The sequence below is a fragment of the Pelodiscus sinensis genome, chromosome 1, assembly GCF_049634645.1.
Source record: "Pelodiscus sinensis isolate JC-2024 chromosome 1, ASM4963464v1, whole genome shotgun sequence".
NCBI lineage: Eukaryota > Metazoa > Chordata > Testudines > Trionychidae > Pelodiscus > Pelodiscus sinensis.
The window spans coordinates 3573211-3632042 of record NC_134711.1 but is presented as its reverse complement, the minus strand read 5'-3'; the positions used below and the strand labels follow the sequence as shown (position 1 = coordinate 3632042).

General features: G+C 45.9%; 1 protein-coding gene across 4 annotated transcripts; it reads right to left on the bottom strand.

The window, feature by feature from the left end:
• Positions 1 to 12185: 12185 nt before the first annotated feature.
• On the bottom strand, positions 12186 to 39432 carry TSGA13 (testis specific 13). 4 transcript variants are annotated; one of them, XM_075925181.1, is made up of 7 exons: positions 36571 to 36638; positions 32110 to 32215; positions 29018 to 29077; positions 26919 to 27125; positions 22596 to 22711; positions 19670 to 19782; positions 12186 to 13314 (listed from the first exon to the last, which is right to left on the bottom strand). In XM_075925181.1, exons 2-7 carry the CDS (start codon positions 32146 to 32148, stop codon positions 13118 to 13120), a joined length of 732 nt encoding a protein of 243 aa, XP_075781296.1. In that variant the 5' UTR covers positions 32149 to 32215; positions 36571 to 36638; the 3' UTR covers positions 12186 to 13117. The 4 variants fall into 4 exon arrangements, with proteins under 4 accessions (XP_075781296.1, XP_075781312.1, XP_075781308.1 ...); XM_075925197.1 differs by lacking the exons at positions 32110 to 32215; positions 36571 to 36638 and adding an exon at positions 37350 to 39432 and having other exon boundaries at positions 12187 to 13314; XM_075925193.1 differs by lacking the exons at positions 32110 to 32215; positions 36571 to 36638 and adding an exon at positions 34591 to 34745 and having other exon boundaries at positions 12187 to 13314.
• Between the last annotated feature and the right edge of the window lie 19400 nt (positions 39433 to 58832).

Genomic DNA, 58832 nt, shown 5'->3' with positions numbered 1-58832 from the left:
TCATAAATATCTTACAATAAATAATCAAATAATCAAAACAATAAAGAATCTAATTATCTTACCCATTACAAAGGTAGCTTCCCCATTTATCACCTCTAATATCATTAGCTCACAGACATTTACCTGCCCCCGCATTCCCCTTCTGTTCTGAAATTTGATTTGTCCTTTTCATATGTGTTCATTTTTTTTTAATTGTATCCTTTGGTATATATGGTTGTGACAATTTTCTTCCACTATTTGATCTGAGGAAGTGGGTCTGGCCCACGAAAGCTCATCACCTAATAAACCATCTTAATCTTTAAAGTGCTACATGGTCCTGTATTTTGTTTCAGCTACACCAGACTAACACGGCTACATTTCTATCATGATAAGTTTAGGAAACGTCACAATAATTATAAAATAGTGTCCATTGTTTCTAAGATGAATGGCTGCAGAATGAATGCTGAGTCTTGGGGATAATGAATATTCCGTAGTCCTGGGTGGGAGGCGTCGCAAAGGGTAGAGCCTCTGAAACCATCACTTGCTCCTTTGCACACAGCTGTACACGTGCTGGTCACTTGACAGAGATGCCCTCCATGTGGTCTTCCCAGCACCGCCCCCTCCCTATCCCGCCCCTTCACTGGACTGCTCACGTGGGAAAGGGTCAGCACGACTGGTCTGTTCTACTCATAAAACTGTGGTCAATCTAGCTCTGTTGGTCAGAGTTGTGAAAAATGTCACTGCCTTTGCAACATCTTGTAACCACAACCAGGTGGATTTGAACCTGGGCCTCTGGAGTTTAGTAGAGGAGCCTCTACCTTTTGAGCTAAAAATCTAGCTACCTCTCAAGCCATACTGTAGAGCAGTGGTCTCCAACCTTTTTACACCCAAGATCACTTTTTAAATCTCAGAACAGGCGAAGATCTACCGCTCCGCCCCTTCCTTGAAGCCCCTCCCCTTCTTTGAAGCCCCGCCCTCTCTATTCTCCTCCTGTCCATCACTTGCTATCCCCAGCCCTTACTTACACACTCTGATAAACAGTTTATTTTTAAATTATGCGATACATACAATTAAAATCACATACTATTAAAATCACGTGTTTATAGTTTTGAAATAAATGGTCTGTTTTTTATTCATGCTTTTTAAATCTAAAATGAAGCATTTATAATTATACATTTTGTGGGGACGGAGTACTGTGGCTGGGAGCAGGGGAGAGGGAACAGGGTGCTGGGAGGGCAGAGGACAGGATTCTGCAGCAGGGGACAGAGTGCCAGTGGGGACAGAGTTCGGGGAGTGGGGACGGGAGTGGGGACAGAGTTCGGGGAGTGGAGACGCGAATGGGGACAGAATTCGGGGAGTGGAGACGCGAATGGGGACAGAATTCAGGGAGTGGGGACGCGAATGGGGACAGAATTCGGGGAGTGGGGACGCGAATGGGGACAGAATTCGGGGAGTGGAGACGCGAATGGGGACAGAATTCGGGGAGTGGGGACGCGAATGGGGACAGAATTCGGGGAGTGGGGACGCGAATGGGGACAGAATTCAGGGAGTGGGGACAGTTCTGTAGCTGGGGACAGAATTCGGGGAGTGGGGACAGGAATGGGGACAGCATTCTGTAGTTGAGGACAGGGGAGTGGGGACAGGGGAGTGGGATGCCAGTGGAGGCAGAGAGTCTCCTGCATCTCCCTCCTCCCAGCATTCCCCCCCTCCGGAAACCAGCGTGTGCCTGCCCCGGGGCCAACCCCCCCCCCCCCCAGAGAAGCCCTGCGCGTGCACCTGCCCAGGACGCCAATCCCCCCACCCGCGCAAGGAAGCCCCACATGTGCGTGCCTGCCCCAGGGCCAAACCCCCCCCGTGCAGGAAAGCCTCGCGCGCACCTGCCCAGAGGGCCGACCCCCCCACCCGCGCAGGGAAGCCCCGCGTGCGCACGCCTGCCCCGGGGCAAACTCCCCCCTCCACGCAGGGAAGCCCCGCGGGTGCTTGTCCCGGCGCCAACCCCCTCCCCGCGCCGGGAAGCCCCGGGGCCAAACCCCAGCGCTCCAGAAGCCGACACTACCTCCGTCTTCTCTGGAGGTAAGTAGTGGGGCTTCTGGGGGGTGGGAGGGAAATGGGGGCGGGGCTTACAGGACGCCTCGTGAGCGACTGGTTGAGGCCTCGAGATCGACCAGTAGCTCGCGAGAGACCGGTTGGTGACCACGGCTGTAGAGGTCTCTTATGCTTATCTGTTGCTGTGGTCTAGGTGCCACTGCATGAGATGGTGAACCACACTAATGCTTTGTCTTCACTGTGAGTTCTTCCGGCAGAAACTATGTTAATGAGGGTCTGATTAGCATAAGTCATAATCTCATTTGCATATTTTCTGCCAATCCATTTTTGCGCTACGAGCTTTTGCGCAAAAATAAGCAGTGTGGACGTTTTATTTTTGCGCAAAAACCCTTTTTTGCGCAAGTTCCTTATGCCTCAAAAAAGGAGGTATACCGATCTTGTCCCAGCAGATCGGAGCGTCTTCTAAGCAGTATCTAGTCGAGCCGTGCTTGTGCAGCAGGTGTCTCACACGGCCGGCAGTTTGACAGTCGAGCGCTGCCCGACCCTCTCCCCTCAGTTCCTCATCTACCACAGAGAATCATAGAATCATAGAATACTAGGAATGGAAGGGACCTCGAAAGGTCATCGAGTCCAGTCCCCTGCCATCATGGCTGGACCAAATACTGTCTAGACCATCCCTGATAGACATTTATCTAACCTGCTCTCAAATATCTCCAGAGATGGGGATTCCACAACCTCCCTGGGCAATTTATTCCAGTGTTTGACCACCCTGACAGTTAGGAACTTTTTCCTAATGTCCAACCTAAACCTCCCTTGCTGCAGTTTAAGCCCATTGCTTCTTGTCCTATCCTCAGAGGCCAAGATGAACAAGTTTTCTCCCTCCTCCTTATGACACCCTTTTAGATACCTGAAAACGGCTATCATGTCCCCCCTCAATCTTCTCTTTTGTAAACTAAACAAACCCAATTCTTACAGCCTTTCTTCATAGGTCATGTTCTCTAGACCTTTAAATTCTTGTTGCTCTTCTCTGGACCCTCTCCAATTTCTCCACGTCTTTCTTGAAATGCGGTGTCCAGAACTGGACACAATACTCCATCTGAAGCCTAACCAGTGCAGAGTAGAGCAGAAGAATGACTTCTAGTGTCTTCCTCACAACACATCTGTTAATACATCCCAGAACCATGTTTGCTTTTTTTGCAACAGCATCACACTGCTGACTCATATTCAGCTTGTGGTCCACTATAATCCCTAGATCCCTTTCTGCTGTACTGCTTCCTAGACAGTCGCTTCCCATTCTGTATGTGTGAAACTGATTGTTCCTTCCTAAGTGGAGAACTTTACATTTGTCTTTATTAAACTTCATCCTGTTTACCTCAGACCATTTCTCCAATTTGTCCAGGTCATTTTGAATTATGACCCTATCCTCCAGATTAGTTGCAACCCCTCCCAGCTTGGTATCATCTGCAAACTTAATAAGCATACTTTCTATGCCAATATCGAAATCGTTGATGAAGATATTGAACAGAGCCGGTCCCAAAACTTAGCCCTGTGGAACCCCACTTGTTATACCTTTCCAACAGGATTGTGAACCATTAATAACTACTCTCTGAGTACGGTTATCCAGCCAGTTATGCACTCACCTTATAGTAGCCCCATCTAAGTTGTATTTGCCTAAATCATTGATAAAAACATCATGCAAGACCATATCAAACGCCTTACTAAAGTCTAGGTATACCATATCCACCGCTTCTCCCTTATCCACAAGACTCGTTATCCTATCAAAGAAAGCTATCAGATTGGTTTGACATGATTTATTCTTTACAAATCCATGCTGGCTGTTCCCTATCACCTTGCCACCTCCCAAGTGTTTACAGATGATTTCCTTACTTACTTGCTCCATTATCTTCTCTAGCACAGAAGTTAAACTAACTGGTCTGTAGTTTGCTGGGTTGTTCTTATTTCCCTTTTTATAAATGGGCACTATATTTGACCTTTTCCAGTAGTCTGGAATCTCTCCTGTCTCCCATGATTTTCCAAAGATGATAGCTAGAGGCTCAGATACCTCCTCTTTCAGCTCCTTGTGTATTCTAGGATGCATTTCATCAGGCCCTGGTGACTTGCAGGCATTTAACTTTTCTAGGTGATTTTTCACTTGTTCTTTTTTTATTTTATCTTCTAAACCTCCCCCCTTCCCACTAGCATTCACTATGTTGGGCGTTCCTTCAAACTTCTCGGTGAAGACCGAAACAAAGAAGTCATTAAGCATCTCTGCCATTTCCAAATTTCCCGTTACTGCTTCTCCCTCCTCACTGACCAATGGGGCTCCCCTGTCCTTGGTCTTCCTCTTGCTTCTAATGTATTTATAAAAAGTCGTCTTGTTTCCCTTTATTTCCGTAGCTAGTCTGAGCTCATTTTGTGCCTTTGCCTTTCTAATCTTGCCCCTGCATTCCCGTGTTGTTTGCTTATATTCATCCTTTGTAATTTGTCCTACTTTCCATTTTTTATATGACTCCTTTTTTATTTTGAGATCATGCAAGATCTCCTTGTTAAGCCAAGCTGGTCTTTTGCCATATTTTCTATCTTTCTTACACAGCGGAATTGTTTGCTTTTGGGCCCTTAACAACGTCCCTTTGAAAAACTGCCAACTCTCCTCAGTTGTTTTTCCCCTCAGTCTTGATTCTTATGGGACCTTACCTATCAGTTTTCTGAGCTTACCAAAATCCACCTTCCTGAAATCCATTGTCAGAGATGATGTACTCTGAGTAGGGATGAAGAAGGGAGGGTCATGGAGCACCCACAGGGACACACACCTCGAAGAACAGACGTTACTGCACCAGGTGAGTAACTCTCTTTTCTTTTTTGGGTGATGTCCCTGTTGGTGCTCCACGTATGGTGACTACCAAGCAGTGTCCCGTGCGGTTGGTGGGACTCGGAGTTACGGTTTAATGGCCGCAGACAGAACTGCTGTAGCCACGGCTGTATCATTTGCCAGTTGGGACATTACTGAATAATGCTTAGAGAGTGTGTGGTTAGAGGACCACATGGCTGCTCAGTAAATGTCTCATAGAGGTACATTTTTGAAGAATGCCATGGATGCTGTAATAGCCCGAGTAAAATGGGCTCTCAGTAGAGTTGGCAGCAGTTTACCAGAGAGTAAATGGCATTAGAGAATGCAACTCACTATCAATTTTGAAATTCCCTGAAAGGCGAGTCATAGCAACAAAGAGTCGTGGGGTCTTGCGAAAACCTCGGGCTCTGTCACTGTAAAAAGCCAAATCTCTTTGTACATCCCTTGAATACAGCATTGCCTCTCTGAGCAAAGCATGAGGTCTTGGAAGAATGTGGGCAAGACAATGGGTTCATTGATGTGGAAGCTTGGGCTGACTTTTGGAAGGAACTCTGGGTACAGCCTCAAAGTCACTTTGTCCTTACTAAACACTGTATAGGGCTGGCCCTCTATTACTTGTCTCGCGTAAGTAATGGCGATGAGAAGAGAACTCTCATGGTGAGAAGTGAAAGAGTATACGCAGCCATTATCTCAAAGGAGGGCTTCATGAGAGCAATACTTGTTCTGGTACAACCACCGGTTTCTGCAACGAATGACGTGAGGGCACGTAAACCAATGCTAGCCAATGCTGTAAGGCATGGGAACGGAGGCATGCATACTGTATCAAATATGTGGTGGCTGCCATGTACCCCATGAGTTGAAGACAAATACCGACTGTGGTGGATGGATTTGCGATGAGGGCAAGAACTAAACCTCAAAGGGTCTGGAACCCGTGTTGCGGAAGGTACGCCCTGGCTGATATGGCATCTAGTCTTGCTGCTATGAATTCTAAGTCCTGAACTGGATTGAGTGTTGATTTCTGTCAGTTGATTAAGAATTCCAGGACGTTGAACAGTCGCTTGGTCTTTTTTTTTTTATGTCAATCACTTCCCCTTGTGAACAACCTCTCAGTAAGCAGTCATCGAGGTAAGGAGAAATCATTACCCCTTTTGGGTGAGGTATGCAGCCACAAGTGCTAGGACTTTGGGGAATACGCGCAGGGCAGAGACAGGCCGAAGAGGAGGACCTTGTATTGAAAGTGGTCCCCTCCTGCTGTAAAATGAAGGCAACGTCTGTGTGATGGATGTATTGCAATGTGAAAATATGCATCTTGTAGGACGAGGATTGCGAACCAGTCCCCTCTGTCCAGCGCTGGTATGATTGTAGCCAGAGTAACCATTTTGAATCCCTGCTTTCAGAAGAACTTGTTTAGTTTGTGGAGGTCTAGGATAGGTCGCCAGCCTCCTGGTTGAATTCTGGGTCAGGAAATAGGCGGAGTAGAACCCCCTTCCCCGGTATGGTTTGTATACCTCCTCTGTAGCTTCTAGATGAAGCAGGTCAGTTTCTTGTTTGAGAGGTATCTCGTGAGATGGGTCCCTGAGGAGAAATTGAGTAGTGGAAAGGGTATGATGGAAGGAGATGAATGGAATCGAATATCCCATGTGGATAATTTCGATGACCTGCTGGAACCGTGATGGTTCCTTCATCACGGAGGCCCATGATGAAGGAACAAGCATAATCTATGGTTGAATAGATGGTTCTGGTCTTATTGCACTCGATGGCTTGGGAGGTTGGGCATGCCCTCAACCAATGTTTCAAATTTGCTGCTTCAGGGTCTGGCCACCAGAGGGACATGGTTGTGGTTTGTGGTTTCTCTGGGTGCACTCCCTGGTGTGATTATACTCATTTGGTTTGTATTGAGTACGGTTGTAGAATGAGTCCCTGCTTTTATCATAGGGGTGTAGCACCTGCATGTACAGTGGTGTGTTCATTCCTAGAGTACACAAGGTGGTGCGCGTGTTTTTGCTCTTGTGCTGAATCTCATCCGTGTTGCTGGCAAAAAGCTTGTGCACATCGAAGGGGCGATCGTCTATCTTGGACTGCAGTTCTTTTGGCACCCTGATGGCCTGAAGCCATGATGTTCTTCTCATCATCACTGCTGTAGCCATTGTTTTCGCTGCTGTGTCCATCACATCAATGACTGACAGTGGTGCTATATGGGCAATTGTGTGGTCCTCACGTATGGGCTGAAAATGGGCTTCTTGTATCAGGCAGATGCTCTGTCAGGTCTGCTAGTCTGAAGTAGCTGTCAGAATTGTGATTTGCCAGATGCTGAGTAATTGGCTATCCTAAGCTTCAGGGTGGTAGATGGGTAGACCTTCTTTCTGAATTGGTCTAACCTCTTGTGCTCTTTGTTGTCATTATAGGTACGTCTAGACTATAGGATTTTGTCGACGGAAGTTTTGTCGACAGATACTGTCGACAAAACTTCTGTCGACATAGAGAGTCTAGACACATTCAGTTCTGTCGACAAAGCAAGCTGCTTTGTCGACAAAACCCTGTAGTCTAGACGCAACCCTACAGGCAATAACACCTTCTGTCGACAGAACTCTGTCGACAGAAGGTGTTATGCCTCATAAAATGAGGTTTACCAGCGTCGACAAAACTGCTGAGTTCTGTTGACGTTATGTCGACAGAACTCAGCGGTAGTGTAGACGCAGGTATAGTTTTGTCGACAAAAGTCCACTTTTGTTGACAAAACTCAGTAGTCTAGACACACCCTATTTGATCTAAGGTGAAGGGCTGTTGTCTTGCCGCAGTGATAGCCAGTGAGTTTAGCCATAGATGGGAGAAAGGGATATCTAGATCTTTAAGTGGGATGAGATATTTCTTGTCTGCCTTTTTCAGGTCAGTTGAGCCAATGCTAGTGTTTGCCACATGTCTCCAGAGACCTCCATAATTGCTTCCTCTATGGGCAATGCAATTCTGCCCTGTGATGATGGGTGGATATTCTTCAGGAGATCATGCTGTTTCTGCTTAACTCCCTGATGTTTTATTTCATGTCATGTAGCAGTCCTCTTAAAAAGGTCCTGGAATTGTTTCAGGTCCACTATCATGTGATCACCATGCGGGACTATGGCATCCCATGGAGGGGAAGAGGGATTGTCTTGTGACTGTGCCAGCCGAGTGTCATCCTGATCATCAGCTAATTGGCTTTCCTCCTCCTCCTCCTCCTCCTCCTCCTCCTCCTCCTCGTCCTCCTCCTCTGAGTCAGGTATGGCTACCATAGGGTACGTCTAGACTACCGGGTTTTGTCGACAGAAGTTTTGTCGACAGTATCTGTTGACAAAACTTCTGTCGACAAAGAGCGTCCAGACAGATTGAGTTCTGTCGACAAAGCAAGCTGCTTTGTCGACAGAACCCTGCAGTCTAGACGCAACCCTACAGGCAATAACACCTTCTGTCGACAGCACTCTGTCGACAGAAGATGTTATGCCTCGTAAAATGAGGTTTACCAGCGTCGACAAAACTGCTGAGTTCTGTCGACGTTATGTCGACAGAACTCAGCGGTAGTGTAGACGCTGGTATAGTTTTGTCGACAAAAGTCCACTTTTGTCGACAAAACTCAGTAGTCTAGACACACCCATAGTGTGGGATGGCAAAATTGGTGGTTGCCTTTTTCCTGAGGATGGAGCAGTAGGGTGGTATTTGGGTGGTGCCCAGCAATCCAAAAGTGCCTACTGTGGCTGGTAATGTGGCTGTGGGTAATACCAGCTTGGGTGCGACTGTGGGTGAAACAGTCATGGAGTATAGTGATGCCCTTGTAGAGATGAAGTGAGGGATGCCTGCTGGGAGGAGAATGCACTCCTCTCATCATAGATCTCTGTTGAGCACCCCTGTCTCTGCTTTGGTAGTGAGTAGGGTGGGTACCGTTCCGAGGACTGTTCCCATGAAGTACGTGGAGGACGGGGGTTGTCTGTGCTTATTACAGTTCCTCTGAGCCCCGTGCAGTTCATTCAAAGCCCGTCTGCTTAGCCTGCGGGCTGAAGTCCTGCTGTAACGAAGGCAGTGGAGAGGCGGGTGCACTAAGCGGCGGCACCGAGGGTTTGCCTTTCCCCTGTGTAGGCGGTACCGCTTCCCTAGCCAGTGCCGAGCTGAGCGGTGGCACCGAGAGTTTGCAGGACTGCTTTGAAGCCGGCTCCGCTGCTTCATCCGGTGCCGCACGTGCCTGTGCCTGTTCTTCTTCGGTGATGTCCCTGTGGGTGCTCCACTCGAGGGTCGTGGAGCACCCATGGGGACATACACCTCGAAGAAACGTCGTTACTGCACAAGGTGAGTAACTTCTGCTTTCCCTGCCGGAGGCTGCCTGTGAGTTTCTTCCAGTGCGGGGAGAAATCTTGCAGCTTGCCTGTGCCTGGCCGGTGCTGAGGAAGATGACTCTGAGGCTGCCACGTCCCTCCCATTCATTCTGGGGGAGCGTTTGCTTAGGGCTGTAAAGCCCTCTCCATAGAGGACATATGGAGTCTAAGTTCTCTGTCCTCTCTCGTTCTTCAAGGCAGGGTTTTGCAATGGTCGCATTCCTGAGGATGGCGCGCCTCCCCCGAGCACTGGACACAGCAGCTGTGACCCTCTGAGGCTAGGATAGGATTGCTGCAGCCACCACACTTCTTAAAGCCTTGTGAGGCAGGCATAGTCGAGCCGTTGGCGGTTGGACTGGAGGTGGGGGAGGTTAGTGAAGCTGCTGGCTCCCTATTGATCTGAGGGTGTCAGGTCGTGAAGGTATGAGGTGGGTTTTTTTTTGTTTTTTTTTGGTGTGTGTGGGTTTTTTTTTTGTTGTTTTTGCTGCTGCTGAAGCAGCTAGTGGTGCAGGAACAGAATGTCCCCCGGCTTGATTTGCCTGCTTTTGAGTGGTAATAAAATATCAAGGATCCAAGATGAATTGAGGTCAAAAGGTTGAAGGTTTTATCTATGAGGAGAAAAGTGCCTGAAGAGGCAGGACGACTCCGTCTACGGCCAAGGGCGGTAGAAGAACTGAGGGGAAGGGGTCGGCCGTGCTCAACTGTCAAACTGCCAGTGGCACGGGACACCTGCTGCACATGTGTGGTCCGACTAGATAGTGCTTAGAAAAAGCTCCGATCTGCGGTGCCGGGACGAGCCCAACACCATACGTGGAGCACCCATGGGGACATCGCCCGAAGAAGAATCACTAGATGCAGCTAGGTGAGTGGAAGAATTCATAGAATAATAGGACTGGAAGGGACCTCAAGAGGTCATCGAGTCCAGCCCCCCGCCCTCAAGGCAGGATCAAGCTCCGTCTACACCATCCCTGACAGATGTCTATCTAACCTGTTCTTAAATATCTCCAGAGAGGGAGATTCCACCACCTCCCTTGGCAATTTATTCCAATATTTGACCACCCTGACAGTTAGGAATTTTTTCCTAATGTCCAATCTAAACCTCCCCTGCTGCACTTTAAGCCCATTACTCCTTGTCCTGTCCTCAGAAACCAAGAGGAACAAATTTTCGCCTTCCTCCTTGTGACACCCTTTTAGATATTTGAAAACCGCTATCATGTCCCCCCTTAATTCTGACATCAACTTACATAACATACCGCCTCTCAGCGTGGGGGGTGAATTTACTACCATGATGGAAACCTCCCCTCCGTTGCTGTAGTAAGGACCTTTGGCTGTAGCATTTCTAGTGTGGATACGTCTTGCGTGTTTGCAGAACGGGGGCGACCAAGCGAAATCACGGTTCTTGTGCAGAAGGCTAGAGTACGTTTTATGTATCACTGAAGCCAGGTCTGCAGAGAAATTAATTTCATTGACATTCAGGCACAAGTACCACTGCTTAGGTACGGAGATCCTAATCATGCAAATACTCAGATTCCAAGGGCAGAAGAGACCATCTTCTGATCTCCTATATGAACAAGCCATAAAACTTCCAGGCTGTGTCTAGACTGGCAAGTTTTTCCGCAAAATCTTTTGATTTTGCGGAAAAACTTGCCAGCTGTCTACGCTGGCCGCTTGAATTTCCGCAAGAACACTGACGATCTCATGTAAGATCGTCAGTGCTTCTTGCGGAAATACTAGGCTGCTCCCGTTCGGGCAAAAGTCTTTTTCTGAAAGACTTTTGCGCAAAAGGGCCAGTGTAGTCAACACAGTAGTGTTTTCTGCAAAAAGCCCCGATGGCGAAAATGGCGATCGGGGCTTTTTTGCGGAAAACCGCATCTAGATTGGCCATGGACGCTTTTCTGCAAAAAGTGCTTTTGCGGAAAAGCATCCTGCCAATCTAGACGTGCTTTTCCGAAAAATGCTTTTAACGGAAAACTTTTCCGTTAAAAGCATTTTCGGAAAATCATGCCAGTGTAGACATAACCCTCCAGTATAATTCTCAGATCCCATCTTTTAGAAAAATACCGGGAAAAATATCCTGACACAGCTACAACTACACTGCATACATAGGAGGATACGAGATACTAACAGTGTTTACTTATCAACCTTCCCTTTCCTGAGATGGTCCCTTTTTGGCCTCTTATCTGTTTACCCAATGACCCGTCTCACTTTCCTAATGTCATGTTCTTCATATCAGTCATTTAAGACGCTAACAGCTTGTCAGACCTCTCTTCTAGATACTTAAAAAAACAACAAATGGTCTGGTAGCACTTTAAAGACTAACAAAACATGTAGATGGTATCATGAGCTTTCGTGGGTGCAGCCCACTTCTTCAAATGACCAAAGTGTTGGATGTCCAGGACCAAAATAAATGGAGAAGGGGTGTGTGTGTGTGTGTGTGTGTGGAAGCAGGAAAAAATGGAACGGGGAACAAGAAGAGGCAGTGGGTAACAAATATCAAGGGGAAAGGTGAGCTGGACTGCAATGGGAAAAACAAATAGTTTTTAAAGGCTGGATAGTCAAAAAAGGCAGATAAGGACTGTTACTTAGCAAAGAACAAATGGCTCTCGTCTAGAGTAAGTCTTCTGTGTGTTGACTAAAGTTAGCATGAAGACCTCTTTAGCCTTGTATCGCTTTGCAGTTTGCCAGGCGTTCACAATTCTTGAACCAAATAAAGTATTTTCATACTGTGTTTGGGTTTTGGGGGAGGGGCGGAGGACTCCACAACCTCAGGAAGAGGGGGTCGGGAGCAAAGCTTGAGTCCTCCCACCCTGGGGAGAGGGAGCCAAAGCCCGAGCTCTGTTGCTCCAGAAGGAACCAAAGCTCTGCTCTGGGTGGTGGGGCTTCTAACTTGGTGCTGTTAGGCCCTAGATAAATAGGCCTAGGGCAGTTATGCTAAAGCAAATGTAACAAAGGTTTCTGGGTAGTCCCTGGGCAGAACTGGAGATAGCTTGCTCAAGTTGGCAAAATGAGATAAGCAAGAAGCTGCATTTTTGTACCTGCTGTGATGAGGAACAGTTTGTTTTGAGAACTGATAAGGAGACTCCCTGTTTCTGCTCTCCCCGTTTGTTCCAAACTCCCTGTTTATGTTCTCCTTTGGCCATAACAAACTGTCTCCTTGTTGCCCCGGTACCTGTCTTTTGGGCTGATAAGAAATTGCTGATGCATTATGAATTGCTTAAGGCCATGATGTATAGTTGGCCAGGTATGCATGGGTATTGGAGGTTTCTAACTGATAAAGGGGGGTTGGTTGCTTGGGCGAATAGTCTATGACGCGATGGAACTGTCTATATAAGCCTACCTGTAAATGAAATCGGGGCTGGTTCACTTTGGAGACGGGCCGCTCTCTATTGTTGTGTGCACCATTCAATAAAGAGCTTGTGATTGGATCTTGCTGGTGTTGCCTGTCTCTTTGCGGTCAGACAACGAACAGAGGCCGTCCGGGTTCGAGTCCCCGACAGTGCCTATGCCCACCAAGTCTTGGAGGACTAGACCTATTAGGTGAAACTGGAACAGGAAAAGTGCTCTGCGAGTAGATTCTCTTTCTTATAAAAAATGCAAAATGGTACCAGGAGCCCTGCTAGTTCTGGGCGTTCACGTGGCGGAAGAATTCAGTATCATTTGAACAGCTGACTGCTGCTGTTAACACTAACGATGGAGCTGGGAAGGGACTTTTCATAGCCCAATGACTAATACTTTGTCACAACCCTTAACCACTTTTATTGCAGGCTCATTCTCCGTCGTAAACTCCAAACCATGCAAGCTCTGTTAAAAGGTGGCTTTCACCAGCCAGCTGAGCTTTCCGGACGCTAGAGAGTTCTGCTTTCTGATGGCTGCATTCATCCAAGTGGCAGTGACTCAGGGTGAGGCTTTATTTGTAACTGTCTACAAAAGAGCTGCTCACTACCCATTGCGAGACTTTCCCATGCTTGAAGCTGTGTTGCCCTGGCACGTTGACAACGGGCTTTGCTTCAAATAAGGAGGAGAGAGTTAATGGTTCCCATCTGCAGCTTATTTCTCTTGAGGGCTTGCTTCCCTTCCTTGGAAGGGGTTGCCCGGCCTTCGGCTCTGCAACAAAGCACAGCATGTTTCAGAGGGAGACAGAGCACAGGGAAGAAGGTGGTTCCCCACTTCTCCGAATTGGTCAGAGTATATGCCACTCCTCCACCCCTCCAATCAACCTCAGAGGGAATAGATTACATGTGGCGTCAAGAGTGTGTTTGTTGCACACAGCCTAGCGAGAGTTGCTTAAATATACCACCCACCCATCATGCTTTGGTTGGGCACATACATTGCTACTAGCCCCGCAAAATTCTAAACCTCCCCCCTCCCCGCAATTCAAATTCTACTTCCCACGCTCTACTGTGCTGTCTGGGGAAGATGGTGGGAACCAAACGGTTCTTTTCTCTGGGAATATAAACAAATGCAGAGTGGGTGAGCTGAACTTGGCAAGGCAGGGTGAACAGAGAATTAGCACGGAAGCAGCATACTGCTCCTCTTTGGCCGTGTTCCCATGCCACCAATGAGCACCAAAGGGCCTTTTCTACCATTCCACCTTTCTCAGACCCTCATTAAAAGAATGTGACTGTTTCTCACTCTTCAGTGTATTTATCCACATGGCCTAGGGGAGCTGAGGCACAGAGCAACAAAGTTACTTGCCCAGAACCTGAACTCAGGTCTCCCATTTCTCAGGCTAGTACTTTAACCACTAATCATCCTTCCTCTCTCTTTAGGAGCCTGCTAAATAATGCTGCTCTGCCCCCACCTCTCCCTGCCCCTGTTCCACCCTTTCCCCAAGCGATGCAGCTCAAGGGATTCGCAGGGGGTCTGGAGCTAGCAACAGGGGCTAGACCTACCACTACACTCACTAGAGGTGGTCGGAAGCAGAGTAACCTGGCCCCGGCCTGCTCCACTCCACCAGCTCCCCCTCCAGCTGTTAGTGAGTGTGGAGATGGTTCCTTCCCTTCCTGCAAGCCCCCTCTCTCCAGCGCCATAGCTACTAGGGTTGCCAGGTGTCCGGTATTCTACTGGACAGTCCGGTATTTGCGCTCTTTGTTCGGTAAAAAAAATCGGGGAATACCAGACATGTAAAATGAGGGATAAGGGATCTTTCAGAAAAGGCTTTATTTTCCGAAAGATCCGCGTCTAGACTGGCGCCTTTTTCCGGCAAAGCTCCAAGCTGGAAAAACGCGGCAGCCATTTTTATGCTAATGAAGCAGGGGGGATTTAAATCCCCGCTTCATTTGCTATTGCGATATGTCTAATTTGCATCCCTTGTACGGAAAAGGGATGCAGTCTAGACACAGCCTTGGAGTATTGTGTCCAGTTCTGGGCACCACATTTCAAGAAAGATGTGGAGAAATTGGAGAAGGACCAGAAAAGAGCAACAAGAATGATTAAAGATCTAGAGATCAGGACCTATGAAGGAAGACTGAAGGAATTGGGCTTGTTTAGTTTGGAAAAGAGAAGACTGGGAGGGGACATGATAGCAGTTTCCAGGTATCTAAAAGGGTGTCACAAGGAGGAGGGAGAAAAATTGTTCTCCTTAGCCTCTGAGGATAGGACACGAAACAATGGGCTTAAACTGCAGCAAGGGAGGTTTAGGTTGGACATTAGGGAAAAGTTCCTAACTGTCAGAGTGGTTAAACACTGGAATAAGTTGTCTAAAGAGGTTGTGGAATCTCCATCCCTGGAGATATTTAAGAGCAGATTAGATAAATGTCTATCAGGGATGGTCTAGAGGGTGCTGGGTCCTGCCGTGAGGGCGGGGGGCTGGACTCGATGACCTCTCGAGGTCCCTTCCAGTTCTAGTATTCTATGATTCTGGCCCCCTCTTGTAAACTCCACGCCAAGCTGTGAGCCCTCTGGGTTATGTTATCTTGGGATAGAGTCAATACTTAATACCCACACATATGTTTTGCATGGCATTCCAAAACTGTATTGCTCTTGAATAACAAGAGAAACAGAGAGATCTTTACAAAATGATAAACCTGACCCTGCCTCAGTTTCCTCCCACTCCAGAGTATTCTTTGGGGGGGGGGGGAGAGGGGGTTGGGCGGTTGAGGGTTCCAGTGCATGTCTTGGTTCTGGGACACATTTCTTTTCACCATAGCTCACCCCCTTTGACCTTGGTCAGTCCATCCCCTTCCCTATTTGTGCACAAAATGTCCCATGTATGTATCTCTTCAGAAGTCTTCCTACTCCAAGTGTCTTTTTATAAACTGCCCTTCTATCTCCTCTCTTTGGGCACGTCTAGACAGCCTTCAGCTTTTGAAAGAAGATATGCAAATTTGGCATGAATTTGCATATCTTTGGATCTCGTTTTCGGAAGAGTATTTTTTAAAGCAGTCTAGACCCGGTTCTTTTGGAAAAAAAACCCTTTTTTTGAAAGAACCCTTCTTCCTAAAAAAATGAAGTGTACAGGGTTCTTTCAAAAAAAGAGATTTTTTCCCAAAAGAATGGCATCTAGTCTGCTTTTTTTTTCTTTCGAAAAAACTCTTCCGAAAACGGAATCGGAAGAAGATATGCAAATTCATGCCAAATTTGCATACCTTCTTTCGAAAGCCATGGGCAATCTAGATGTGCCCTTTGAGTAACATAGTCCTTTAGTGATTGTCCTCTTCTCAGGCTGGGGAAGAATCCCAAAGAACTTCCGGGTACTCCCTCCTGCTCTGATGGAATAGGACACAAAGTGCTCTAGGGCAGTGTTTCTCAACCTTGCTGACACCAGAGACTGGTTTGCTGTCCCCCTAAACTGTGTCAGAGGGACCTCAGGGACTAGCAAGAGACCAGTCAATGAGAAACACTGCTCTAGTACATGGGACCCTGTTAGTAAGTCTCCTTTCCAAACACTAGCTACTACTCAAGGGAGAGTCCTCCTGGGCCATGGGAGAGGGGAAATCCATTCAGTTGATCATCCCAGAAAACCCACTAGTCAGCAGAGGGATTCCTGATGGAAGCAGTCTTCAAAAGGTGGGTTGTCAGGAGGAGAACCCTGCTGGTGTTTCTCCTAGACAGTATGTCAGTTGGTGGGGAAATTGTGGGCTTTGGGGCCTTTCCTAGCAAGAGTTCTGGTAATTAGGTGCATGAGTTGGGTTTCTGAGGAATTTCCGTTTGGGATCTGAGCTTGGGGGTGCTTTGAGAAAAGGGGTGTGGGATTTGAGGGGAGGAGAATCATAGAATCATAGAATACTAGGACTGGAAGGGACCTTGAGAGGTCATCAAGTCCAGTCCCCTGCCCCCATGGCAGGACTTAATTCTGTCTAGACCATCTCTATTAGAAATTTATCTAACCTGCTCTTAAATATCTCCAGAGATGGAGATTCCACAACCTCCCTGGGCAATTTATTCCAGTGTTTGACCACCCTGACAGTTAGGAACTTTTTCCTAGTGTCCAACCTAAACCTCCCTTGCTGCAGTTTAAGCCCATTGCTTCTTGTTCTATCCTCAGAGGCCAAGATGAGCAAGAAGAATCAGGGGTGGGAAAAAGACAAGAGACATAGTTATTTGCCAACGGAGGCCACAGGGCCAAAACTTCCCAATCAGTTGACTTGGTGTAGGGGAGTCAGGACAGCCCTGCCGTGACGATAAACGGTGATGTTTGCTTTGACCACAATGTGGATCTCTAACAAGCAAAACCCAGGCCTGTCTCAAGTCTGGTGCACATAAACACGCAGGCAAGGCTTGGGAGGCCGGAATGTTTTGCATAACAATGCAGATTAAGCGTGGTACAGCGAGATCACGTCGAGAACACACGACAATCAACCTTGTACTGGTACTTCTATTTCTGCTAAACAAAAATTATAGATGCAACCATAAAACTGTTAACTACGCATGTAGTTTTTGCAACAACCTGAGTAGCAGGATGTACCCCAAATAGGGCATTGGGAATTGTAGGTATCTTACACAACGCTTAATCAATTGGTAAATATTTCTAGAATGACCGAGTCTCGCTTTGCTATAAAGTGGGCTCAGCAAGAAGAATCGATGGGAGGGAGGGAGCAGGATTGACTGAGAGGCCCTCCTTATTGTAACTAGAAGTAAATAGACCCTTCATATGGGCGACCCCATTGCATGGCATCCCGACAGGTGGGGATTAAAGGGACCACGACCTCCTGCCTGGCACTGTAGGTAGCATACGGGTGAAGTGTAAGGGAACTAAGTTTAAAAAACAGTGAATAGGGTCCAGTGTGACTTAGACAAATTGGAGGATTGGGCCACAAGAAATCTGATAAGGTTCAACAAGGACAAGTGCAGAGTCCTGCACTTGGGACGGAAGAATCCCAAGCATTGTTACAGGCTGGGGACCGACAAGCTAAGTAGTAGTTCTGCAGAAAAGGACCTGGGGGTTACAGTGGATGAGAAGCTGGGTATGAGTCAACAGTGTGCCCTTGTAGCCAAGAAGGCTAATGGCATATTAGGTTGCATTAGGAGGAGCATTGCCAACAGATCCAGAGATGTCATTATTCCCCTTTATTCATCTCTGGTGAGGCCACATCTGGAGTATTGTGTCCAGTTCTGGGCCCCCCACTACAAAAAGGATGTGGACGCATTGGAGAGGGTCCAGTGGGGGGGGGGGGCAACCAAAATGATTAGGGGGCTGGAGCTTATGACCTATGAGGAGAGGCTGAGGGAGTTGGGTCTGTTTAGTCTGCAGAAGCGAAGAGTGAGGGGGGATTTGATAGCAGCCTTCAACTTCCTGAAGGGAGGTTCCAAAGAGGATGGAGAGAGGCTGTTCTCAGTAGTGACACATGGCAGAACAAGGAGCAATGGTCTCAGGTTGTGGTGGGAGAGGTCCAGGCTGGATATTAGGAAAAACTATTTCCCTAGGAGGGTGGTGAAGCACTGGAATGGGTTCCCTAGGGAAGTAGTGGAGTCTCCATCCCTAGAGGTGTTTAAGTCTCGGCTTGACAAAGCCCTGGCCGGGTTGATTTAGTTGGAATTGGTCCTGCCTTGGGCAGGGGGCTGGACTTGACGACCTTCTGAGGTCTCTTCTAGCTCTATGGTTCTATGATTCTATGATAGTAGCACCTTAAAAACTAACAAAACGTGTGGATGGGATCATGAGCTTTCATGGGCACAGCCCACTTCTTCAGATGACTGGAGTATTAAAAGTCCAGATCCAATAATAAATAAGGGAAGGGGTGGGGGAAGGAGGAAGGGGAAAAAAAGTGGGGAAAAAGACAGTGAATAGATTATTCTAGTTACAAGAGGCTGATAAGAACTATTAGTGCCTCCATTGTTAGGTTGGTTGATTATGTTATTAGGATGTGGAAGGTAGTGTGCGAGCCAATCTGATAAGAATTAAAATTGTAAATGAAGTTACGTTCCAACCCTTCCCTGTGTATTTGGCTTACAGAATTGCCCTGAAACAACATAGTGACTTGGAGATCCATTAATCAGTGTCCAGGCAGCTTATTATTGCAGTATAGTAAATCTTCTAATAATTGCTTTCGCATTACTTTGTGCTGTATTAATTGCTTTAGAATTTATAGTATTTAAGGTTTAAATTGTATAGTAATTGTTTTTAAGGCTTGTAAAATGTAAACAACTATATTAACTGCTTAAAGCTTGCAATAAATAAGAAAGTGGCTAAGTCTCTCTGGTTTCCCTTGTATCTAAGATAAATCAAACCCCACAACACTTTGACAGTAATTTGATATGGGGTAAGAAAGAAAGCCCTTGAGGAGTTGCACTGTTTGAAGGTTGGAGGAGTGGCTGCTAATTTGGGAGGGAAGTGGTATTTTCAGGGGGAATTGCATATATTTGCAAATAGATTGCTGATGTCCTGTTGTGAGATGCTGGACTTCTACTTGCATGGCCTAAGTGAGATGTGGCTTATCAAACACTGCATATTTAAGGCGAAGAAGGAGAAATGAGCCTGTGTAATGTGTTTATTAGTGGGTTGGCATATACACAAGCTTTGGTACGGGTGCTGGCATTTTCAGTTGACTTTTTAAATAGCCGAGGAACTATTTAGGGGCCTGAGAGAACACAAAGGCCGTTTGTCTCATGATAATGGACAAATCCAAAACAAGAGCAGCTCTTAGATATAACAACTCCATAAATTGCTCCTCTGGAAAATGTAAACCCCCAGAACAAATGCTGTACAAAGCTACTCAACTCTGGTTGGGTTTCTGTGGAAGCCAAGTGCCTCACCCTGCAGTAATGGTTTTTAACAGGAGGGTTGGGTAGTGGGGGAATCTATTGCATTTTCCTCTTCTTCTACCCAGAGATAACCCAAACATGCCAATAGAGGAGGAGGGAGAGAGTGAGGACAGCAGATGTTACTGAGCATGCTCAGTCCTTGTGAGCATGCCCAATACAAGCCAACCAGCAACCGTGGGGAGGCACATGGTCCCATGGGACCCTCTCCCCGCACATCGATTCTACTCTCACCTTTTAGGAAACGGTAACTTCTTACCTAGTCTAGGGAAGGTTTGAAAGTGGAGGTGGGGGTATCGCCTTAGCAGTCGCTTCTCAGCATAGCTTTTGGAAAACTGCCCTTCAGTCTTGAAATCGTTGTCTGTGGAAAATCTGCCGTTTGAAACGGAAAAGCTTACTCAGCAGAGAGGCTCCAATTTAAGCTTGAAGATCTCTCCTGAACCTGGGTCAGGATGTCCCTGTTATCAGTGGGGTACCTAGGTCCTTTTTAACAAGGTGTTGTTACCATCTTTCTGGAACGTGCTTTCAACCTATGCCCAGTGCCAGATATTGTTTTAGCTAGTACCAATAATTGTTCTACACCCGGGCCTATTACCCTCCTGCTCACAGCTTAGCTTTGCTTTATATTAGCATAGTCTTGACCATTGTTGGCCAGGCCTCACATCAGGCTTGTGATACATGGGCGTATGTTTTAGGCCCTCATCTTACTACACCCCTCACACGACTGCGATGATATTTGTACAGTCTGTGCCTGGGGATGTATCACTTGAAAACTAGTACCACACTGGTCAATAGTATCACTGGGGATATGTGTGACTATGCTACACGTAGAGTTATGGATGTTGTGATATTAAAGTGTGTATTTCAACAAAGCTGAAGCAGGACTACACAGGTCTTGAATACAAATGAAGCCACATGCCCAGGAACAACGAAGTTGCAATTTAAATAGGCAGTAAGCAGAACCATCAAAGCTCACAAGATGGTTGAGATGTCAGCAAGTCTAGATCGTAAAGAACTGTGTATTTGCTTGTCTGACTAGGCTGGTCATCAGGCAGATGCAGTGAAGGCACATTTACATAAAAGATAAACAAAACCATCACGCTAACAAGGGGAAGATGTTATGATTCAGTTATCACTGGGGAATGAAGACCCCACCTCCAAGAAGCTTTCCTGCTTCTTGAAGCAGAGTCTTCTGAACATTAAGAGAAATGGTTTTCTGAGGTTTATTGACCTATAAAGAGCGGTGCAGTGAACCCTAAATTTTCTTTTGTCTAAGACAAGGGAAATTGGCACCTCATGCTTCTGTGGAAAGTCCTGACTGAAGGACCGTTAGTCATGGTGGACCAAAAGTAATTGACGAGCAAAACCATTTAACACAAAGACAGTGCCTTGTTAGATTGTTTTAGACCAGCAATGGGCAGCTTCGGGTAGTCCGTGGACCTCATGAGTGGCCTTACTTCAGTTCAGTGGGGGCCAAGATTTCTGTAACCAAGAAAGTATTTCTGGATACAGTAGTTTTGCTCACTGCGTTAGAATTTGGGAGGTGACTGGGACACAGAAAATACTTGTGAGCAAATTGAACGGCAGCAGTGCTTTGAGTGGATGCAGAGTGAGCACACGGCTCTCACAATCAATGTTGCACCCTTCACATACCTTTCATATACCCTTGCTTTTTGTGCATGTCACTTTAGTAATACCAGCAGGAAAAGAAACCTATGCATATGTAAACCAGCAGAATCTAGCGACCATGTAAACAAAATGCCTCTTGGGCCGTACAAAGAATCCTGGTGGGCCGCATGCAGCCCATGGACCACAGGTTGCCCACCACTGTTTTAGACTATTAGATGCAGATTTTCACTTTTTAATTCTTTTATTTGGCATCACTCAATCTATGTCCTGTCACTAATGAATTTGTTTTATTTTAATCTAAACTCACTCAGTGCTGTGCTTGAAATTATGTAATTGTTAACTCTGGTTAATGTGTAGGTACAGTCTCTCTAAGGCCTTGTCTACACTAGCATGTTTTGTCACCAAAACCTGCCTTTTGTCAACAAAACAGTGAGAGCGTTTACACTACACTTCTACTGTGAGTTTTGTTTGGAAAAACACCCAATTTTGGTGACAAAAAACTTCCACCTTTGTGAGAGACTTTTGTCTTTTTCCCTTTATTGTCGAAAAAGAGCCAGTGTTTGTTTTGTTGATAGAACTAGCTTCTGCCAGTACCTCACAATGCCTGTCCCTCAGTGGCTGTGCTCAGTGTTTTGTGATCTCTGCTGCCCTGCAGGCATGTACCTTTCCCCTTTCAAAGCTCCACAGACTACCTGACATCTGAGTGAGCTGCTCCATTTGGGGAACAAAGAGCAATTCATAATCACTGGAATGCTCCTTCCTGTTCTGCCCTGCATGAGGAACTCAGCGGCAGGCAGGCTGCTGCTGCAGGGGCAGGGCTGGAGAGACTGCTGTGCTGCTTTGACATTCCTCTGCATAGAGAACTCACAGAGCAGTCCTGCCTTCCCCCAACACGATGGGATGTTTACCCACATTGCTGAGCTCTATCTGTCAACAGGGAGCTAGCAACGTGGCCATGAAATGTCAACAATGGGAGGCAGAAAACCTGGTTTGACGGGCTTTCACTTTTGGAGACTTCTGCATGCCGACAGCACATTTGTCGCCAAACCTTCCCAGTATAGACATAGCTTAAAGGAACAACCAAACCTTATAATTTCTCTGAGTGGCTGAGGAGAGGTCTGGATACTTCAGGGCAGACCATTTGGGGAAATTCAGGACTGGGGGTGAGTGGGTGTTGAGGTCACTTGGCTAATAGTTGGCAGAGACCAGAGTCTGGCTATAGTATAATAAGCAGGTGGATGGAGTCAGAATTAATGAGCCACTTGGCACATGCTCATACGCTGATGGGAGTATCCAGACTAGCGAGCTAAAGCAGCAGAGCTTTTTAAAGCACTAGGGCAGGGGTGGCCAACCTGCGGCTCTTACCCCCCCTTAAAGTGTGGCTCATGAAGCCTCCCCCACGCCCCTAGAAATGGTCCCTGGCCCCCCTTGACCTGGGGACATGAAGCTGGTGTTGACATAATCTGTCATTGGTCTGGATTGCACCCCCAAAATATGAGACCGTGGAACTGGACTGAAAAGGGCCAGTGAGCAAAGAAATGGGGCTTTGACTTCACCTGAACAGCAGTGATTTCCCAACCTTTCCCTCAGAAAAACATGTGTCAGGTCCAGGCAGCTGGCTCTGCTGTGTCTTCAGCAGGGGTAAATGAAGTTGACTCCTGGCTTTGATTCCCTTTGGGAGAAATGGAAAAGAAACCAGATCTGTCTAAATCAGTGGTCACCAACCAGTCGATCGGGATCTACTGGTCGATCTTGGAGCCTCTGACAGGTGATCCTGACTGGTTTGGCCAAGAGGCTATCAAGTGCCTACACTTCAGCTGCCCCTTACCCCCACTGCTGCACGTCTCCTGCTCTTTGCCTTGGAGCTGCCCCTCCCCCTGGCAGTCTCCTGCTTTCTGTGCAGGGCAGGGGAGGGAAAAGAGGGGTGCTGATGTCAGGGTGCCCCCTCTCCCATTCTGTATCCTTTTTCCACAGAGCAGAGAGAGGGCACAACAGGATCAGGGATGGAGTTTGCTGGTTGCTTTAGGGAGTGGTTCAGGGCCAGGGGTGAGCCTGCCTTAGCCCCACTGCACCACCACCCAGGAGCCACCAGCAGTGCCCAGATGGAGCCCATATCCCCAACTCCTACCCCATTCATGCCCCCCCTCCTACACTCCAGGCCCTTATCTGAGCACCCCTGCATCCAAACACCTTCCCAGAACCTGCACCTAGAACTCCCTCCTACATCCAACTGCCTGTCCCAAGAGCAGCTCAGAGCCCCTCTCACACTCCAGATCCCTTAATTCAAGACCAGAGCCTACACCCCAACCCTCTGCCCCAACCTGATGAAAGTGAGTGAGGATGGGCAAGAGAGGGAGGATGGAGCGAGCAGGGGCAGGGCCTTGGAGAAGGAGTAGGAAGGAAGTGGGGCAAAGATATTTATATATGTGGTAGATCTTGGATTGCCCTTAAAAACAAAAAGTGATCTCGTGCTTAAAAAGGTTGGAGACCACTGCTCTAAATGTAGGTTGCAAGGGGAGTCCATTTTGGTCAGTAAGAAGAGAGGCAAATGCCTTGCAATCCAGCAAGGAGAACTTAAGAAGGTCATGTCCCTGGGAAGAGAGGGTGTGGTTATGAAGGAGCTTCTCAGAGAAATTAAAAGCAAATGCCCCGAATGCTCAAAGGTGGAAAGCGAAAGAGGCTAAATTGTTCTGCAGACAAAGGTTGTGTATTGCTAACGATAACCTCCACAATGATGAGTCAGGCAGCCAAAAATGTTGCGATCGAGTTAAAATCATTACCTTTAAAAATAAATAAATGTTGAGTTTTCTTTAATCTGTCTTCTGGTTTCTGAGCCTCTGGGAAACACCTGTTGCATGTTTCTAAGGGTACGTCTAGACTACATGCCTCTGTCGCCAGAGGCATGTAGATTAGGCTACCAGACATAGGAAAATGAAGCGGCGATTTAAATAATCACCACTTCATTTAAATTTACATGGCTGCCGCGCTGAGCCGACAAACAGCTGATCAGCTATTTGTCGGCTCAGCGCGATAGTCTGGACGCGCGGGTGGCGACATCAAAGGTATTTGTCGACCACCCAGGTATGCCTCCTGGGATGAGGTATACCTGGGTGGTCGACAAATACCTTTGATGTCACCACCCGCGCGTCCAGACTATCGCGCAGAGCCGACAAACAGCTGATCAGCTGTTTGTCGGCTCAGCGCGGCAGCCATGTAAATTTAAATGAAGCGGCAATTATTTAAATCGCCGCTTCATTTTCCTATGTCTGGTAGCTTAATCTACATGCCTCTGGCGACAGAGGCATGTAGTCTAGACGTACCCTAAGGCTTTCACATGCATTTATGAGGGCTTGTAGCTTATGTTTTGAAATATGAATGTTGGGATTTTCATGTAATTGTACGAGTCGAAGAGCTGGGGCATCGAGAAAAACACCAAGATTGTGACACTCGTGACAACGCTGAGGGTATTTTCTTCTAACTCCTTGTGTGCATTGCAGCTCCACACCGCAGGTTCAGATAATCTCTCCTGGCATGTTTGTGGTGCTTTTCACACAAGGATCTCAGGCCCAGTCCTCAAAGGTACTTAGAACTTTAACTCCTATTGAAATCAAAAGGCACCTAAATATCTTTGTGAGTCTGGGCTGCTGCGTTCTCCAGTCAAACCACTGGTTTTACTCATTTGCTCTCTCTAGGAACATTTCATGCAAATGTTTGAACTGGCACAGCTGGTCACTTAGGCTACATTTATACTGCCAGTTTTTGTGGCAGAAAATATGCTAATGAGGGACTCATTGGCACGAGTCACGATTTCATTTGAATATTTTCTGCCGATCCATTTTTGCGCTAGGGGTTTTTGCACAAAAACAAGCACTGTAGACATTTTCTTTTTGTGCAAAAAACCCTTTTTGCGCAAAATTGGTATACATCCTTTTTTGAGGCATAAGGATCTTGCACCAAAAGGGGTTTTTGCACAAAAAGAAAATCTCCACGCTGCTTGTTTTTGCGCAAAAACCCCTAACGCAAAAACAGATCGGCAGAAAATATGCAAATGAGATAACGAATCATGCAAATGAGTCCCTCATTAGCATATTTTCGGCCGCAAAAACTGGCAGTGTAGATGTAGCCTTAGGGCATGTCTACACTAAGAAATTATTTCGAAATAATTTTTTTAAAAAATAATAATTCCCAAAATAACAATTTTGAAATAGCGGGTCCACACTACAGGTAAGCCTCATATTTAGCCTGAGGCAGGCTTCCTTAATGTGGACTTTGAGCCGAGGAAGCATTGGGGACTAATTACTTTGAATGACTCTGGGAAGTAGTTATTTTGAAATAGCAGTGGTGAAGCTTGGAACTATTTCGAAATAAGCGTTATTCCATGTGGAAAGCAGGAGTTATTTTTTTCAAAATAACCAGCCTGTTATTTCAAAATAACAGGCTTCTTAGTGTGGACATTCCACTTGTTATTTTGAAATAAGGGGAGTTATTTTTGAAATAACACCCATGTGTAGACCAGGGCTTAGACTATTTGCTATCCTGATGTTTAATGACTCATCCACATAACAGTGTTGTTTCTGCTTCCTGACTAGAAGACTGCATGCCAGGGGTTCTTAACCTTTTTAACTTCACACTTCCCCTGAAAGTGAATTTCATGTTCACACACCCCCTGAGAGCCATTTTGTGCACAGCCTAGCCCCACCCCCTCACCTGACAGGAAGCTAAGGGGCGTGGCTAGGACTATAAGAACTCTGCCAGGGAGCTCAGTTGGGGCCCAGCCTCTGAGGGAGACAGAGGCCTGCCCAGAGCTCCTGGCTGACGAGGCTGAAACCTGGCCTGGGCCTCCCACAGCTGCCTTCCCTCAGGCCAGCAAAGGCTTCCTTGCGATAAATTTTCTGGGAGGCACCTCACACCTACCCTGTATCCCCTTAACACCTTCCCTGGGGAGGCGCACCTCACTGGTTAAGAACCCCTGCTGTATGCAAATAAATAGGCAGGACATCTACATGACCAAAAACCCAGTAAAAAATGCCAGTATACATGAACAGTAAACAAGAACAAGCATAGATACAATGTAAAAGTGCTTGAAATCTGTATCCCCTCAGCGTTAGTATTCATATCATAGTTGAGATCTTTCTGTATAGTAAATACAATCCGTATAGAATAACTTACTTCACAATGTTCAGAACCAAGTATCAGAGGGGTTGCCGTGTTAGTCTGAATCTGCAAAAGCGGCGAGGAGTCCTATGGCACCTTATAAACTAACTGAAGTGTTGGAGCATAAGCTTTCGTGGGCAAAGACCCACTTTGTCAGAGGCATGCGTCTGACGAAGTGGGTCTTTGCCCACGGAAGCTTATGCTCCAACACTTCAGTTAGTCTATAAGGTGCCACAGAACTCCTCGCCGAATGTTCAGAACTTAATCCAAAATGTATCAGTTCAAGTTAGCTTTCCCACAATTAGTACAAATGCACACACACACATACACACTCACACACCATTTTTACTTCGAGAAATGGAGACTGGAAAGAAAGAGTTATGGACAGTATTGTGTTACCGCTTCTTAACTTTTAGGAAGCACTCAGATATTATGGTGATGGGAGCCAACCAAGTACCTAAATATCTGTTTAGCTACATATCAATATTATCTCTATTTTACAGATGGAGAAAATGAGGCACGTTAGATAAAGTGACTTGCCTAAAGTCACATCGGGAATTAGTGGTACCAGTAGGAGTAGATCCCAAGAACCCTGCCTACCTATCCTCTGCACTAATTATTGGATAGTATTGCTGCCCCATCATTCAAAGCTGTGACCTCTGTCTCAGCATGACAAGGGTCATGGTCCTTTTCCCAGTATAAAAATTAGCAGTGAAACTTTTTACCCTTCCTAACTGCTCTTTGCAGAAGAACTTCATTGGGGTGTCCTTTCTGTGATTGGAATTTAGGTCTGGAAGGGGATTATTGGTCACGATCAGTGCTGTCTTGTCTTGATTGAACTCTGAAGATCTGCACATAAGTGTGATGTCTTCTTTGCGGCCATCGAGGTAGTCTTGAAATTTAGCATCAGTCAGCGGCACAAAGTACTTCTCCTATACGGGGGCAAAGTGGGGCATCTGGATTAGAAGAGCCACCTCCATATCCATGCCAGGACATACTTGCTGTTAAAAAGCAATGAAAACTGTATTTCAGAAAATCTTGTGTATTGGGCTACGGTGGCTGCTCTCCACTGCCTGCTTCTGGACAGAATGAATGCATAGCAATACATACAAACATCACACATTAGAGAAAGCCACAGCTGTATCCTTATGGTAGGGTCACTAGATGTCCCAATTTCATAGGGACAATCCTGATTTGGGGCTTTGTCTTATATAGGTGCCTATTATTTCCCCACCTATCCTGATTTTTTACACCAGCACTTCCTCTAATCTTTTCCACCTGTGTGCAGATTTTTCAATTCCTGTGTGGAATAATTTTATGCACACGAAAGCAGGTACAAATGTGCACCACCAATAGAAACATAAAACCTAGCTGTGGGTGCTCTGCTAATCAGTTGGGTGGCATTTGAATTTCTCCTGAGTGGCCGCACAAGCATACAACTTATAAGGAGTGCTACTGGTCACCCTAACCTTGTGAGTGTATTGACACACAAGAATCTTCACATCAATGAGGGGGCGGGGAGGGATCAGCAGGGTTTAATCTCAGAATTTCAGTACGATTGTCAGGCGTTGGAACAAATTGCCAAAGTAGGTTGTGGAAACTCCGTAATTTGAGTTTTTTAAGAGCAGGTTAGACAAACACCTGTCAGGGAGGTCTAGATACTTCATTCTGCCTTGAGTGCAAGGGACTGGACTCTAAAACCTTCCAGTCTTAGGAGTTTATACTACAGCACAGGCCACCTGAAAGCTAAGGAAGAGCTTCTCTCAGCTGAGATCAGTAATTGTCTTATCTACGGAGGGGGACACATCTCACTTAGATTCTGGATTAGGAGAGCAGACCACGGCATTGAATAGTATACACGAGGCAAAGTTACTGTCAGGTAGCTGTGATTATATCGTGATTGACATACACAGCTGTATTTGCTGCAAGAAGCTACAAGATGCTTTCCATCTCTGGCCCAGGAACTGAGTTCGGCCAGGGTCCCCTCATCTATTGGCATAGCATGAAGAGATACATGAAACTACTCTCCTCCAGGAGTGTCCATTGCATGCCAAGTACCAGGCATACCTTTTAGGACATCTTTATCTTTTTCGACTTCTTCTATGACAGGGGTGGGGAACCTTTTTTGGGTCATGGACCACTGAGCCACAAAAAATCAGTCTCACAAGCGAGAAGCAAAAAAAAAAAAAAAAAAAAAAAAGACACTAGACACTCCCCTTCCCACGTTCCCTTCACACACCAAAGCCTAAGGAAGCCCAAACTGGTAGGTTTTGTGAACTCTAGCCCTAAGGGATGGCGAGGGGGCTGGATTACCAACACGGGCTCCCCAGTGCTGGGGAAGGGGGAGCCCTGAGCCACAGAGAACAGATCCCAGAAACCTCAGGCCCTCCCCTGATTTATGGACTATAAAGTAACATCAGCTTCAATGCGATGGTGTGTGGCCTGTCAGCCATCTTGGATATCAGGTATCTCCTACCTTGTTGACTGCATTTAGTACTGGTGAATTGCATTTGATTGATAGCCCTGGAGATTGATGTCTTATATCCACAGAAGGGGAATACCATGGCCAGTGACAGTACCCGAACCCTACTTTACAACTAGAGGGAAGCCTTTGAAGTAACAGTGAAATAAGCCCTCATGAAAATTTAATCCTTGGCGCTTATGCTAAAGATGCCCACAAAGAGGCCACTTAGTCCCAACGGTGATGATGATGTTCATCATACAATTCTTGCCAAGGGAGAACAAGACTCTCAGTCGACTCGTAGCGGCTTGGATTTTAATGTTCCAGGAGAAAGTAGTGTTTGCTACAAAGTGATTCACTTACCAGTTCCGGATGGTAGCAGTACTGCTTCTCAAATTGTAGTGAAAACTTGCTCATGTTTTTCTAAATCAAAATATGAAATTAAATAATGTCATTTATTATCTGGACCGCAAAAACCCTCTTCCCAGAAAGCAAGGAGGGGCTACTTGGATAGCTTCCATCTTAGCCAACAGAGACTGGATTGAACTAGGGGCTTCCACCACAGAACATATGAGCTGCTACTGCTTGAGTTTTAGCACGTTTTCACTCCGTGGAAGATCACCGCTGCCGCGATCAATCTTCCAGAGTTTGATTTAGCGAGTCTAGTTGAGACTTGCTAAATCAAACTCAGAGGGTGCCCCTGCCGGCATTCAGTACTCCTGCTCTTGCCAGAGGCAAGGGAAGCCAATGGGAGCATTGTGGGGACACCACCTAACTCGGCTTATGTACCTGAAATCAAGCTGCTGGGTCTAAGGTAGACGTGGCCATAGAATCAACACTTTGTACCTACTAGTTGCAATGACTAAACCAGGTTTACACTAGGGGAGAAAGTTGGCCTCCGATACACAACTCCAGCTATGTGAATAGTGTAGCTGGAGTTGACGTAACTTAAGTTGAATTTCTGTAGCATCCCCACTGTGGAAGGCCAATGTGAGAAATTCTCTTTTCGACTTCCCTTACTCCTCGTGACTCAGTGAAGCACCAAAGTCAGTGGAGGTGGTTGATTTAGTGGGTCCTTACTAGACCTGCTAAATCAAACCCTGAGAGACCAGCCTCCACAGCCTTGATCTCCCGATAAATGGAGACACAGAAGGAGTTCTGTTACACACACAGACCAATAAACTACACTACCCTCTGTGGCTACAGCATTCAGTAGACCAGGCTAGCAATGTAAACATGTCCACCTAAATTGCTGCCAATGGTAAATACATGTTTCTTCTATTTAAGAAAACCTTTGGCTACACTCTATATTACGGTTCCATTTATAAATAGGTTGTATATGATTAATAAATAATTAGATGTTTAAATAAGTGATTAATCAATTGTTATAAATTGATAAAGACCAACAGGTCAATGTGTTACTTATATCCACCTTTATTCCTTTTTCTTCTTGCCACTTCCCTATTTGGTGTTGGCAACTTTTATAGACTTTTAACAAAAGTTATATATAATTTTACGGCAAGCTATCATCCAAACTGGTCTCTCTGAGGTCCACTTATATGTCGTCCAAGTACTAAGTCATTGGTCTCCACCCTTGGTTGTCATCCATCTACAATTGTTGGAAGAATTATCCAGTTGGTATAGCTGTCGGGTCTCTGGTGGATATGACCATACCAACATAGACTATCTTCCATCAACTTGCCTTCAACTGGAGCAACCTGCACTAGACCCCTAACAAACCTCATTTTGTTTCCTATCATTTGAAAATTTCAACTTCTTCATTACCATGGAGGAGCGCATACTTACTGCTTTTGTGGCTGGCCAAGTCTCTGTTCCATACACCGATGGGTCTAATTACAGTTTTCTACATTCTACCTTTTAACTTTATTGACAAATTATGACTCCTCCGACTGATATATATAAAACTATCAAATGCTCACGTTGGTACTAACCTTTAAAATGTCCATTGATGATTTATTAACCCTTTATAACTATTTCGAAATGGAAACTTGGTGATCAAACGTTCTGTCTGCAGTTAATATTTTCCCCAATTACTTTTTTTACAAAAATATTTATATGAAAATGAATCTTTGTTTCTTTGTATTTCATGCAGCTGTCTATTATACGATCGTTTTACATTGATATAGCACCTTGCAACTCAAAGGATTTCAAAGTAGGGATGTAAGCGACTAATTGACTACAGTAGTCGACTATCCAATAAGCAAAAGCTTATCGGATAGTCAACACACTAGTCGACTAGTTGCTTCCCCCACCTTGCTACCTCTATCGCAAAGAGGCAGCAAGGGGGGAGAGGGAAGGGGAGGAGGTGCTGGAGGGAGTCGGCTTAAAATCCGTTTTCCCCCAGTTCCAGCTCCGTGGGAGTGGCAGGAGTGCAGCAGTGTTCCAACTTTGAAATGCGCAAGAGCCCCTGCTGGGGTTCTTGTATATTTCAAAGCAGAAGTTCTTATGTGGAGCCTGGGGTCAGGGGGACTCCCTGCTGGGGCTCTTATACATTTCAAAGGTGAAACATGGAGGCCCTTATTACTAATCGAACAGTTGATAGAAATCCCATCGACTATTCGATTAGTTAATTAATTGAAATTTAACATCCCTATTTCAAAGCACTGCACAACCTGTATCTTCCACAATTATTTCACTCACCATGGAAGTATGGCCATCTCTTTAGTGTAAGATGGTAGGTGTTTAACAGCACACCACAGTTTTGGACAGAGAGTCTGCGTCTAGACTGGCAAGTTTTTCCGCAAAAGCAGGTGCTTTTGCGGAAAAACTTGCCAGGTGTCTACACTGGCCGCTTGAATTTCCGCAAGAACACCGATGATCTCATGCAAGATTGTCAGTGTTCTTGCGGAAATGCTATGCTGCTCCTGTTCGGGCAAAAGCCCTCTTGCACAAATGCTTTTGTGCAAGAGAGCCAGTGTAGACAACACGGTATTGTTTTGCGCAAAAAAGCCCCGATTGCGAAAATGGCGATCGGGGCTTTCTTGTGCAAAACTGCGTCTAGATTGGCACGGACGCTTTTCCGCAAAAAGTGCCAATCTAGATGCTCTTTTCCGCAAATGCTTTTAACGGAAAAACTTTTTTGCTAAAAGCATTTGCTGAAAATCATGCCAGTCTAGACGTAGCCTAAGTGTAGAAGAACACAGTGGGAATTTTGGAAGGCTAAAGGTAACAACCCAGAATTTGGCTAGGACATCAGCATTAAGCTACATGCTTTTGCGAAAAGGCCAGCAATGTAAATCTAAGTACAATAATAGGTTACAAAATATATACCACAACTGGTGTGCACTTTTCAATAGTTGTAATGTTTTACTCCACCTATAGAAGGTGCGCAGTGGTAGATGAATGAATTAATCCCAGTATGTAGAAACTGGAAGCAGATTGTACTGAAGGAAGAAGAAAAATTGTAAACCTAACGAGAGTTGTGCCCAATTCACCTCAATCATTTGCGTGTGTATTTCCATCTCCTCTCCCATCCTTTGCCTTTTTTGACTGATTATACTTAAAGAGCTTCAGGGCAGGAAACTATCCAACTGTAAGTCACTTTGGGATGCAATGAAACAAACATCTAAGAATCACTTATCTCATTTTACAGATGAGTTAACATTTTCAAAAGTGTCTCAGTGGTTTAGGAGCCTTAGTGCCATTGGCGGAGATGCTCAATGACTTCTTTGTTTCGGTCTTCACGGAGAAGTCTGGAGGTGTGCCTAACGTAGTGACTACAAGCAGAGAGAGGGTAAGTTTAGAAGATAGGATACACAAAGAACAAGTTAAAAATCACTTAGGAAAGTTAGATGTCAGCAAGTCACCAGGTCCTGATGAAATGCATCCCAGGATACTCAAGGAGCTGATAGAGGAGGTATCTGAGCCTTTAGCTATGATCTTTGAAAAATCATGGCAGACAGGGGAGATTCCAGAAGACTGGAAAAGGGCAAATATTGTGCCCATCTATAAAAAGGGGAATAAGAACAACCCAGGAAACTATAGACTGGTCAGTTTAACGTCTGTCCCAGGGAAGATAATGGAGCAGGTAATTAAGGAAATCATATGCAAACACTTGGAAAGTAATAAAGTGATAGGGAATAGCCAGCATGGGTTTGTGAAGAACAAGTCATGCCAAACTAATCTGATAGCTTTCTTTGATAAGATAACGAGCCTTGTGGATAAGGGAGAAGCGGTGGATGTCATATACCTAGACTTTAGTAAGGCATTTGATACGGTCTCGCATGATATTCTTATTGATAAACTAGGCAAATATAACTTAGATAGGGCCACGATAAGGTGGGTGCATAATTGGCTGGATAACCGTAGTCAGAGAGTGGTTGTTAACAGTTCTAAATCCTGCTGGAAAGGGATAACAAGTGGAGTTCCTCAAGGGTCTGTTTTGGGACCCGTACTATTCAATATCTTCATCAATGATGTAGATATTGGGATAGAGAGTACGCTTATTAAGTTTGCAGATGATACCAAACTGGGTGGGGTTGCGACTTCTTTGGAGGATAGGGACATAATTCAAAATGACCTTAGCAAGTTAGAGAAATGGTCAGAGGTAAACAGGATGAGGTTTAATAAAGAGAAATGCAAAGTGCTCCACTTAGGAAGGAACAATCAGTTCCATACATACAAGATGGGAAGCGACTGTCTAGGAAGGAGCATGGCGGAAAGGGATCTAGGGGTCATAGTGGACCACAAGTTGAATATGAGTCAACAGTGTGATGCTGTTGCAAAAAAAGCAAATATGATTCTAGGTTGTATCAACAGGTGTGTTGTAAGCAAAACTCGTGAAGTCATTCTGCCGCTCTACTCTGCACTAGTTAGGCCTCAGCTGGAGTACTGTGTCCAGTTCTGGGCGCCACATTTCAAGAAAGATGTGGAGAAATTGGAAAGGGTACAGAGAAGAGCGACAAGAATGATTAAAGGTTTAGAGAACATGAGCTATGAAGCCAGGCTTCTTGAACTGGGTTTGTTTAGTTTGGAAAAAAGAAGATTAAGGGGGGACATGATAGCGGTTTTCAAATATCTAAAAGGGTGTCACAAGGAGGAAGGAGAAAATGTGTTCCTCTTGGTTTCTGAGGACAGGACAAGGAGTAATGGGCTTAAAGTGCAGCAGGGGAGGTTTAGATTGGACATTAGGAAAAAATTCCTAACTGTCAGGGTGGTCAAATATTGGAATAAATTGCCAAGGGAGGTGGTGGAATCTCCCTCTCTGGAGATATTTAAGAACAGGTTAGATAGACATCTGTCAGGGATGGTGTAGGTGGAGCTTGGTCCTGCCTTGAGGGTGGGGGGCTGGACTCGATGACCTCTCGAGGTCCCTTCCAGTCCTATGATTCTATGATTCTATGAAAGTCAGTGCAATTGATGCAGTTTATAGTTGGTTTGCCAAGGTAAAAAGAGCCACAGAAACACAGAAAGCCAATAGTATTTAAGAGCCTAAACCACTTAAGACATTTTAAACTTTTACCCAGGCCATTAAACGGCAATAATTTTCAGTCCTATGCTGGATGCAAACTCATGATCTATAAACTAGATTCTATGCCCCCTGAAGTCAATTATGAACTTTCATTGGCTTAAATGGATCAATTGGTGTAAATGGGCGATTTTATAACTCATCACAAATCCCTTGAGCTGTCCGGTCCACCTGGACGTTATTAAACTTCCCACAATGCAACAATTCTCCATATATTAAAAAGTTCTAACCGTACCATGCTTGTCGTTGAGAAAACCAACAAACATGCACATAATGTTTATGAGGACACCCAGGCGATGCTATAGTCCCAGGAAAATAGGAAGATCTTATTGGTGGCTTGTCCATTTTGAGAACGTTTATGGCTAACCCTGATGCAGATTGGCTGCCCAGCGGGTTACTTAGAACACTGGTTATCCTAATGTGACATTTCTAAGTCAGGGATTACAACCTCTCTGTGCCATCTTTTCTTAGGACCTTGATGTCAGTGGTGAGATAATATCTGCTAGTGATTAGAAGCAAGAACTCTTGAATTCTTATTTCAGCATGGCTAGAGGTTTTGGGTGTGATTTTGAGTAGTCTCCTCACTCCTTTCTACCACAGTCTTTCCATCTGCAAAATGAAGTGTTATAATTAGTTAGAATGGGTAAAGCCCTGATGGTAGGATTGGTTGGAAAACACGAACCTGCAGATACACAGTAGGACATGGATTGGCCCTAAATCCTACTTCCTTCATCAGTAAATCACCACAGTGATTAGAGTACTCATTTAGGACTTGGGAGACTTGTATTACAAGTCCCGCTTCCCACCAATTTCCTGTGTGACTCTGTGCTTCCGTTTCCCATCTGTAAAATGGGGAGAGTAAGGCGGCTTTACCTCTCAGGTGGCCTCACGTAAATGTGTTCAAGACTGTGAGGTGCTCAGATACTCCGGTGGTGTGGAGTGAGGAAGATACACAAGGATACACACTGTTTTACACTGCTGTAAGGGAGGAGACACCTGACTTGTAAGCCGGTTGTTTCTCACACCTATCCACCCTCTTCTTTTCCTTCCTCCTTCCCTCAGAGTACATAGTCTCTCCTCCAGGTGGCATACAGCTGAGCTTCAGCAGAGTGACCGCAGAAGCCAGTGGCTACTCAGAAAGTACCCACTGAAGTGCCTGAGTAAGGACCGGGGGGACTGGCCCTTTTGCATGTACCATCTAGTGCAGGGGTGGGCAATCATTTTTGTGGTAGTGGTCATGGGCTGGTTCCATGTCCTGCTTCCCTTCCCCCCGAAAAGGCAAGGCCTCAGGCAGAAGGGGAGCAGCTTCGGGCAGAAGGTGTGGGTCCCTCGAGATGCCACATGCTGCCGGTGGGGGGGAGGAGACTTTGCACACTTGCCCCACCCCCAGGCCAATTGGGAGCGAAGGGTGGGGGAGCGCACAAAGTCTCTCCCCCCACCCGCCCTGCCAGAGGTGTGCGATGCCTAGAGGGAGCTGTCCGCCATTTTGAACAGCTGGCGGTTCCCTCTAGGTGCCACAGGTCTCTGTCGGTGGAAGGAGACTTCATGTGCTCCCCGCATCCCCAGGCCAGTCGGGGGCTGGGGGCAGGGGAGTGTGCAAAGCCATTTGCTGTTCACAATGGCAGATGGCTCCCTCGAGGCACCGTACGCCCCTGACCGAGGGAGGGAGCTGCCAGCTGCTTTGAACAGTGAATGACTTTGCTCGTTCCTCACCCCCGCATCTCAATTGGCCTGGGGGTGCAGGCGTGGCAGGGTGGGCCACAGGCCAGACCAAATGGTTTAAAAAAAAAAGCCATTTGGTCTGGCTCGTGGCCCACCCTGCCACACCTGCAGCCCCAGGCCAATTGAGATCCGGGGGGCGGGGGGAGGAACGAGCAAAGTCATTCCTTGATAGGCTGGATCTGGCCTGTGGGCCATATCTGGCCCACCCCTGGTCTACTGCGAAGCCTCCAGCTCACTGTGCAATGGCAAAACCAAACAGATTTTAGCCACTTCAGGTTCTCATAATGGGTGGTCCAAGGGGATACAGCTCCTCTAACAGCCTTTGGCCTTGTTCAAACCAACCAGCCAGTCCTTGGTCAGTTTCAAGTGTGTGTAGGTGGGCCGGATTCTGCCAGTGGGGATGGGCAGGAAGAGTCCCTGGTGGAAAGAAGCTGCAACAGCCTCATAAATAGTAGGCTAGCGACAACCAGAAAGTGATGACACAGACTAGGGGGAGGACAAGGAACATGCAAGCTTGGGGCATTGCTTCTGCAGCATCCACCGGCAAGACCCAAACAAAAGCCAAACCAGGAGGGAGGACAGCAGCAACACCCCTTGCTTTCCCTCAGGGCGAATCCAGCTCCTGGGGGTTCATGTAATTTGCAGTTGCCACGGTAGACGGGGCCGCACCCCTCTCTCTAGCAATAGGTAGAGTGTTCCTTCTCACCTGCCATCCAAACAGCTGTGCGTGGGCCTTGGGCCAGGGTGCCTCTCAGGTGTGGCCCCTTTAAAAAGACACAGCTGGACCGTTGGGGTCTGAACATTCATTCCGTGGCAGTTTGAAAGAGCAACCGAGGCATGAAAGGAGAGCGAAGGCTGGAGAACAGGCTCTGAGATCCAGAGAGAGAAAGAGGGGCTCATGGGAAAAGAGTTAAGAAGGGAAATAGGAAAAAGAGAACGCAGATGCTGAAAAACAAATTGGATGATGACAGGTACAGGGCCCAGAGAAAGACATGAAAATGCAGAGGAAGATCAAGGGGCAGTGGAGCCAACAGCCTCCACAGGCCCTTGTACAAGGTGTGGGGGACCAGCTGCATGCTCCCAGAAGGGGCAAGGCCAAGGACAGCTGCCTCCTGGAACACGGTGTGCCCACCCCCCATCTCAGGCTATGTATACACTACAGAGTTTTGGCGCAAAAACTCATGGAGCGTCCACCCCTCAAGCGCGTTTTTGTGCAAGTGAAACGAAAGAGCAGAGGGGGTTTTCCAGTGTAGATATTCCTCTTTCTATGAGAGCCAATTTTTTTTCTTCAATTTAGACCCTGCTCAGGGTTATAGGAGGGTAATTGTGTTATGCTTAAACAAAGCACATGAGATCTTTGATGGGGAAAAGGCAGTTCGCCGCATTTATTGAGAATACAACAGTTGCATATGCTTTTCAATCATTCACACACACAAACACAGTCACACATGCATACACAGTCCCACCAGTTGATGTCATAGTTACCAGTCCAGAGTCTGTATCAATCTAGTGGCCAGCCAGATTGATCACAGAGGGGGAACCAGGCTCTGTCGGTCAATCGAAGCGATGCTCCTGGAGTTAGTGGCAAGACGAACCCAAAGTTCCATAGCAAGGCACCCTGCTTTTATAATCCTCTCACTATGGATTTCACTGTGTCAGTCTGTGACCGGTTCCTGTTATCTTGTTGATGTTTTGGGAATGATTAACATCTCGAAAGGCTCATCCTGTCCTGGATTGTTAATCAGTTGTTTTTAGGGATGCTTTCACTTTTAGAGCTGTCAGTCCTAACATATCCCCCTTTTGATCCCTCAAGATCAATTCTTGAGTGGATCACATCTTATATAATTGTCTCATGGCTATATACTGGGAAACAATCTGAGCTTGTGGTTGCAATTTAACAAACATTCTTTTTGTCCAGCAACACATAAATATAATTTCAATTAGGCAAAGGCAAGACAATATCAATACAATCATCACTGGGTGAAGCACAAATGACAATATTCTTTTAGGGGGAGACCAGCCTGTAAAAACACCATACCAGTGATAAACAGTAAGTTCTTTTTCAGCACCAGTAATTTTTATCATATCTCTATTTGCATGTGTTATTTGAAGAACTCGCCTTTCCACATCCTTCTGAGTTCCTTGTAAGAACGGCATGACTTTTGCTTCTAAAAGCAAATGATTAACTAATTCCTCCTCAATCCAAACTGAGGGAAAAGGAGAAGTTAACCAAGAGGGCAGTCACGGTACTCTGGGTTTTCTCTAGCTTAGGAAGGTAATAAGTGTGATTCTTAGTGCATAAAATGCTTGCATTGCATCTACACTCATCTACTGGTGGCTGGCTAATGCTGTCATCCTAAATAAATAAATTAATGGAGATCACCTATCTCCTAGAACTGGAAAGGACCTTGAAAGGTCATTGAGTCCAGTCCCCTGCCTTCACAGCAGGACCAAGTACCATCCCTGACAAATTTTTGCCCAAAATTCCTAAATGGCCTCTGCAAGGATTGAACTCACAACCCTGGGGTTAGCAGGCCAATACTCAAACCACTGAGCTATCCCTCCCCTGAAAAATCCTCCCAAAATATTATTTCCCAGAATACAACACATATCCATTGTCCATTGTCCATCACATGGGTTACATTTTCTAGTTCATCCCAGACACATGTGCCTAGTGATGTATCCCTACTGCATAGTTCTGTGATGGCAGGCAGGGAGAGGCACACCCATCTGCGAGGGGCCCACTCTGTACACTGTCGTGTGTCCAATAATTCCTTTTCTTTCCCAGCCCACTGCCCCATAATATGGAGTAACCAGAAAGATCCCACGGCCAATGTTGGTAGTGGACTGACTTTCCATAGCTCTTCCTCCACTGATTGTTGATGAGCCATTTTGACAATAATTTCTCCGTAACAATTCAGGTTTTACCCTGCTGGAGACATACTGTATCCATTCATGCTTATAGGTATCAAACAAAGATCTTTTTCATTGTTTTAAAAGGTGTTCCAGTACTTTAATATTGCCTGATATTACCCAGAACATTTAATGTGATGCATAAAACTAAGAACTTGCATTTCGGTGCATCCCATAACCAAGGCAGTCTTATTTCCCAGTTCCAGCTGTTCCTTATATGCTAGTCAGGTGGTGGTGTTTTAACCATTTCCACAGATTCCATGTTGCTTTCAAACTACCTAATCCTATTTATACCAAATATATATTGGCATCTGCCTGTTCGTGTATGAGACTTTCCAGTAGTTTTGATAAGGCACTCAATTTATTTCTAATTACCTCTAAATCTACTGTATTCATAATTCCTGTTCCAGCACCAATTCCTCCAAATATGGTGTTTGCTAAATTTCACTTGGTTCAACCATAGGGATTTTGGTGTGTCATAGAATCATAGAATCATAGAATAATAGGACTGGAAGGGACCTCGAGAGGTCATCGAGTCCAGCCCCCCGCCCTCAAGGCAGGACCAAGCTCCGTCTACACCATCCCTGACAGATGTCTATCTAACCTGTTCTTAAATATCTCCAGAGAGGGAGATTCCACCACCTCCCTTGGCAATTTATTCCAATATTTGACCACCCTGACAGTTAGGAATTTTTTCCTAATGTCCAATCTAAACCTCCCTTGCTGCACTTTAAGCCCATTACTCCTTGTCCTGTCCTCAGAAACCAAGAGGAACAAATTTTCTCCTTCCTCCTTGTGACACCCTTTTAGATATTTGAAAACCGCTATCATGTCCCCCCTTAATCTTCTTTTTTCCAAACTAAACAAGCCCAGTTCATGAAGCCTGGCTTCATAGGTCATGTTCTCTAAACCTTTAATCATTCTCGTCGCTCTTCTCTTCACCCTTTCCAATTTCTCCACATCTTTCTTGAAATGTGGCGCCCAGAACTGGACACAGTACTCCAGCTGAGGCCTAACTAGTGCAGAGTAGAGCGGCAGAATGACTTCACGAGTTTTGCTTACAACACACCTGTTGATACAACCTAGAATCATATTTGCTTTTTTTGCAACAGCATCACACTGTTGACTCATATTCAACTTGTGGTCCACTATGTGGTCTTTATCATTAAAATCCATTTTCCTTTATTTCAAAGGGAACAGCCTACATGCCCAATAAAAAAAGATACCATGCCTGTAGTAGTCAGGGGAATCCAGAGGGTGGGTGAAATTCCCATCCAATGCCCCTTCTGCATATTGGTTCCTGTAAATATAGTTAAAATGCTTATTAATTCTTTTCTGCCTAATGCAGTATTCCTCCTTTCCAAACACAATTATTAACAATGCTAGCAATAAGACAGACATCACAAGAGAAGACATAAAAACATAAAATACAATTTTTGTCATGACAATAAATCCATGTTATTTTAGTTGCTCTTCAGCTGGTACCAGCTTTTCTGACAAGCAGCACCAGTCATCTGTCTGGCAAAGAGTGTCTTGTCAGTTTGCAACTTGACACGAAAGGGCATTATTTAAAACAAAACAATGTATTTGAAACCTACAAAACAGATTTACAATGCATAGATTCCCCCCCCCCCTTTTATGCATTTAACCAGTTAAGTTTCAGTAGCATTCCTTATTTTCCCATTTAACTAACTATTTAAATTAGATTGTTTTTTACACATTGCTTAGGAAAGAGGCTGCAAAGAGACAAGGAATCTTTCTGAAAGACAAAAGAAAACATTTTCTAGTCCCGGAGAAGTGGGGGGTGGATGGCACATCGTATTTTAAAATGCTTCTCTCTGTGACAAGTATTCTTGCTGATTTTCTATCAGCCTACTGTTACCGAATAATTACTTACGCTTTTGTTTTGTAAACCAGCAAAGAGACAAGGAGTCTTTTTTTAAAGCAGGTTTTCTTCTTACACATTACAACAATTACTTAATTCCTTCCACACTCCCACAGAAGGAGTCAACTTCTCATCATCTCACACCTTTAATCACTTGCTTTATTCCTCAAACAAAAACTTTCCTCATTCCTAGTAATTTAACTTTCCAATGCCTGTATTATTGCTTTCCCTTATTCCTTCTACTATGACCACACAGGGCTCCAAACTTCTTACCCCCTTTCACACGCTTCTTTCCTTCTTATGGTCTGTACCTGATTCTGCTTTTCTGCTAAATAACCCCTTTCCACAGACACAAGTTTTGTCCATTACTAATTTAGTAAGAAGGGTGGGCTTTTCAGTTGGCCCCCACACCTTCTGGTTCCTTTCGTCGGGTAAGTTCAAATGTTTATTTCTGATTGAGATTAGGGGTTTGTAAACCAATACATATTTCACCAATTTGCTCTTAAGGTCTGCATAATATAAGCTTAAGTACTGTTAGACTTATAAGTTTGCAGATGATACCAAACTGGGTGGGGTTGCGACTTCTTTGGAGGATAGGGACATAATTCAAAATGACCTTAGCAAGTTAGAGAAATGGTCAGAGGTAAACAGGATGAGGTTTAATAAAGAGAAATGCAAAGTGCTCCACTTAGGAAGGAACAATCAGTTCCATACATACAAGATGGGAAGCGACTGTCTAGGAAGGAGCATGGCAGAAAGGGATCTAGGGGTCATAGTGGACCACAAGTTGAATATGAGTCAACAGTGTGATGCTGTTGCAAAAAAAGCAAATATGATTCTAGGTTGTATCAACAGGTGTGTTGTAAGCAAAACTCGTGAAGTCATTCTGCCGCTCTACTCTGCACTAGTTAGGCCTCAGCTGGAGTACTGTGTCCAGTTCTGGGCGCCACATTTCAAGAAAGATGTGGAGAAATTGGAAAGGGTACAGAGAAGAGCGACAAGAATGATTAAAGGTTTAGAGAACATGACCTATGAAGCCAGGCTTCATGAACTGGGCTTGTTTAGTTTGGAAAAAAGAAGATTAAGGGGGGACATGATAGCGGTTTTCAAATATCTAAAAGGGTGTCACAAGGAGGAAGGAGAAAATTTGTTCCTCTTGGTTTCTGAGGACAGGACAAGGAGTAATGGGCTTAAAGTGCAGCAGGGGAGGTTTAGATTGGACATTAGGAAAAAATTCCTAACTGTCAGGGTGGTCAAATATTGGAATAAATTGCCAAGGGAGGTGGTGGAATCTCCCTCTCTGGAGATATTTAAGAACAGGTTAGATAGACATCTGTCAGGGATGGTGTAGACGGAGCTTGGTCCTGCCTTGAGGGCGGGGGGCTGGACTCGATGACCTCTCGAGGTCCCTTCCAGTCCTATTATTCTATGATTCTATGATAGACCATGGGCTGTGCTTAAACTCTTGCAATATTTGTTCCAAAGATATAGTGTACCTTTTCTCCTTTTCATGAGGATTTTTTTCCCTGAATTTTTGCACCAATGTGCCCAGTTTGTTTCACTAGCAATTTTAGTCTTATATGTCATGTACCTTTAAGATTCTATACGACGGAAGAATGGAAACAGTAAACTTTATTCTTTTGACTTGCCCCTCATATGATTGTGGTCGCAATGCAGTGGACCCCATTTAATCTTTTAAATTTGCCGTGGCCACCGTTTCTGTTCCTGTCTCCACTTTTCAGGCCCTGTGAAAGCGCTTGCAGTCTGTTGTTTACAACAGGCAGGGGTGGCCCGTGGATGTAGGCAACCTCGGCACTTGCCTAGGGTGCCGAGTTAAACGTGGTGCCCAATGATGATGTCACACCAGTGAGGGCTCTGGAGGCGGGGGCACTGATCGCGCATTCCGCCTAGGGCGCCAGTTGCCGGCAGCTCTCCTCCAGCCGCTCCTGAAAACAGGGGACGGTGCTTCATTCTTTTCCAGGTTTTTAACAGTTTCCTTGTTTAATTTCTCATTTTCCTGCTTTAGTTGTTCAAGCAAATCATATGTCTGGACAGCCTGTTACTCTGCCTGCAGAACAGCTTTCCAGTGCTTGACAGTCTGTGTTGTTTCCTCTATTTTCCTATTTCTTTCATATATTTAGGAAGCTAGTATTGTGGAATGCCGTTTAAGCCGTGTTATATTAGTTGAAAATTCTAGCTTCTTTTATTCCTTTTAAAATCTCCTCTGGATCTTTTTCCCACTCAGGGATATTGTCCTGCTCTCCAGAAGCAACTTCAACCACTTGCTTATTGGCGAACTCTAACGTTTGCCGTGGGTTCTCAACAATTAAATTACAATGGCTATGATCCAGAGGGGCTCTACCTTACTTCAGGGTTAATCTTTTTATCATGCCCTGTAAAACTTGATTCTCCTTTTTAGTTTTCCCCTCGCTTTCAACAACTGTCCTGCAGCTACACTTAAATCATAGAATCATAGAATCATAGGACTGGAAGGGACCTCGAGAGGTCATCGAGTCCAGCCCCCCGCCCTCAAGGCAGGACCAAGCTCTGTCTAGACCATCCCTGACAGATGTCTATCTAACCTGTTCTTAAATATCTCCAGAGAGGGAGATTCCACCACCTCCCTTGGCAATTTATTCCAATATTTGACCACCCTGACAGTTAGGAATTTTTTCCTAATGTCCAATCTAAACCTCCCCTGCTGCACTTTAAGCCCATTACTCCTTGTCCTGTCCTCAGAAACCAAGAGGAACACATTTTCTCCTTCCTCCTTGTGATACCCTTTTAGATATTTGAAAACCGCTATCATGTCCCCCCTTAATCTTCTTTTTTCCAAACTAAACAAGCCCAGTTCATGAAGCCTGGCTTCATAGGTCATGTTCTCTAAACCTTTAATCATTCTCGTCGCTCTTCTCTGTACCCTTTCCAATTTCTCCACATCTTTCTTGAAATGTGGCGCCCAGAACTGGACACAGTACTCCAGCTGAGGCCTAACTAGTGCAGAGTAGAGCGGCAGAATGGCTTCACGAGTTTTGCTTACAACACACCTGTTGATACAACCTACAATCATATTTGCTTTTTTTGCAACAGCATCACACTGTTGACTCATATTCAACTTGTGGTCCACTATGACCCCTAGATCCCTTTCCGCCATGCTCCTTCCTAGACAGTCGCTTCCCATCTTGTATGTATGGAACTGATTGTTCCTTCCTAAGTGGAGCACTTTGCATTTCTCTTTATTAAACCTCATCCTGTTTACCTCTGACCATTTCTCTAACTTGCTAAGGTCATTTTGACTTATGTCCCTATCCTCCAAAGAAGTCGCAACCCCACCCAGTTTGGTATCATCTGCAAACTTAATGACTTTTTAAAATCTCAAACTCTTGTTTATATGCTCCCGAATTAACCTGCTGCAGCATACACAAATGAGACTGCTACTGCCAAACCATCCTTCTGCATTTGTTCATACTTATTAAAGGTATCTTTCCTTTACTTCTTAAGATCTTGTATTTGCCCATGCCAATGCCGGTGATTACAAATTCCTCTTCTCACTCTTGCTGCTGAACTTACCCGCTCTGGGCCAGCGGGAGAGACTCTAAGCCTCGCTCTATATTACTACCACTGAGGGTTCATATACCGGTTGACTCGGGGTATTTCCCCAGGCAGACAGCCCCCCTTGTCAAATGTAAATCCCTTCCAAGGTCAGAGAGAGAAACGCTAAGTTCTCCTCTTGTGCTCAGCCTTACTACGACCGAGGGCATATGCACCTAAAGTTACTACGGTTTGGAGCGAGGATCGCTAACTCCTCCTCCTGTTGCCCGATCCTACTACGACTGGGGGTATGCACACCTGATTTGGGATATTTCCCTAGGCAGACAGCCCCCCGCAATCAAATTTCCCCCATCAATCCGGGGTGGAGAGAGGGATCCTAAACCTCGCTCCTATTTTTTGCCCCCGCTATGACCAAGGGTATGTATACCAACAATTAATACAATAGTGATCACAGTTAATTCCTTCCTATTAGCCGGTACCTCCTGACCAGGGTGTGCACACCTTTTTAGCAATATTGTCAATAATTACAGCGCACTTCTCCCCCTTTGCATTTTCCACCAAAAATGTTATGCTTAAACGAAGCACATGAGATCTTTGATGGGGAAAAGGCAGGATGCTGCATTTATTGAGAATACAACAGTTGCATATGCTTTTCAATCACTCACACACACGAACACCATGCATACACAGTCCCACCAGACGATGTCATAGTTACCAGTCCAGAGTCTTTATCAATCTAGTGTCCAGCCAGATTGATCACTGAGGGGGAGCCAGGCTCTGTCGGTCAATCGAAGCGATGCTCCTGGAGTTAGTGGCAAGACGAACCCAAAGTTCCATAGCAAGACACCCTGCTTTTATAATCCTCTCACTATGGATTTCACTGTGTCAGTCTGTGACCGGTTCCTGTTATCTTGTTGATGTTAATCATTCCCAAAACATCTTGAAAGGCTTATCCTGTTCTGGATTGTTAATCAGTTGTTTTTAGGGATGCTTTCACTTTTAGAGCCGTCAATCCGCCAATCTGATCAATTCTTGACCGTGGGTACACGCTGATGGTTCCTCTGATGCCGATATGTCTCTTTGCAGTCAGTCTTTCACAGTTTGTCTTCACCCCGCATTCTCCCCCTTCTCTCTTGACCATCTGGATCTTCCCCTCCATGGGATGCCATAGTCCCGCATGATGATCACATGATAGTGGACCTGAAACAATTCCAGGACCTTTTTAAGAAGGTTGCTACATGACAAGAAATAAAACATCAGGAGGTTGAGCAGAAACAGCATGATCTCCTGAAGAATATCCTCCCATCATCACAGGGCAGAATCGCATTGCCCATAGAGGAAGCAATTATGGAGGTCTCTGGAGATATCTGGCAAACACTGGCATTGGCTCAACCAACCTGCAAAAGGCAGACAAGAAATATCTCATCTCACCTAAAGATCTAGATATCCCTTTCTCCCATCCTCGGCTAAACTCACTGGCTATCACTGTGGCAAGCCAACAGCCCCTCACCTTAGATCAAATAATGACAACAAAGAGCACAAGAGGTTAGATCAATTCAGAAAGAAGGTCTACCACCTTGCAGCTTAGGATAGCCAATTACTCAGCACGTCTGGCAAATCACAACTTTGACAACTACTCCAAACTAGTAGACTTGATGGAGCATCTGCCTGATACCAAGAAACCCATACTTAAGGCAGTCATACATGAAGGCCACACAACTGCTCGTACGGCTCCTCTGTTTGTGATTGATGTGCTGGACACAGCAGCGAAAACAATGGCTACAGCAGTGATGATGAGAAGAACATCATGGCTTCAGGCCATGCAGTCAAAGTCAGAAGATCTCCCCTTTGACGACCACAAACTTTTTGCCAGCAATACGGATGAGATTCAGCACAATAGCAAGAACACGTGCACCACCTTGTGTACTCTGGGAATGTACCCACCACTGTACAGGTATACGTGCTACACTCTGTACAATAAAAGCAGGGACTCGTACTATAACCATACTCAATACAAACCAAATGAGTACAATCACACCAGGCAGCGCACCCAGAGAAACCACAAACAACAACCATGTCCCTCTGGTGGCCAGACCCTGAAGCAGCAAATTTGAAACCTTGATCGAGGGCATGCCCAACCTCCCCAACCATCCAGTGCAACAAGACCAGAACCATCTATTCAACCATAGATTATGCTCATTCCTTCATCATGAGCCTCCATAAAATCTGACCAGTGGGTTATAGAAATTATCCACATGGGATATTCAACTCCCTCCATCATACCCTTTCCACTACCCAATCCCTCTTCAGGGACTCATCTCATGAGATATCCCTCAAACAAGAAACCAACCTGTTTCTTCATCTAGGAGCTATAGATGAAGCTATAGATGAAGCTATGGAGGAGGTACCTCAACCATACCAGGGAAGTGGGTTCTACTCCATCTATTTCCTGCCCCAGAAGTGGCTGGAGACCAATCCTAGTCCTCTGCAAACTAAACAAATTCCTCCAAAAGCAGATATTCAAAATGGTTACGTTGGCTACAATTATACCAGCACTGGACAGAGGGGACTGGTTCGCAGTCCTCGTCCTACAAGTTGCATATTTTCACATTGCAATACATCCATCACACAGACGTTTCCTTCATTTTACAGAAGGAGGGGACCATTTTCAATACAAGGTCCTCCTCTTCGGCCTGTCTCTACCCTGCGAGTATTCCCCAAAATCCTGGCGCTTGTGGCTGCATACCTCACCCAACAGGGGTAATGATTTCTCCTTACCTCGATGACTGCTTACTGAGAGGTTGTTCACAAGGGGAAGTTATCGACATAACAAAGACCAAGCGACTGTTCACCCTGCTGGAGCTCTTAATCAATGAACAGAAATTAACACTCAAACCAGTTCAGGACTTAGAATTCATAGCAGCAAGACTAGATGCCATATCAGTCAGGGCGTACCTTCCGCAACACGGGTTCCAGACCCTTTGAGATTTAGTTCGTCCCCTCATCGCAAATCCATCCACCACTGTTGATACTTGTCTTCAGCTCATGGGGTACATGGAGGCCACCTCATATATGATACAGTATGCATGCCTCCATTCCTATGCCTTACAGCATTGGGTAGCATTGGTTTATATGCTGTCACGTCATTCGTTGCACAAACCGGTGCTCGTGCGAGAGCAAGTACTGCAGTCGCTCAACTGGTAGACATGTCCACACAAACTCTTAACTGGAATCCCATTTTTACAGGAGGAACCTGCCATGCAAATTACCACAGACGCTTCACTACTGGGTCTGGGTTCACACTTCCAAAGTACAACTGCCCAGGGCAAGTGGCTGCCAAACATGGCTCTGTTACACATTAACATTCTGGAGCTCAGGGCCGTAAGAAATGCCTTCAGGCACTTTGACCCTTCCATAACCAACTGTGCAGTTCGTGTTCTCACAAACAGCACGACCACTGTCTATTACATAAACAGGCAGAGGGGAGCATGTCCCAGAGCTCTGTGCACATAGGCAGTCCGCCTCTGGAATTGGTGCATAAGGCACAGTGTTACCCTGAAAGCCACGTATATACCAGGGGTTGACAACACCATGGCGGACGCCCTAAGCTGCAACTTTACAATTCACCATGAGCAGGAACTCCACCAAGCAGTCACGGATATCGTCTTCCACAAATGGGGCTATCTCATCATGGATCTCTTCACAACACCAAACAACACCAAGGGTACGTCTAGACTACAGGCTTCTGTCGACAGAAGTTTTGTCGACAGATACTGTCGACAAAACTTCTGTCGACAAAGAGCGTCTAGACTACATTGAGTTCTGTCGACAAAGCAAGCTGCTTTGTCCACATGGTAGTGTGGACGCAAAGGACAGTTTATATGCAATAACACCTTCTGTCGACAGAAACTCTGTCGATAGAAGGCGTTATGCCTCGTAAAATGAGGTTTACCAGCGTCGACAAAACTGCTGAGTTCTGTCGACGTTATGTCGACAGAACTCAGCGGTAGTGTGGACGCAGGTATAGTTTTGTCGACAAAAGTCCACTTTTGTCGACAAAACCCTGTAATCTAGACACACCCCAAATGTCCCCAGTTTTGCTCTCGAGCAGGACTGGGCAGGGAATCCAAGGGCGATGTGTTTCTCCTTACATGGGATGAACCACTATATTATGCCTTTCCCCCAATTCCATTGATTCCCAGGGTGTTGTGCAAAAATTCAGCTTCATGGCTCTCGGGTTATCTTGATAGCCCCTGCTTGGTCCAGACAGATTTGGTACCCAGCCCTTCAGGACTTGTCTCTCCAACTAGCTTACCCACTACCACTTTGCTATGACCTCCTATTCCAGAATGGAGGCAAGATGTGTCACCCAAAACCGCAGTTGCTACATCTCCGTGCATGGCTCCTTGAGGTTTCCATGACCATACGGTTCACTTTTTTAAGTAGGTGAAGGATATTCCACTACACAGCAGGAGACAGTCCACCAAGGCAACTTACCTGCAAAAACGGAGGTGTGTCACCTCCTGGGGTCAGCAGACACAAGTCCACCCCAATGAAGCTCCAGTGCAAACCATTCTGGACTACTTATACACCCTGAAGAGGGATGGGTTATCTGTCTCTTCAATCAGCATCCACCCTGCTGCCATCCAGACTTTCCATGAACAGATTGAGGGGATTTTCATGTTCACACACCCACTATCATGGAGGTTCCTCAAAAGTCTTCACAATCTCTACCCACCTCATAGGACCTTAAGCTGGTATTGATTGATCTCATGAAGCCCTCCTTTGAGACAATGGCTGTGTATAGTCTTTCACTACTCACCATGAAAGTTCTCTTCTCATCGCCATTACTTACGCGAGACGAGTCAGTGAAATAGGCACACTAATAGAGGGCCTGCCTTATACAGTATTTAGTAAGGACAAAGTAACTTTGAGGCCGCACCCAGAGTTTCTTCCAAAGGTCAACACAAGTTTCCACATCAATGAGCCAATTGTCTTGCCCACATTCTTCCAAGACCTCATGCTTTGCTCAGAGAGGCAATGCTGTATTTAAGGGATGTACAAAGAGATTTGGCTTTTTACAGTGACAGAGCCCGAGGTTTTTGCGAGATCCCACGACTCTTTGTTGCTACGACTCGCCTTTCAGCAAATTTCGAAATTGATAGTGACGTGCATTCTCCAACGCCATTTACTCTCTGGTAAACTGCTGCCAACTCTACCGAGAGCCCATTTTACTTGGGCTATTACAGCATCCATGGCATTCTCTAAAAATGTGCCTCTATAAGACATTTACTGAGCAGCCATGTGGTCCTCTAACCACACACTCTCTAAACACGATTCAATATGTCCCAGTTGGGGAATGATACAGTGGTGGCTACAGCGGTTCTGTCGGCAGCCATTAAACAGTAACTCCAAGTCTCACAATCCTCATGGGACACTGCTTGGTAGTCACCATACGTGGAGCAACCACGGGGACATCAGCCGAAGAAGAAAAGGGAGTTACTCACCTTGTGAGTTCTTCGAGGTGTGTGTCTCCGTGTGTGCTCCACGACCCTCCCGTCCTCCCCGCTACTGAGAGTACATCTTCTCTGTGGTAGACGAGGAACTGAGGGGAGGGGGTTGGGCCGTGCTCAACTGTCTAACTACCAGCAGAGAGAGACACCTGCTGCACATGCGCGGCCCGACTAGCTACTGCTTAGAGGGCGCCCCGATCTGCGGCTCTGGGACAAGCCCAACACCATATGTGGAGCACCCACGGGGGGACACACCTCGAAGAACAGATGTTACTGCACAAGGTAACTCCCTTTTTTCAAAACAGAAATGCACACTGCTGAAAAGTACCAGACTGCCCGCTCTGAAGTCCTATATTTGTCCGCCATCCCCCATCAGCCTCTAGGGAGGAGGAAATATTTCATCCTAGCCTTTGGCCTTTAGGCTGGGAAAGCCACTACCGAGGCCGAAAGGGATCAGTTGTGTGCCTGATATTTACCATTGTGCTGGGGATGTGGACATGTGCCTAGAGACAGTTGAACTGAGAACACGATTTAGCCTGTTTTTAACGTAATGTGAGTGTAACACACAGCACTGGTGGCTTCCAATTGAGGCTGGGGCGTACTGACGTTGATGAATTAGATTCTGGCTCTGAGCTGATAGCCTTTTCGATCCAGTTGTCCCTAATTCAGTCTTGCCCTGGGAGGTCTCATGCCTGGGCATCAAGGCAGAGACTATAGAGCCCACGAGGGAGGTGTAGTTTTGACTGTCGTTTGTTGACTCAGAGACAGAATGTTGGGCTCAGAAGATTCTATGACAGTTGGAAGTGACAGTTGAGGAAGTTCACCTACAGGTGGTGGTAGGGAGCCATGTTTGCTCCTGCAGAGCCTACCTAGACCAGCCCTGTGTGAAATGCTGATAACATTACCTCAGAGTGGTGACCAGTTTATTTCATACTGGTTTCTAAGCCAAGGTCTTCTCACTTATGTCCCCATTTTCCCCCACTTTCATGCATTACTATCTCCCCAGCCTTTGATGCACCAGTGTGGGAAACTACCTAGGTTTAAATTTTGCCTGGATTCTGACAGGGATTCCTATGCATTAATTCTCTACAACTTGGCTGCCTGCTGTTCAAAATAACTCTTACCCAGAGCAATTGTGGACAAAGATTATGGTGTTAGGAGGAGATGCTGTCCTGGAGCACCAGCTGCAGACCATTACATCAGCATATTTTCATAAGGAGAAGTAAAAAAAAAAAACCTCTTCAGTTATGTGCACACTGCATTCGCGTTCTTTCGGAAAAAAATGGAAAGACCAGAGGGGTTTTTCCGACATTGGTAAACCTCCTCCTATGAGGAAGAAGCCTTTTTCCAAAAGAGCTTTTTTGGAAAAAGGCATGTGTAGACGGGGAAGAGGGAGTTCTTTCGAAAGAAGAGGAAAGAGGAAAAAGCACAGGTCCATAGCAATCGGAGCTTAAATGCAAGATAGCGCCCATCCAGATCGCTTTTTCGATGTGCTTTTGCAGTGTGGACGCTGTCTTTCGGAAGAAGTTTTTTTGGAAAATCTCTTCCAGTCTAGACATAGCCTTAGGGTCAGCAGCAATAGCCCCCAAAAGGGACAGGAACCTACAGTTAAAGGAAGAGCACTGTACACTAGGTATTGTGTGTTGTAATTGCAATAAATATATTTGAAAACAGAAAATATCCAAAATATGTAAATGTTATTCTATTATTTATTTATTTGTATTAATGTATATGTATTTATTTAAATATTTTTACCCCGCCTTTCTATTTAACATGTTCAATAATATTATTGTTTAACAGTGCAACTAAAACTGGGATTTAGGGCCGGCTTGAGCCTTTCATGCGCCCTGGGCCCCAGGAGCACAGCGCCGCCCCCGGGAGTGCGGCGCATGCGCAGCTCTGCCCCCGGGTGCCTGGCGCATGCGCAGCCCCGGCCCCCGCCTGGCCCAGCAGCCCCGCGCAGCGCCCCCTACAATGGGGCGCCCCGGGCGGTATCCCGGTCAGCCTGTAGCTTGGGCCAGCTCTGCTGTGATTAATTAGGATTCGTTTTTTCAGTCTCTTAACAGCCCTGCCAGCCACCATCTTAGGTACACACAGTGCACTGACAAGGAAAGGGAAATTGTCAGAGCAAAGGAACTATAAGTCAGAAAGGAGTAGGGGGATAATTGTTCCACCAAGAAGCTAACATATCTAAAATCCTGCGAGTCAGTGGCATAAGCCGGCAGCTACTCGTGGCTGTGTGGCTTTATCATCCCAAGCCCCGCCTCTCAGCCCTCCTTCACAGCTGTGTCTCCTGTTTGGGGTCGTATAGCTCCATACAGCTGGTGTGGGTCCCTGGCTCTTGGGAAGGGTGACCCCATCTTCTTCTCCTTTAGCCACTGTGTTGCCCAAGAAACCCTTGTGGTTCAGCGGATACCAATTTCTAGTCACAGATATCCACCTCCACAGACAGAAATTTGCATCTACACAGAGCTGTAACCACATCACATCAAGAAATGCATGTTTTTAATAAAGCTGGAACTCCAAACAGTAAACAAAAATTGCCCAAGGGGACTGCTCAAGATATATCTAAACAACCTAAGAATTTTCCCTCCAAACTCTGGGCTTACAGAGGCTGAAAACTGAGAAGCCGAAAAGGGACTCGTGGGAAAGCCGGTTATGTTGCAGTGCATAGTATTTTCAAATTCAAAACTGTGATTTCATAAATATAAATGATTACCTATAAAGTGAGTTTAATTAAGATAATGATAGTAAATATGCAGTAGATAAAGATGTACAATAGTTTAGGATGTAATCCTAGGTAGTTCTTGCTAAAACAATTAATTCTGATCTATATATTTTAGAAATGTGCTATATATTTTAGCTATATATTTTTCAGCTATATATTTTAGAAATGTGCATCTGTCTGTGCGTCCATTTCTTTACAAGCTCCTCCTAAACAGTAAGAGTTAGGATCACCATATTTGGTAGGCAGCTTCCTCTGATCATAATTTAAATCAAGGTCAGGGTTTGGTTGTGCCAGGACAATGGCAGGTGCCTGGAATTTGATTGTTTCTCATACAATGGAAAGGGAGGGGTCTGGTAGGAGGGAGTTTGTACTGTATAATGACCACAGGGGGGCAGCCAGGGGCCAGATATGGAGACCAAGACAGGTATAACCCTATCGGGCAGCAGGGGGAAGACAGATGCAGCGAGAGACCAGGAAGCTGTGGAGAAGGGACTGTTAACTTGAAATCATACGATAGGAGACGTCAGTACAGAATGCGGTGTTAGTCGAAACCATACGATGGACTATGCTGAGGAATGAAGAAGAACTCGTGCTGTTGGTTGCATAGAGGCTTGGACTCCTGGAAGGAAGCTCTACCCAGGTTGACTCTTTCGAATTCTGGGAGGGGGTTGAATGTGAAGAATCAGTGATTGGCTCCTAACGAGAAAGAGCGGGATCAGGGAGGAGATTCAGACAATGATCCAGAAGGGGAAACGACTGTGCTAGGTCCTCAGAGGCACTGGTATTAAACAACATGTGCATCTAGGAGGGGTCAGACAGGTTATGACAAAAGAATTTATAGTCTAACTTAGGGCTACTCAACTTTGGAAGCCCCGAGGGCCACAACGATACTCCCAGCACATGCAAGGCTGCAACTTCAGTGTGGTTGCATACACATGCAAATATATGCAAATAGCTTCTTTCACACTGACAGGCATGAATACAAAGATTAAGGCAAGACAACACAACACACAGGCCCCATTTAAGTCAGTTCTGCTGTTATTACTAAAATGCAATAGTTACCCAATTTCCACCCATATGATAGCACTTTTAATGAGCAATGACAGTCCAGGAATCTAACTACTAAAACACATCTCAACAGAAGACCGTTATACTGATGAATTTTTAGTTTTGGCTCCCACCCGCGGACTGCGTGTTGAGCCCTGTGTAAATCCAAACCGCACCGTGGGCCACAAATGAACGGGCCGCATATTGAGTAGCCCTGGTCTAAATAAACAAGAATAAACAAGGCAGACAAAAGGTGAGGGAAAGAAAGTAAAACCCAGGACATGAAGGGCTGATTCCTGGCATCTCTGGACTGGAAGTTCATAGCTCCAGCAGCTTGGGCTTACTGCATCCCTTGCACCTATTTGCTTGATCTTCAGCAGTGCCTATTGGACGTCCCCTTTCTCACTCATGGACATACATATAGCACTGTGAGGTCCAACAAGCCCCCTTGGTTTGGGACAGAAGCACCAGCAGAGCCCAATTCTCCTGTTCCCTCACTAGATAGAACCATAGAGCTGGAAGAGACCTCAGGAGGTCATCAAGTCCAGCCCCCTGCCCAAGGCAGGACCAACCCCAACTAAATCAACCCAGCCAGGGCTTTGTCAAGCCGAGACTTAAAAACCTCTAGGGATGGAGATTCCACCCCCGCCCTAGGTAACCCACCCCAGGGCTTCCCCACTCTCCTAAGGAAATAGGTTTTCCTAATATCCAACCTACACCTCCCCCACTGCAACTTGAAACCGTTGCTCCTTGTTCTACCATCTGTCACCACTGAAAACAGCCTCTCTCCAGCCTCTTTGGAACCCCCCTTCAGGAAGTTGAAGGCTGCTGTCAAATCCCCCCTCGCTCGTCTCTTCTGCAGACTAAACAAGCCCAAATCCCTCAGTCTCTCCTCATAGGTCATGCACTCCAGCCCCCTAATCATTTTGGTTGCCCTCTGCTAGACCCTCTCCAATGCGTCCACATCCTTTCTATAGTGGGGGGCCCAGAACTGGACACAGTACTCCAGATGTGGCTTCAACAGAGCTGAATAAAGGGGAATAATGACATCTCTGGATCTGTTGGCAATGCTCCTCCTAATGCAACCTAATATGCCATTAGCCCTCTTGGCTACAAGGGCACACTGTTGACTCATACCCAGCTTTGCATCCACTGTAACCCCTAGGGCCTTTTTTGCAGAACTGCCACTTAGCCAGTTGGTCCCCAGCCTGTAACAATACTTGGGATTCTTCCGTCCCAAGTGCAGGACTCTGCACTTGTCCTTGTTGAACCTCATCAGATTTCTTTTGGCCCAATCCTCTAATCTGTCCAGGTCACTCTGGACCCGATCCCTGCCCTCCAGCGTATCTACCTCTCCCCCTAGCTTAGTGTCATCTGCGAACTTGCTGAGGGTGCAATCCATCCCCTCATGCAGGCCATTAGTAAAGATGTTGAACAAAACCAGCCCTAGAACTGAGCCATGGGGAACTCCGCTAGAAACTGACCACCAACCTGACATCGAGCCGTAGATCACTACCTGTTGGGCCCAACAGTCTAGCCAGCTTTCTATCCATCTTACAGTCCATTTATCCGATCCATATTCCCTTAGCTTGCTGATAGTGCCTTGCTTGTCCATTGTAGAGTATCAGAGGGGTCGCCGTGTTAGTCTGAATCTGCAAAAGCGACGAGGAGTCCTGTGGCACCTTATAGACTAACTGAAGTGTAGGAGCATAAGCTTTCGTGGGCAAAGACCCACTTCATCAGATGCATGTAGTGGAAATTTCCAGAGGCAGGAATAAATATGCAGGCCAGGATCAGGCTGGAGATGACCAGGTGGATCCAATCAAGGAGGATGAGGCCCACTTCTAGCAGCTGATCTGGAGGTGTGAATTCCAAGAGAGCAGAAGCTGCTTTTGTAGTTAGCAAGCCATTCACAGTCTTTGTTTAATCCAGAGTTGATTGTGTCAAACTTAAAGATGAACTGGAGCTCAGCAGTTTCTCTTTGAAGTCTGGTCCTGAAGTTTTTTTGCTGCAGGATGGCTACTTTTAGATCTGCAATTGTGTGTCCAGGAAGATTGAAGTGTTCCCCTACAGGTTTTTGTATGTTGCCATTCCTAATATCAGATTTGTGTCCATTGATTCTTTTACGTAGGGACTGCCCAGTTTGGCCGATGTATATAGCAGTGGGGCATTGTTGGCACATGATGGCATATATTACGTTGGTGGATGTGCAGGAGAATGTACCAGTGACAGTATGGCTGATCTGGTTAGGTCCTGTGATGGTGTTGCTGGTGTATATATGTGGGCAGAGTTGGCACCAAGGTTTGTTGCAAGGATTGGTTCCTGAGTTCGAGTTATTATGGTGCGGTGTGTAGTTGCTGGTGAGAATATGCTTCAGGTTGGCGGGTTGTCTGTGGGCAAGGACCGGCCTACCTCCCAAGGCCTGCCTCCCAAGGACTCCTCGTCGCCATTGTAGAGTAGTTAGTATTTTCTTCCTCTCCTTCTTTCATCTATCGAAAAAAATTGTTTTAACTTTTCCTTTAGAGGGTTGGTTTTTTTTGTAGCTCCATTTCCCCCTCTTCCCTTCCCGCCATGCCTGACTGAGAAGCCTCGTTCCTCATCCTTCTTCATGGATCCCCAGGTTTTAGGAGATGTGTTTCTTGCAGAGCCAACTTCCCAGTCATAGACGGCCATCCACAGGATATTCACTGTCTGGGAGAGAGACACATGCCACCAAAGTCTTCCCACTGCCATAGTCTGACAGCCAAAGCCAAAAAGGACCAGGACATTTGATTAATACTTCTCATGGAGAAATCACTGCGACTTCACTAGATCCAGGCCTGAACTTTCCTTCTGAGAGAACTTTACACACCACCAGATCGTCTGCCAATCCTTCCTCCCTGGGCCCCTTGAAGAGACAGTTGTCTCTTTCTCACTTGGACTAAAAGAAATGGACTTCTTTCTCATACTTGGAGGCACAACCCACCGGAGCACGGTCCCTGGTGAAGTCAGATGCCTCAAAATCATCCGATGGGACACAACTCCAAGCATTTGAGGACCCCTGGAATTGACATGTAAAACAAGAATGGTTTAAAGTCCTTCACTGGGCAGCCCTGCAGCCCTTGGTAGTGTGTCTCAGCTCTGGGGAATGAGACTGGCTGACGTCAGGAGCTATGGCAGCAGCAACACTGCCCTGGCACCAGTGATGAAGCCGTTGTCACCTTGTAAGCCCAAATCATCAACACTAGTCAAGTCTCTAGCTCCATCTACTGAAACTTCAGGGGAATACATCGCTCCATTGGTACTTACTTGTATGTCTGCATGGATGATGCTTTTACCCTCTTCACAAGACTTCAAATTCTGTAATGACCTGCTGATATCTCACACTCCTGAGTCACCTCCCCTTTGGTGTAACCTCCCCTCACTTCTAACCTTCTCTCCAGACTCAGGACACTCCTCCCTTCCTCCCCAGAAGATAGCAACTTCCTTCTCCAATGATGATGAGGAAGAAGAGGAGGAAGAAGAGGGCTCCATCACTCCCTCGTTGGCCAGACAAATCCCACCTGCTCATCTTTACTATGCATAATCTACCTCTGGTCCACAGTCTTGGTTTGGAACATGGATGCTACGCAATCATCTGTTTGACTCCCTCCACATTGGGACCCTTGAGCCATATACAGGGCACAGTTCTGGAAGCTTCCCTGGGAGCAAAGCCAAGAACCTACACCTCTCCCTCCTCCATCAGTCTCTCACTCTCTGGAGGTTGAACCCCTTCTGGTACCAACTGAAAACAGGAGGAGGAACAGGACAGTTCTCTGCAAACATCCACTCAGAGTGCCGTGGCAGTCAAAAAAGCTAACAGAACATTGGTAATCACTAGGAAAGGGAACAATAAGATAAAAAATATCATATACATGCCTGGTACACCCACCTCTTGAATACTGCAGGCAGATTTGGTCGCCAATCTCAGAAAAGATACATTTGAATTGGAAAAGATACAGAACAAGCCAACAAAAATAATCAGGGTGAGATATGGAATAGCTTCCATATGAGGACTGATTAATAAGACTGGGCCTTTTCAGCTTGGAAAAGAAATGACTAAGAGGAAATATGATACAAGTCTATAAGATCATGACTGATGTGAAGAAGGAAATAAAGAAGTGTTATTTACTCCTTCCCATAGTACAAGAACTAGTGGTCACCCAATGAAATGAATAGGCAGCAGGTTAAAAACCAAACAAAAAGAAATATTTCTTCACACAACACAAAGTCAATCTGTGGAACTCTTTGCCAGAGGATGTTGAAGGCTAAGACTATAACAGGATTAAAAAAAAAGAACTAGAGAAGTTCATGGAAGATAGGTCCATCAGTGCCTCCAGATGATATCTCTGATTTGTCATGGTCAATGACCAGTATTAGTTACTGTCTTTTGGACTGTCAACAACACATTTGGTAAGTTCCGAGGTTCTTACAGTAGTTGCTGCCTGTCTGAGGAAACAAGGAGCCATCCTCTTTCCATACTCGGCTCCATCTGAGACTGATGCTTCCCAAGCTGTCCACATAACAATGAACCTGTTCATGAAGCTAGGTGTCCTTGTGAACCCAGAAATGTCCATCAGCACAACACCTGGAATTCATTGGTGCACAATTGGATGCCATGCAAGCCAATGCCTTTCTGCCACCTCATAGATTCTCAGCCATAGTACCAAGAACCAATGGATCTGGTATCCAATGTAAAGATCTGCCCCCAGATCTTTGCCAGAACATGTTTCCAACTTCTAGGCCATGTGGCAGTGGCCACTTTCATGGACAGACTATATGTAGACATGAAAAACTATACTTGTGATGTCTTCTCCATACAGTATATCTCCCTCACCAATGCAGCATCCACAGACTTTTATCCAGTTAAGGACTCACGACTTCAGTGGACCCAGTGCAACATCATCTGTGTCAGAGTCCCTTTTCTCTGGCCACCACTGCCCATAATCCAGTGAGCCAATGGCCCCTCTAATCAATTGGGGAGCCATCTCCATGATCATACAAATGCAGGGAAGATGATAGTTAACCAAACCTACCCTAGACATCAACCTCCTAGAAAGACGAGCGGTTTGTAAAGCCTTCCAACATTCCTTTCTTCCATTCAAACATTATACCATCTGCCAAGGCTGATTCCCCACACTGGCACGATAAATGCAGAAGTGGGGGTCCGCAAAAACAGCCCCAACCCTGATCTCTCCAGGCTTTGGTACAAAAACTCCCCCCAGAATCCTAATCCCCGGATCTTGGGGAATCCGCTGCCACCATCAAGAACTTTCGAACCCACAAACAGGGGTGGACGCTTGAAACCAACC

What these genes read in the sequence shown, in the direction of transcription:
- TSGA13 (XM_075925181.1), bottom strand. Translation starts at nt 32,148, where the DNA reads ATGGGAGAGGAGATGGAAATACACACGCAAATGATTGAG. An exon ending in TACACACGCAAATGATTGAG is followed by an intron (nt 29,078 to 32,109) that starts GTGAATTGGGCA and finishes ATTTTGATTTAG; the next exon opens with AAAAACATGAGCAAGTTTTC. An exon ending in ACTGCTACCATCCGGAACTG is followed by an intron (nt 27,126 to 29,017) that starts GTAAGTGAATCA and finishes GCCCCCGTATAG; the next exon opens with GAGAAGTACTTTGTGCCGCT.